At 36.6% G+C, this 67,236-nt stretch overlaps 1 protein-coding gene across 1 annotated transcript; it reads left to right on the top strand.

Moving 5' to 3' along the window:
• Positions 1 to 6,521: 6,521 nt before the first annotated feature.
• LOC129025945 (deleted in azoospermia protein 1-like) lies at positions 6,522 to 49,636 on the top strand. The gene is made up of 22 exons (XM_054473490.2): positions 6,522 to 6,703; positions 13,002 to 13,148; positions 13,423 to 13,514; positions 14,073 to 14,124; positions 14,560 to 14,623; positions 14,713 to 14,852; positions 16,257 to 16,328; positions 18,786 to 18,857; positions 30,790 to 30,936; positions 31,210 to 31,301; positions 31,862 to 31,913; positions 32,344 to 32,407; positions 32,497 to 32,636; positions 34,967 to 35,017; positions 41,398 to 41,544; positions 41,819 to 41,910; positions 42,471 to 42,522; positions 42,958 to 43,021; positions 43,111 to 43,250; positions 44,643 to 44,732; positions 47,074 to 47,145; positions 49,502 to 49,636. Exons 1-22 carry the CDS (start codon positions 6,701 to 6,703, stop codon positions 49,634 to 49,636), a joined length of 1,980 nt encoding a protein of 659 aa, XP_054329465.2. The 5' UTR covers positions 6,522 to 6,700.
• Positions 49,637 to 67,236: the final 17,600 nt, after the last annotated feature.

Raw genomic sequence — 67,236 nt, 5'->3', positions numbered from 1 at the left:
GACGAGGAAAGGAAGAAGAGTGAGTTATACCAGCTTTTTCTCTCCGCTTCCTCCACAAGTGTTCAACTTGTGATCTTCAAGAGTTTGCTCAGTGGTGATGCCTCCTGATGCAGAAAAAGCAGTTTCAAAGCAACTGGGAGAAGTATGTGTGTGAGTAGGGAGTCAGTCCTGTAGAGATAAGATTGATTCCAACATTTGAAAAAAGTACTGAAAGATTTGTTAACAGGCAAAATTCAGAAGGAAATGTGGAAATTTCACTTTTGTTAAGCAGATAGTCTCCTCAAGGGCCAATTGTTTTGGAGCAATTCATTAGTGTAGATAGATGTATTATCTGTTCAGGCTGCTATAATAAAAGCAATACTCCACAAAACAATAGTACGTGAACATGATTTATCCAAGTTTGTTGCTACTTTGTAACAAGGATTGTCTTTCCTCTAGTTTCCAGTAACATGTTCCTCATGTCAGAATGGTCTTTACTGTCTGTATTTCTACGAAGTCTGTTCACAACTACTTAGGTACTCGCTAAGAAGAGTCAAGCTTTCTCTACAGCTCTCCTTTTCTCCTTCTGAGCCCTCATCAGAATCGCCCTTTATGGCCTGGTCTGTTCACAGCAGTGTAGGATTTTTCCAGGATACGTGTCAAAACTCTTCCAGCCTCTACCCTTTACCCATTTCCAAAACTGATTCCATAGTTTTAGGCATTTATTATAGCAGCACCCCTCTCCCAGTACTACCTTTCTTAATCTATTCAGGCTGTTACAATAAAAATATCTGAACCTGGGTGGCTAATAAACAACAGAAATTTGTATCTCACAGTTTCGGAGACTGGCAAGTCCAAGACCAGGGTGTCAGCATGGTGAGGTTCTGGTGAGGACACTTTTCTGGGGTGCAGACTGCCAACTTCTTGCTGTATTCTTTCATGGTAGAAGGAGTAACTAAGCTCCCTGAGTCCTCTTTTATAAGGGCATCAATCCCATTCACCAAAGCTCTGCCCTCATGACCTAATTCATCTCCCAAAGGCTTCACTTCCTAATACCATCGCTCATTCACGAAAGCTCTGCCCTTATGACCTAATTCATCTCCCAAAGGCTCCACTTCCTAATACCATCACCTCAGGGACTAGAGTTTCAACGTACGTACAGGTGAAGGGTTGAGTGGGGGCAAACATTCACACCATAGTGTTGTTTAGGGCTTAGATTTGTGGTTCTGCTTCTTTGTTTAGCTACTCTCACGGGAACAAGAGATTTAATACATAAATTTGTCCCACTATATTACCGCTTTCTTCCTCCATGCAGTTTGCTAATATAGCATAATGGTTGAGAACTCAGATTTTAATGTCTGACTGGGTTTAAATCACAGCTCTGATGCCTACCAACTATGATCTCAGGCAAGTTATCCAACCTCTGTGTACCTCTACGTCCTTCTCCGTAAAATTGAGATAATAATAGCACCTAGTATTGTTATGAGGATTAGATGAACTAGAAGTAAAATGATTACAATAATGCCTGGTACATAGTATGTACCATATCAGTATCAGTGCCTTGTGTCAATATTATTACTTTTAACAAATCAATAATTTTTCAGTTAAATATTTAATATTTAGTATCAAGAGGCCATCACAAAGATTATGTAAGTTTGCTTCAGACCAATCCCAAAATGCAGACAATCTGCTTAGGAGATTTAAGTTTTGACTGAATAAACTATTATTGCAGGTAGTAGGGTTAAAGGTGAATAAGCAGGGCTTAAGCCAATGTTGCTCAGTTGATAGACATATCTGTAAGTATGCACAAGTGTACATGAGATGTGTGTTGCCATGCTGGACCCCATGAATACAGGCCCAATAGAAGATGAGGCACCATACCCTGAGATTTAAATGGAATTGGTTTAAACATCTGCTAACATGCAATGGGAATAGCACATAGTTCTTTCTATCTTGCTGGGCATACTGAGCTTACGATTTTTGCTTTTCCAGGTCACTTTTGGCTGTAAGCTACTGTTTCTGCCGAATTATTTCATCTACGTATCATCTTGCTGTGAATCAGCATGCCGTCCCTGACCCATGTTGCAATGGACAGTGTCCTCGACACTCCTCACAAAATACCACTGACATAAGGCATTTGTGTGTGTACTGGAAGCTTGGTAAAGGTTGGACACAATGGCAGGACAGTATGCTACATAATCACAGTAAAGAGTCATAAATCTCAAAGCTGTTAACCTTCTTTTTAAAAGCAGTTTGGCTAACCTCACTCATCACCTAATGTAGTCAAGATGCCTTGTTGCAAGCAATAGTCACAGAAGTTTTGGCTGGTTTAAACAGGAAAACAACTTATTAAAATGTATTGGATAACTAGCTCACAGAATCTCAAAATGAACCAAAGAGCCAGGCTGTCTCCAGGAATGACACACAAAACCATGCCGCAGAACTTGTCCAGTGAAGACACCTCAGCTGTCACCACTGGGCACTGAGTTACATCATGGCTTGCACAACTGACAGTAGTGGCCATTGCCGCTCTAACCGATACCACGGCTGCTGCTGCTGCTGTTGATACTCTTCTCCAGAAAGTATTCTCTGCATTCCCTTCTTTACAGCATCAGTAGTCCCCTGTTAAAAATTTGGGATGGGTGCATCTCACTGATGTTTGTAGGTTACCTGCCCAAGATGTAGCTGCAAGACAGGCTGAGAAAATAAGACTATTTATTCATAAGGTGAAGCATTCTCAAATCCAGAGGGGTGCAACTTGTTTATGACAAGCGCTCTCTATGGCAATGTTTCTCGACCGTCAGTGTGCACATGGGCCATTTGGAGATCTTGTTAAAACGCAGATTCTGATTCGGTAGGTTTGGCATGGGACCTGAGATTCTACAGCACCCACGTGATGTGAAGTTGCTGACCTGAGGATCATACACTGAGTAGCAAGCCTCCATAGCACCAATAGCACCAATTTTCAAATTTGGCTCCATATTGGAGTAACAAGAGAAACATTTCCTTAAAAAAAAAATATTGACTTCTGAGCCCTGCCCTCAGCTGATTTAATTGGTTTGGGGTGAGGCATGGACACACAAATTTTTTAAGTTTCTAATATACTCAGATAGCTTTCACTGCAGGATCCAACTTCTTGTCTCTTTGCAAGGTTATTTTAATTTCATTTTTCTGAGAAGGAGTCTCACTGTGTCACCCAGGCTGGAATGCAGTGGGGGCAATCTTGGCTCACTGCAACCGCCACCTCCCAGACTCAAATGATCCTCCCACCTCAGCCTCCTGAGGAGCAGGGACCACAGGTGCACACTGCCACACCCAGCTAATTTTTGGTATTTTTGGTAGAGACAGGGTTTTCCCATGTTCCCCAGACTGGTCTCAAACTCCTGAACTTAGGCAATCCATCGGGCTCAGCCTCCCAAAGTGTGAGAATTACAAGTGTGAGCAAATAAGCCCACCTGCAAGGTTACTTCTTTTCTCCAGCTTCCAGGACTTCCACTTCTCCCCCCACCCCCTTGCTTGGTTTCTCCCCTTGTAATTTGATTATTCTCATTTATTAGGCAGAACAATTTGAAACTCTACTCTTTAGTCCCTTGGGCCTAACTTTGCATACCTAAAGCTCTATAGAGTTCTGCCAATCCAGTGTTTCCCAACTGTGCTTTAGGAGCACAGAAGAACTGGCAGAGGTGTTCAAAGACACCAGCATGTATACATCTTCTCCCCCAACGTATAAGAAAGAAATACAGAGATTTATTTCTGAGCTGATACAAATTACGCCACTAATCTTACTTAACACATTGAAATGGATACAATCAGTTTTGATCCTAAAAATTTTTTAAGAGATTTCATAAGATTTCAAGAAAACAGCACCAGCCTTTGAAAAATTCATGATCTAAAGAAAAGTAAATTCTAAGAATCACTTATGAAATATAAAATACAAATAATGTTTGATCCCTTGACCAGCTAACCTTTAACAAGAAAATGGGTGAAACTGTTCAGAACTGTTAAGAACTAACACACAAATCCAGAAAACGTTAAAACTCCTAAGCAGGAGACATTTTTTAAAACTCCACACCTACTTACATCATTGTGAAAGTTCAGAACACCAAAGAAAAACTGATCTTACACAGCAAAAAGACTGGCAGCAGATTTCTCAGTTGCAATAGAAACTAGAAGATAACAGAGTAATATGCTCAATATTCTGAGAGGGAAAATACTTTTAGACCTAGAATTATATATTCAGTAGAATTATGAAACAACAGGGAAAAATCAAAATATTTTAGGTAGAAAAAAACCCAAGGGTTTACCACATCACACTGTCACACAAGGAAATTATAAGGAATTTGCTACAGGCATAAGGAAAATGACTCAGAAGGCAGATCTGAGATATGCAAAGGAATGGTAAGCAAAATGTTATTACATATGTAGATGGGTCTAAAAAACGATGTCTAATTTATATGACGAAACCAGGATAGAGCTAAAATAGTGAATAACGTATAAACTGAGAGAGGGGAGGGTGTCTAGAGCTAAAACATCCTGAAGGCCTTTGTATTATTCAAGAGGAGAGTAAAGCTATGTATTAGCTTTATATTTTAAATTTACATTTTAAAATAGTACAACAGTCACTTAAAAATATAGACTGCATTACTCCAAATAAGTTGAGGAAAAAAACAACGTGAGAAAAAGAAAACAAAAAAACACACAAAAAAAACGCGTACACACGTGAGCATATTACTGTTATCTTCTAGTTTCTATTGCTACTGAGAAGCTTCTTCTGTAAGTTTTAACTTTCTTGTTTGTATGCCATTCTTATTCAAGGTAAGTAGTGTTCTACAAATTTTTACTGTGAGCGTGTCCTTAAAGGATCACTTTCTTTCAGCCTAGGTTGTAGAAGGATTCATCCAAGTCGGCTTTACGTTTGCTTCTGCCAGGCATTCTAGATGCCCCATGTCTAGGACCTCTTTAGGCAGGAGAGAGGGTGATGGTGTAGGAGGACCCATTTCTTGGCTTGCAGATTCCAATAACACGTTATAGATTTAAACCCCAAACTTTGATGAAATGCAGGTCTAGGGTTTCAAAATTTAATGAGAGTTAAATACGTATTTTCTTCATCCAGAGATGGGGCAGGCTTCCTCATCTGCTCGTTCATGGGTGATGATTTACATTTTCCCCACTCTATCCTTTTCCTAAGGATTTTAGGGACAACGGCTTTTCGCAGAGTACTCAGCTCCAGCTCCCACCTTCAGCCCTTAACCTCCTGCCCCTAAACATCCAGAACTCCAGTTAGAGAGAGTAACATTTTGCCCACACCTAGGAGGACCAATCCTTCTGGTTTCCTTAGGGACACAGGAATTTCTCAGTGCTAAAACCAGTAAGTCCTGGGCAAACCAGTATGACTGGCTGCCGTACAACCCAGCCCCCATATCCAGGGCAAGAGAAGAATCAGTTGAACAATTCATTGCTCTGGTTTTCAGTTTATTTTTGGTACTTGGAATTTCCCTCCTTTTTTTTTTATGGGTTTATCTGCCTATTGGAAACAAAACGTTATTATTTTTTGTTTTTTATCCCGCATTACTAGATGTCAGTAGTGAGACACTTCCCACGTTATAGAAGTCCAGCATTTTGCCAGTTCAAAACGTCACATTTTAATTCTTTCCGTCAGTACAGAAGTGAAGTTTGAGGATAAAGGTCATAGCCACTTAGCCCTGTGTGTATAACAGGGTGCTGGAGTGGTCCCCAAAGTTATGTGATTGGCTCCACCACCTGCCCCACAGCTTGCTCCCGCTCTAGGCCCTTGCTCTGATCTTGAGAATGTTCTATAAGTCTCTAGGCAGGCCTAGCGTCTTCCTGTAAGTCCTAGAAGGTGAATTCTCCCATTAAAATGTAAAATCCCTGAGCAAAGAGATACTATTTTATTCTGTTCACTCCTGCATCTGCAGTAGCTGGTAATCACAAGCACTCAGTAACTACTTCTTGAAAGAACGAACACCCTGAATGTCAAAACTGGCATTTCCTCCCATCCAATCCCTTGTATCTCAAACTTGACAGAAAGGAGTCCAAGTTTCTGGCCTGTTGATGTCTCCCTCCCTTTTCCACAGACTTGCTACTATTTATTTCTGTAGGTACTTTAAAAGATTTTGGGGTGGGTGTGACGCTAACAGTGATTGTGCTAAACCTGTGCATTCCAGAAGCCATTTTGAAACTACAGCCCAGACACATTCTCGTTTTTTAAAACTACACCATATATTTCAGTATGCATACTTATTTCAAGGGTGTTTTGGAGGCGATGCGTGTGCCTGTCGGTCTACGTGAGGGCGGTGCCTGCCTGGGACCAGCACACACGCACTGCGTACCCTGCGTCCTCTACCCACCCACAGCGTGGGGGACGCCGTCATCCCCCGCAGGCCTCCACCCTCCAGGGGGCGTGAGCGCTGCCACCCATTGGCTGAGGCCGATACCACGCGCCCCGATACCCGGCACAGGAGCCACCTCCCAGAGGCCCCCGGTCCACGCCTCAGTCGGCCTGCGCGCCTCAGCCTGGCGGTTCTACCTCCGAGGGTTCACCCGCCCTTGGTTTTCCTTACACCTTCGCCTTTGGCTCCTTTGACCACTCGAAGCCCCACAGCGGGTTCCAGCGGACTTCACCAGCGGACCCAGAAGTGGTGGGTGAAACACAGCCTCTGTTCCTCCTTGAGCCTGTGGGGAGCTGCTGCCTGCCGCCATCATGGTGAGTTGAAGGAAAGACCTGAGGGGCGAGGCCTGTGGGGTTTTCACCGGTGGGTGAAACCAGGCTGCGCCTTATCCTCGGTTTTCCTGTTTCGGGGCCACCCGCCTGGACGCATTAGGAGCCGTGACCCGCAGGGTGGGGCGAGGCGGCCTGGCAGCAGTGCGGCCCACACACACAGAGAGAGGCAGGCACAGAAGTGGCGGGACAGCGAGCATGGCGTGGGTCCCCAGGACGCGCTGCCTCACAGTTCGCTTGCAAGGGCCACAGCCTTCGTGCAGAACCCATTTCCTGCCCCAGGTTCTCTCCTGGTAGCGATTTGGGGTGTGGGTTCCCCACCCCCACGCGTCCCCACCTCCACTCCTAGGCGCCCTTTCCCCCTCCCCCACTCCCATGCGCCCCCACCCCGCCAACTTCATTTCTGACGCTCTCCCGGTGGCTCTGCAAGATGGCCGCGGGCCTGCTGAGGGACTTGGCTCCCTTCAATTGGGAGGGCCGGAACTTCTTCAGGAAGTGGTTCCCTCCTGGTGCTTGTACTGGGTGGGGTGGGTTGGTGGGGTTTGTGGGGGCCTGAGTGTGCTTGTACTGGGTGGGGTGGGTTGGTGGGGTTTGTGGGGGCCTGAAGGCATGGCCCACTAGCTGAGGGGGCTGGGTGGGAAGTGCCTCTGGTCCTTTCGCGGCTAGCGGCTGCTGGGGACTTGCTGATGGCGGCTCCCTCCTGCGGCGGCGACAGGCACAAAAGCTCACTCGACGCTATCTTTGTGGCAAGAGGTTGGCTTCAGTAGTTACCGTTGAGAATTTTAGAATTTTTAAACTCCAGGCACAATTTTTCCCTTCTAGATAAACCAGGAATCTTTGACAAAATGTCCAATTGGTAGATAATGTTGGGTGTGCATTCCTGCGAGTTTGGTAAATGCCCAGCGTTCGTTGAGCGCCGTCACAGATGTGGCTCTGAATACGCTGACCAAACACTGAGTCAAACACACGTGTTACATGCTCTGTGTGTGTGTGTCTGCATTGATAATTCTGTCTTTTCATTTTTAGAGATAAAAGGAGTTTTACACACGGTTTATATTACCATGTATAAACATTAAATATATATAAGCAACTATTATGTGTCATAAGTGTGCAACATGTTATCCATGCTAATAAAAAGTCACCTTGATTTATAAGTTACAATTATTTACAATAATACTTTTCATTTTTAGAGGTAAAGGGAAGAAATGCTTACAGTTTCATTAGGTTTTTTTCCTGATTATAAAAGTAGTATATTTACTCATTTGAAAACAATCACAGTAAGAAAATAGCAGTCCATCTTAATACCAACACATAAAACCACAGTTAAATTTTGATGCATGAATGCCCTTCCAGCTTATTTTTGTGCGTGTATTGCGATTGCATATAGATAGGCCAACTTTTACAAAAGTCACATAGTACTGCTTAATACTATTTTACAACTTGCAGCTTTCAGTTAATGTGGGTATTATTCTGAAGATAACTTTCAGTATATCATGTTAAAAATTATGCTGTTGTTTTACTGAATTCCCTTATGATGAATACTTTTTCAGTATTGAAACTATCATGGGCTGGGCGCCGTGGTTCACGCCTGTATTCCCAACACTTTGGGAGACTGAGGTGGGCAGATCACTGGAGGTCAGGATTTCGAGAACAGCCTGATTAACATGGTGAAACCCCATCGGTACTAAAAATACGAAAAATTAGCCAGGCATGGTGGCGTGCACTTGTAATCCCAGCTACTCGGGAGGCTGAGGCAGGAGAATCATTTGAACCTGGGAAGCAGGTTGCAGTGAGCTGAGATGGTGCCACTGCATTCCAGCCTAGGCAAGAAAGGGAGACTCAGTCTCAAAAAAAAAAAAAAAAAAAAAAAATGCTGTGAATGTCGTTGTGTAAATTAATCTTGGCACACTTGTACTATTAATTCCTTGAGATGAATTGCTGTAAGTGGCATTGCTGGGTGGAAGTGCTTTGCCATTTCATAACAATTTTAAATTATGCTCCTCATTAGTATAGTGGTGAGTATCCCCCTATCAAATTATGATAGACCTTTTCCAAGGTACTCTTGGTAAAGCATGTGTCAGTATTTTCCCACTGATGGTGGGTAGAGTGATCTCTGTTCCACACCCTTTCTAATGAACGGTATTAGGATTTTTTACATTGTCAACCTAATAGCTGGATAATATTACACTATGTTGATGTGCACTTTTTTAAATCATCAATGAAGTTGATCATTGATCATTAGCTTTTTAAATTTCCTTTTTAATTTTATTTCCCTTATTGACTCATAAAAACTCTGTATTAATACTCGCAGTTGTCATACATAGTGGGAAAATACATATAGTAGTAACGATGAGGAGCCGTGGTGCCCTTACCTTATTCCTATTTTCAGTGGAGATGGCTGTAGTATTTCACTGTAAGCTTAACGATAGGGTAGAATTAGATTGATAGAAAATAAGAATCCTCTATTTCTATTTTACTTGGGTTTTTAAAAGATTGAAAAATGAATGCTGTATTTTATTAAATACTTTTTCAATGATGAATTAAAGTAGCGTATCCTGCGAATGGAGTATTCTTGCATTGCCAATATAAACTATATTCTTTACTACTGGAGTTTTGCATTTGTGTTGAGGAGAGGGTTGGACCATCTTGATGAGGCTTTGTTGCTTATATGCTGTTGACCTTTGTAAAATGCATTGAGAAGTACTTTTTTCCTCTTTGAAAATTGAAGAAAAGAGTTTAAATTTCTTAATCTCTTCTTCTGTGTCTTCTATCTTTACTTCAGGTTTCTGGTATCTGTGTGCACCTCTCTCTGAAACACCACATACACCCAAGTTGCCTGTTTCTTCACAAGTTGAAAAAACTCCCAGGGAAACTAAGCCAAATACCATTGGGTGTTCTTTTTCAAGATTGTTTGGGAAAAATTAAAATTTCTGTACAAGTTGACCATGTCGTTGATTTCAAAATTTATCCCTATAGAGTTTGTGCATAACATTCTTTTGTGACCACGGGCCACAACCCATTTTTCAGGTCTCAATATATATTTTTGCTTTTTCTTGCTTAGTTTTGCAAGGATTGTTTATTGCTTGAATTTCATCCTTCCCGCCCAGCACTCCCTGAGAATCTGCTCTTGGATTAACTTCTGATTTTCACGTCGTATTTTCTTAATTTTAGCATTCTCTTTATTTGTTCCTCTTCCTATTGTTGTGAATGTAACTTTGATGACTGCAAATGATGGGCTTTTTCCTGGCCGGTTTATGTAAATATCAGTTTGCTTACATGTTCACATAGTAATTGCATTAGATAATACTGGCAAAGGAGCTGACGTCGCAGGAGTTTAATGATAATTTTTTCCAGCTTTTAGCTGTCTTTGTCACTTGATTGTCCGTCCGCATATAACAAGAAATGTGCTTGCTAGAAATTTGCAATGAGAGTTGTGTATATGATGGTCTTGAAGCTTACCCCTGTTTACTATTCCAACATTTCTCATTTCAAAATTCACCAACTCACTTGAAGGTATGATTAAGAAAATTACTTCTTTAAAGCAGTTTGTTGGCAGGATGCTATTGACGGTTATGATGGTACTTTCTTTAAAATTAAACTTCAGCTTATCCTAAGCATTCCTTTATATTTTTGACCATAGTTTAGAAATAAGCAAAGGCTATCTATTGATTGTGTTTTTTTTTTATATATATATATGTACATTATATAATTATGTATAAATACACACAGAGTCGGAATTGAACAATCCCTGCTAGTCAAGCCGTGGTAAAAATGAGGTACATTGCCAAAAATGAAGTACATGGCTTACTTTGTTAGCTTTGAGCGCCACCTGCTCGCTGAGGACTAGGACGTGATGGTGACTTGCTTAATTTAAAATGTTGCCACGCTGTTAAAGAGATTCAGTGAATTTTATATGTACGATTCCAGTTAAGCAGGCAGCCAGTTTGTAAGATCCAAGCTAAAGTCAAACTTCTTATAAAGTCAAATGCCTTTTTTCCTCTTTCCCAAACTGAGTATCCATTTTACTAATTATGTATAGAGTATGAGAATCAGAAGAGACACCCGAGGCCTTTTCCGGCCATTTTGTTTTCAAGCAAGGAAACTGAAACTGAGGTCATGAAAAGATTCACTTTCGTGAGCAATGGAAATCAGGTTCTTCCCAAACAAGAATTTTCCTCTTCAATTCTTGTGGCACTGTCACAAGGTTTCTTAACCAGACCCTTTGCAAATTTGGCACCAAATAATTCTTTATTGTAGGAGGCTGTCTTTGCATTGTAGGATGTGCAGTAGTATGCCTGGCCTTCAGCCCATCAGATTCCAGGAATACCTCTCAGTTGTGACAGCCAATCTCTAAACGTCGCTGAATGCCCCTGGGGCTCAAAAATCTTGCCCAGTTGAGAATCAGTGCATTTCCATAACCTGTCATGATCTGACGCAGGTTTCTGCCAGATGTTACATTTCTAAATTAAAATACATCCAAACACTGTGGTGCAGAGACAATACCGTAATATAGCTTGCTTATCAAAGAAAAACATATCCAAAGTTCATCCACAAATCAAGGGGGAGTTGAAAAGGAGAGAAAGAAACTACAAGAGTTTCAGAATTTCTTTTGTTTTGTTTTGTTTTATTCTGTTTGGGATTTCTGAATGAAGTGAGAAGGAATCGGTAAATTGTCTACAGGGAAGGGCAATCTAAGCAGGTTCCCAGTAGTTCAAGATAATGCAGCTTAATGTCATTTGGAAAAAACAATAATGGAAGACATTTTTAGAAAGGAAAAACTTTAAAAATAGTGTTGTAAATTTTTCTTCCACATCATTGTCATGAAATAACGCTGTTAAAGGAAAGAATTAGGAATGAGTTGCAAACCCAAAATAGCAGGTACAAGCACGAAAGAATAGAGAAATGCAGTAACCTCGGCTTTAGTTGATGTGACAATTTAGATTTCGTGTGTAGTAAAGCTGTGTAGACTCAGTAACTTCTAGCATCTAATTAGCGAAGCAGGAACCCACCTTTCTTCTTAACTTCTGTAACATTACTGTGTTGTTCAAAAAGATGTACAGTTTCTTTCGTCTTTTGTTTTCTTTCAGACAGGTGTATGTGTAATAGTTTTGTCTTTTGCAGCTGTTTGTACTTACCTTTTAAAGTCAACAGCACTTCATCAATGATTTTTAAGTTATTGATGTGTCATAGTTTCCTGATGTTTCAATTAGTTCTTAATTAAAATTTTTTTCAAAATAAGTCAGCTAAATAGTGAAGCCAAAAAAGAAACTTGAAAACAAATCGGCTGAAAATAAATTCAAATAACAGGACACTAACTTACATTGGCATTACCACTTTTACCACTTTATACGTACAAAATGAATTCACAGATGTTATCTCATTTCATTCTCAAAGCAGTTTGCCCACACATACGCAGTTGGCAAATAGGTGGCTTTTAACCACTTACCTGTAAGTGACATAAACCTAGATCTCCTGACTAAATTAATTTTTGTTTCACTGTGCTATATTGTTTGTCCAACATATATATTAGTTACGAATACTACTTCAGAAAATTTTACCTTAACCTTAGAGTCAACAGTGGAAAGAATAAAGACAGTTCTGATCAGAATCTAGAAAATTAATGAGTTATATGTATGTGTTTTTTTATCTGAAAATAAAGATGGCATGATTTATATCTATCAGCCCACTGTGAAAATTAGAATTATCAGATGGACTGATTTCGTGTTACTCAGGAAGAAAAATGTTATTTCAAAAGACGCTTTGAACACCCTAGCGTTAGGGAAGAGGATTATAAGAAATTGGTTTAAAACATTGAGGCTTATTTTCTTTCTGGTGCGGCTTTTTTGTTTGTTTGTTTGTTTTGTTTTTGTAAGGTTTATCTTTAGTCTACTCAGTAAAGTGAAAAGTTGTTCATGAATATAGAACAGGATGATTTTAATAACTTTAACTTTTACAAATCTAAACTTTCTAGTTTGGGGTGTCTTTTTTAACTACTTCACAGAGTATTTTCACAAATACTGACTGAGTATTCTTCCACAGCATTATACAAGACTCGGTGATGAGCGGCAGTAGGTTTAAGAAAGTACTATATCCTTTGGTTAAAATTCCATGCTGATGTCCTCTGATTAGTTTAAATCCTGAGCCTGCACTGAGCTGCACTGGTGACTAATTGACAATGAAAGTAATTTATATAAAATATACTTAAAATACAAAAATGATATTTCACATTGTGTATGGGTTTTGCCTGCATATGTAATTATGATGTCTACTTTCCAAATTACAGTCTGCTGCAAATCCTGAGACTCCCAACTCAACCATCTGCAGAGAGGCCAGCACCCAGTCTTCATCAGCTGCCGCTAGCCAAGGCTGGGTCTTACCAGAAGGCAAAATCATGCCAAACACTGTTTTTGTTGGTGGAATTGATGATAGGGTATTGTATTCATACCTCATTTTTACCTTAAAATACATTATGAACAATGGGATTTGGGCCCTGTTACAAACTTAATGTGTTTTTGTACTTCATGGAGGTTTAGAATTGCTTTTAGGTTTGACCCATAGGTACTAAAAATACCTTTGACAAAGAGCTACTGGTCATTTTGGGGATAAATGGGGAAGAAATTTCCCCCTCATGGTAGTAAAATTGTAGTAAAGTTGAAATTTTTGAATGCTGAATTTTTACTCTGACGTTCAATTCTGTTCCATAGACGGATGAAGCTGAGATCAGAAGCTGCTTTGGTAGACACGGTTCAGTGAAAGAAGTGAAGATGATCACGAATCGAAGTGGTGTGTCCAAAGGGTGAGTAATTTTATCAAAAATATCTGAACTCTAGTCCCCTGTTCTATAGGTATGAGACAAGACTTCAAAACTGATATTCTGACCCTTGTATAAATGAAATTGTTGCGGTGTTAATTTCTTTCACGTAGGGGATAAAAGGTTATTACCAGTTCTTTTATTTAATCATTTTTCTAATGTTTGATTTGAAATGTCTGCAATTTTTATTTCATACAGATGAGTTAATCAGTTTTCTCACATAATTGTTTTTTTCATACGCTGCACCGCATCTTAAATTTTAACCACCTTGTCTTAGATAGTAAGTTAAATTCAGGTTCACAGATGTGAACTCTTTGTTAATCAATGAAGTTTTCACACTGCCCTAATCTAGCACATTTTGACATAGTTCTGCTTAAGAAAAAGTAGTATTTGTAGAGGATCTGTCATGTGCATGTTAGCAAATACTTATCATGGTATATTATTCAACTTTGGTCATGATCACTTCTGTATATAGAATAGTAGACGTTCTGAACCATGTACTGTATGATGGTGATTTTATGCTTCATTTATCTGCCTTTATAGCTATGGATTTGTTTCATTTGTTGATGACGTGGATGTCCAGAAGATAGTAGAAGTAAGTAGTCTAATAGAAAAATCTCTTATTTATCTTACTGATACGACGTTGAGTGTTAGTGATATACTCAGACTTGTGTAAAATTTGGAGAAAGCTAGACTTCCTGTTCAAAATCCAAACTCAGAGTAACCTCCCATAACTTGATAGATGCTGTTTATTTTTGACTGGACACCTAGGTTCACGAACTACAGACAGGAAGGGTTGGAGTCAGGGTGATGAAAAGTTTTTGATCAACTTTCACTTGATGCCTCTTGACACTGATTAGAGTGGCAAGGGTAAGTAAGGTAGCTTCATGATGACAAAATTTAATTTGGTGCGTAGTTGTCACTGATCGTCTATGATGATAGGCACTTTAGAAGACGTTAGGTGTTTACCCAAGTCTTGGAAGCTAAGACTTGAAAATGGATTCTAGTTTTGTTACTGTTCTCTTTTCAGTCACAGATACATCTCCAGGGTAAAAAGCTGAAGCTGGGCCCTGCAATCAGGAAACAAAAGTTCTGTGAGTAGGAAAAGAAATTGTTCTTTTTTGACCCGGGTAGCTTTTCAAATAACTAAAAGTAGGCTTTTTTCTTCTTGCTTTTCAAAAAGGTGCTCGTCATGTGCAGCCATGTCCTTTGGTATTTAATCCTCCTCCTCCACCACAGTTTCAGAACGTCTGGAGGAATCCAAACACTGAAACTTGCCTGCAGCCCCTAATCACGCTGAATCCTGTAACTCAGTACGTTCAGGTAAGAACTGCTTATGTTCCTGTTCTCTTGTTTATTGTAGTCATCCTTGCGTCTGTGGAATTGTATCTACACTTTCCATAGTAAGTGGCAATGGAATCCCTGTTTGAACAGTGTGAGTAATGGGAAATTTGTTACTTTTGTTAGAAATTTCTTATTCTTAGTGTTGGTTATTTGAGCTAAAAATCTTGCCAAGTATATATTGGCAAGGCTTTCTCTCAGAAATGACCTCTTTAGACACATGAACAAATCTCTTCCTATCTCTTCCTTTTTCACCCCATATAACTAGTTCCTAAAGTATTTGGAAGCCGCTCTCCTTATGTGTCTGCCTAATTTATTGTTCTCTAAGGTTAGGAGTTAACCCAGCTATTCTTTGCTTGCAATGCTTTCCAGATGCCTCGTCATATAAATTGCTGACTTCTGGATATATTCTGGTTCTGGGATGGGTAGATTTCTGATCTCTTTTACTCTATTTATAAATCCCGTGAGTTTCTGGCATGTCATTTCTCTGATGCTGGTTGCTTTGATATTTAAAGTGGGATTTGACATCCTCTGTCACTTAGTGGTGATAAATAAGGTTTATTTTGTTCTTCGTTCCTTTCATTTCTGTGTGTGTTTAAAAGACCTTTTCTTTGACGGAAAATAAAGTAACAAAATAGTAGTGAAATAGTTCTTCAGTGTCTCTCATTTGTTGATATTTTCCGTGTACTTGAAACGTGTAGGGTACACGTCGTCTTCTTTTTCCTTCTCGGAGCAGTGGCTAGAAGAAAAGCCCTACTTGTTTCTAGCATTTACGGTGAGCCATTACTGAATGTGGGTGTATTCATGAATGCTGCTACCTGTGTGTTTTTAATTAGTAAGTATTTATTGAAACGTCGAGGACATTATACTGTCTCTTTTCCATTTGTGGTGTATATACTGCCCTTACTTTTAGGAAATGAAGTACAGAGAAAGCCGTAACATCTGTCGAAGAACTACAGTATTACCCTATAGTATTGTCAAATACAAAACAGTCTGGAAGTATTTTGCCAAAGAAGGAGCGAATGTATTAACTTAACTTAGGTTGAAATCTGTCTTAATAGAGCCTTATCACCAGTGTAAGAAATAACTTCTGGGTGGGCATAAGTACGCAGTATAAATAAAGTAAACTTTGGCTGGTGCAATAGTCACTTCTTTTGTCATTTGTCTCTTCCTCCTCCCCACCCAAAGGGTAGCGCTTGACAGAGAATGTTTGTTTCTTCATGAAGTCAGTCATTCTTTTAGAATTCTACATTGCTGTGTATAGAAAAGTAATTACTATTTCAAAGTTTTTCGTATTTTTGTTATATTGGGAATGGTAATTCTTTCTAATTAAAAAAAAAATGTTTTACCGTATTAATCCATTCTTTCTGTAAACTTTATTTTCAGGCTTATCCTGCTTACCCAAATTCAGCAGGTCAGGTCATCACTGGATATCAGTTGCTTGTATATAATTATCAGGTAATTGAAGAGGGAGTAAAACGATTTACTTTCAGCTACTATTGAGGCCTCCCACTTGTTTATACAAATTGCCTGAATAGTTTGTCATTTTAAACTAGTGAAATGTACCTAAAATTTAAGAAAACACTTAGAATTAGCGTAATGAAGCCCTCTGTATCGTTTAGAAGTGATGAGAGAGTATTGTGACAGGAGGGTACTTAGCAATAACTTTTCTGTAGAACAATTTCTGAGATTTGTGTTTCCGTCTTTGTTTCAGCATGTATTTTGTTATGTTTGCTGTTGAGGGTACCTAGCGATAACTTTTCTGTAGAACAATTTCTGAGATTTGTGTTTCCGTCTTTGTTTCAGCATGTATTTTGTTCTGTTTGCTGTCTAAGAGCTGAAACATACAGACTGACTTTGCTGAATTTTATAGAGATACAGAGTGAAATAAAAGCTTTACCCAATTCTTAGAGCACGGAATTCCAGTTGTATTTTTATTTTAGCTTGCTGCTTCATGTTAGTAGTTCTCTGGGTGTCGTTTCAACGATACGACTATATCTGTGACCCATAATCATATGTGTGGTAACAAATTCAAAGAATTAATATCTTTGAGAGTTCCACAATGCCATTTCCAGAAAATTGGGGAAAAGGTGAGGTTTTGTATGTAGAAGTAACCACAAGAAACTTCAGGGATTAGAAACCTAAAGTACTTCTTTTTTGTATTCTGTTTCTTTTGTTCTGTTATCCAAGGAGCCAGCATGAGAAGTACTTCAATATTGTGTATCTCATGTGTTTTTGAAAATGTACAGGAATATTTGAATAATTTTGGTTTCCTTTTTTTTTGCTTGCTTTTTTTTTTTTTTTTTTTTTTTTTCCCAAGATGCCACCACAGTGGCCTTTTGGGGAGCAAAGGAGTTATGCTGTACATCAGGTGAAGTGAATGCGCCAAACGTATACTCCCTGTTCTTCCTTGATTTTTTTCTATGTCATATATGCCTGTAAATTTTTTAAATCATTCTTTGTATTAAAGTGGCACGTTTTGTTACTTTCTTTTAACCCAATTATAAACTCCTATGGGAGCAACAGTGCCTTTTTCTCTCCCAGGTTTTTGCATGCTTAAGCAGTGGCTGGTCCACATAATGATAAGAATTCAGTTACTTTTTGATAGACTATACAATCCATGAAAGGTAGTATTAATGTGGCTTTAGAATGAGCATGTATCTGCCTGGAATCTGCCTCTGGCTTTACCCTCCGTAAGAAAAATCTGTTAAAGAGAAACAGAAATGTTTTGCTATTAATTACTCTTAAATAAGAATAGGAAGAAAAAAGAGTATTACCTCTAAATCAGCCGAACTGCTTTCCCCCCATATAACTAGTTCCGAAAATATTTGAAAGCAGCTGTCTTCATGTGTCTGCCTAGTTTATTCTTCTCTAAGGTTAGCAGTTCATCCAGCTATTCTTTACTTGCAATGATATCCAGATGCCTCCTCATGGAGATTGCTGACTTCTGGATATATTCTGGTTCTGGAATGGGTAGATTTCTAATGTGTTTTACTATATTTATAAATCCCGTGAGTGTCTGGCATGTAATTTCTCTGATCCTGGTTACCTTGATATGTAAAGTAGGATTTGACATACTCTGTCACTTACTGGCGATAAGTAACGTTTATTTTCTTTTTAGTTTGTTTTATTCATGTCTTAGTTTAAAAGACATTTTCTTTGATGGAAAATAAAGTAAGAAAATAGTGGTGAAATAGTTCTTCAGTGTCTCTCGTTTGTTGACATTTTCCATGTACTTGAAACAGGTAGGGTATACCTCTGCCTCTTTTTCGTCCTCTGAGCGATGGCTAGAAAAAAAGCCCTGTTTCTCACATTTACTGTGAGCCATTCTGTAATCTGGGTGTATTCATGTGTCATGCTGCGTATGTGTTTTCAGTCGGTAAGTATTTATTGAAACGTAGAAGACATTATACTGTCTCTTTTCCAGTTGCGGATTATATACTGCCCTTAGTTTTTTGAAATGAAGTACAGAAAAAGCCATAACGTTTGTAGGAGAACTTCATAATTCCCTATAATATTGTCAGATACGAAACCCTTTAGAAGTATTTTAACAAAGAAACAGCAAATGCATTAATTTAACTTACATTGAAGTCTGTCTTAATAGAGCCTTATCACCAGCGTAAAAAATAACTTCTGGGTGGGCATAAGTACACAGTATAAATAAGGTAAACCTGTCTGGCGAAATAGTCACTTCTTTTGTCATTTGTCTGTTCCCCCTCCCCACCCAAAGGGCAGCACTTGACAGACTCTTTCTTTCTTCATAAAATCAGTCACTCATTTAGAATTCTGCAACGCTGTATGTAGAAAAATAATGTTTTAAAACTATTTCATAGTTTTTTATATTGGGAATAGTATTTCTAATTAACAAAATGTTTTATCATATTCGTTCATTCTTACTGTAAACTTTATTTTTAGGCACATCCTACTTACCCAAATTCAGCAGTTCACGTCATCACTGGATATCATTTGCCTGTGTATAATTATCAGGTAATTTAAGAGGGAGTAAAATGATTTACTTTCAGATACTATTGAGCCCTTTTTTTGTACAAATTGCTTGAATAGTTTGCCATTTTAAAGTAGTGAAATGTACCTAAAATTTACGACAACACTTAGAATTAGTCTAGAATGAAGGCCTCTGTATTATTTAGAAGTAATTGCGTTACATTTTGACACGAATGTACTTAGCAAAAACTTTACTGTAGAACAGGTTTTTGAGATGTGGTGTCCCTTTCTATATTGTAGCATGTTTATTTTCATCTTGCTGTCAAATAGCTGAAACATCCAGACTGACTTTTATCAATTTTTTAGAAAGACAGAGTGAAATAAAATTACTACCCACCTTTTAGAGCACAGAATTTGAATTATATTTGTATTTTAGCTGGCTGCTTCACATTAGTCGTCCTCTGGGTCTCTTTTCATAGCCGTGACTGTATATATGACCCATAATCATATCTATGGTAATCAATTCCAAGAACTAATATCCTTGAGATTTCCACAATACCAACCCCAGAAAATTGGGAAAAAGTTGAGGTTTTACATACAGAGGTAACATCAAAAACGTCAGGGATTAGAAACCTAAAGTAATTCTTTTTTCCGTTCTGTTTCTTTTATTAGAAGAACAAATTAAAGGAGCCAGCATATGTTCTTCAATATTGTGTATCTTAAGTGTTTTTGAAAATGTGAAGGAATATTTGAATGATTTTTGTTTCCTGTCTCTACTAAAAGTACAAAAAATTTTGCCAGGCGTGGTGGCGCACACTTGTAATCCCAGCTACTCGGGAGGCTGAGGCAGCAGAATCACTTGATCTTGGGATGCAGATTGCTGTGAGGTGGGATTGTGCCACTGCACTCCAGCCTAGGCTGCAAAGAGAGACTCAGTCTCAAAAAAAAAAAAAGATGCTATGAATATCTTTGTGTAAATATCTTGGCACGCTTGTACTATTAATTTCTTGAGATGAATTGCTATGAATATCTTTGTGTAAATATCTTGGCACGCTTGTACTATTAATTTCTTGAGATGAATTGCTATCAGTGGAATTGCTAGGTGAAAGCACTTTGCCCCTTTTATAACAATTTTATAACTAATTCTCCTTTTTAGTATACTGGTGAGTATCCCCGCTTATCAAATTATGATACACCTTTTCCATAGTACTCTTGGTAAATCACGTATTAGTGTTTTCTCACTGATGGTGTGTAGAATGCTGTCTTTTCCACACCCATTCCAGTGAAAGTTATTAGTATTTTTTAAATTGTCAGCCTAATAGCCGGAAAATACTACATTATGTTGATGGGCACTTTTTAAAATCATCGTTGAAGTTGATCATTGATGTTTAGCTTTTTAAATTACCTTCTTAATTTTATTTTTCTTACTGATTCATAAAAAGCTTTTTGTTAGTATTCACTATTCTAATACTAATAGTATTCACTATTAGTTATACATAGTGGAAAAAACATATAGGAGTGATAAGGAGGTGACCTGGTGCCCTTACCTTATCCCTAATTTCAATTGAGTTGACTCAACTAGTTCACTTGTAAGCTTGATGATAGGGTAGAATGAGATTGATCGAAAAGAAGATTCCTCTTTCTCTGAAATTTGACTTGGGGTTTTAAAAAATTTAAAAATGAGTGCTGTATTTTATCAATTGATTTTCAGTGGTGAATTAAAGTAATGTATCCTGCAAATGGAGTATTCTTGCATTCCCAATATAAACTTAGACTCTTTATATACGGCTGGAATTTCCCATTTGTGTTGAGGGCAGGGATGGATCATCTGGATGAGGCTTTGTTACTTATATGCTTTTAGCTTTGTAAAATGCGTTGAGAAATACTTTCTTCCTCTTTGAAAACAGTTTCTGCATAGCACTCTTTTATTATCTGTGGCCACAACCCATTTTTCAGGTCTCATATATACTTTTGCTTTCTTGTGTTTTCTCGCTTTGTTTTGCCAGGATTGTTTGTTGCTCGAATTTCATCCTCCCCACGCACCACTCCCCGAGAATCTGCTCTTGGATTTACTTAAGGTTTTCATTCTGATTTTCACGTCATATTTTCTTAATTTTATCACTCTCTTTATTTGCTCCTCTTCCTATTGCTGTGAATGTAACTTTGCTGACTACAGATGATAGGCTTTTTCCTGATCAGTTTATGTAAATATTTATTCCTATAGAAAAATAATATATATAATATAAATTTATTCCTATAGAGATTGCACGTAGCATTCTTTTGTAACCGCTGGCCACGACTCATTTTTCAGGTCTCGTATATATTTTTGCTTTTTCTTGCATAGTTTTGCAAGGATTGCGTATTGCTTGAATTTCATCCTTCCCACGCAGCACTCCCCAAGAATCTGCTGCTGCATTAACTTCTGATTTTCCCGTCATATTTTCTTAATTTTAGCATTGTCTTTATTTGCTCCTCTTCCTGTTGCTGTGAATGTAACTTTGATGACTACAAATTCTAGCCTTTTTCCTGGCCAGTTTATGTAAATATCAATTTGCTTACATGTTCACTTAGTAATTGCATTAGATAATACTGGCAAAGGAGCTGACATCGCTGGAGTTTAATGATAATTTTCTCCAGCTTTTAGCTGTCTTTGTCACTTGATTGTCTGCATATAACAAGGAATACGCTTGCTAGAAATCACAGTGAGAGTTGTGTATATGATGGTTTTGAAGCTCACCCGTTTACTATTCCAACATTTCTCACTTCAGAATTCACCAACTCACTTGAAGGTATGATTAAGAAAATTACTTCTTTAATGCAGTTGGTTTGCGGGATGCTATTGACAGTTACGATGGTACTTTCTTTAAAATTAAACTTTAGCTTATCCTAAGCATTCCTTTATATTTTTGGCCATAGTTTAGAAAAAACCAAAGGCTATCTATTGATTGTGGATTTATATATATACATATATATATATACACATATAAAATATTTATATATAAATAAATATATTATATATAAAAATAGATGTAGAAAATATTTATATATAACATTTATGTGAAATATATATAACATTTATATAATATTTATATATATAACATTTATATAATATATATAATTATAGGTATATATATAATTTTTATATACACATAATATTTGTATAGATATATAATATTTATATAGATATATATACCTTACATAATTATGTATAAATACACACAGAGTCGGAATTGAACAATCCCTGCTAGTCAAGCCATGGTAAAAATGAGGTACATTGCAAAAAATGAAGTACGTGGCTTACTTTGTTAGCTTTGAGCGCCACCTGCTCGCTGAGGACTAGGACGTGATGGTGACTTGCTTAATTTAAAATGTTAGCACGCTGTTAAAGAGATTCAGTGAATTTTATATGTACGATTCCAGTTAAGCAGGCAGCCAGTTTGTAAGATCCAAGCTAAAGTCAAACTTCTTATAAAACCAAATGCCTTTTTTCCTCTTTACCAAACTAAGTATCCATTTTACTATTTGTGAATAGAGTATGAGAATCAGAAGAGACACCCGAGGCCTTTTCCGGCCATTTCGTTTTCAAGCAAGGAAACTGAAACTGAGGTCATGAAAAGATTCACTTTCGTGAGCAATGGAAATCAGGTTCTTCCCAAACAAGAATTTTCCTCTTCAGTTCTTGTGTCACTGTCACAAGGTTTCTTAACCAGACCCTTTGCAAATTTGGCACCAAATAATTCTTTATTGTAGGAGGCTGTCTTTGCATTGTAGGATGTGCAGTAGTATGCCTGGCCTTCAGCCCATCAGATTCCAGGAATACCTCTCAGTTGTGACAGCCAATCTCTAAACGTCGCTGAATGCCCCTGGGGCTCAAAAATCTTGCCCAGTTGAGAATCAGTGCATTTCCATAACCTGTCATGATCTGACGCAGGTTTCTGCCAGATGTTACATTTCTAAATTAAAATACATCCAAACACTGTGGTGCAGAGACAATACCGTAATATAGCTTGCTTATCAAAGAAAAACATATCCAAAGTTCATCCACAAATCAAGGGGGAGTTGAAAAGGAGAGAAACTACAAGAGTTTCAGAATTTCTTTTGTTTTGTTTTATTTTATTCTGTTTGGGATTTCTGAATGAAGTGAGAAGGAATCGGTAAATTGTCTATAGGGAAGGGCAATCTAAGCAGGTTCCCAGTAGTTCAAGATAATGCAGCTTAATGTCATTTGGAAAAAACAATAATGGAAGACATTTTTAGAAAGGAAAAACTTTAAAAATAGTGTTGTAAATTTTTCTTCCACATCACTGTCATGAAATAACGCTGTTAAAGGAAAGAATTAGGAATGAGTTGCAAACCCAAAATAGCAGGTACAAGCACGAAAGAATAGAGAAATGCAGTAACCTCGGCTTTAGTTGATGTGACAATTTAGATTTCGTGTGTAGTAAAGCTGCGTAGAATCAGTAACTTCTAGCATCTAATTAGACTCAGTAACTTCTAGCATCTAATTACCAAAGCAGGAACCCACTTTTCTTATTAACTTTGATAACATTATTGTGTTGTTCAAAAAGATACACAGTTTCTTTCGTCTTTTGTTTTCTTTCAGACTGGTGTATGTGTAATAGTTTTGTCTTTTGCAGCTTTTTGTACTTACCTTTTAAAGTCAGCAGCACTTCATCAATGATTTTTAAGTTAATGATGTGTCATAGTTTCCTGATGTTGTTTCAATTAGTTCTTAATTAAAATTTTTTTCAAAATAAGTCAGCTAAATAGTGAAGCCAAAAAAGAAACTTGAAAACAAATCGGCTGAAAATAAATTCAAATAACAGGACACTAACTTACATTGGCATTACCACTGTTACCACTTTATACATACAAAATGAATTCACAGAGGTTATCTCATTTCATTCTCAAAGCAGTTTGCCCACAGATACATAGCTGGTAAGTAAGTAGGTGGCTTATAACCACTTACCTGTAAGGGACATAAACCTAGATCTCCTGACTAAATTAATTTTTGTTTCACTGTGCTATATTGTTTGTCCAACATATATATTAGTTATGAATACTACTTCAGAAAATTTTACATTAACCTTAGAGTCAACAGTGGAAAGAATAAAGACAGTTCTGATCAGAATCTAGAAAATGAATGAGTTATATGTATGTGTTTTTTTAATCTGAAAATAAAGATGGTATGATTTATATCTATCAGCCCACTTTGAAAACTAGAATTATCAGTCGGACTGATTTCGTGTTACTCAGGAAGAAAAGTGTTATTTCAAAAGATGCTTTGAACACCCTAGCGTTAGCGAAGAGGATTATAAGAAATTGATTTAACACATTGAGGCTTATTTTCTTTTTGGTGCGGGGTCTTTTTTTTTTTTTTTAAGGTTTATCTTCAGTATACTCAGTAAAGTGAAAAGTTGTTTATGAATGTAGAACAGGATGATTTTTTAAAAAATTTGTTCATTCATTTATTTATTATTATTATACTTTAGGTTTTAGGGTACATGTGCGCAATGTGCAGGTTAGTTACATATGTATACTTGTGCCATGCTGGTGCGCTGCACCCACTAACTCGTCATCTAGCATTAGGTATATCTCCCAATGCTATGCCTCTCCCCTCCCCCCACCCCACAACAGTCCCCAGAGTCTGATGTTCCCCTTCCTGTTTCCATGTGTTCTCATTGTTCAATTCCCACCTATGAGTGAGAATATGCGGATTTTGGTTTTTTGTTCTTGGCGATAGTTTACTGAGAATGATGATTTCCAATTTCGTCCATGTCCCTACAAAGGACATGAACTCATCATTTTTTATGGCTGCATAGTATTCCATGGTGTATGTGTGCCACATTTTCTTAATCCAGTCTATCCTTGTTGGACATTTGGGTTGGTTCCAAGTCTTTGCTATTGTGAATAATGCCACCATAAACAGACACGTGCTTGTGTCTTTATAGCAGCATGATTTATAGTCCTTTGGGTGTATACCCAGTAATGGGATGGCTGGGTCAAATGGAATTTCTAGTTCTAGATCCCTGAGGAATCGCCACACTGACTTCCACAAGGGTTGAACTAGTTTACAGTCCCACCAACAGTGGAAAAGTTTTCCTATTTCTCCACATCGTCTCCAGCTCCTGTTGTTTCCTGACTTCTTAATGATTGCCATTCTAACTGGTGTGAGATGGTATCTCATTGTGGTTTTGATTTGCATTTCTCTGATGGCCAGTGATGGTGAGCATTGTTTCATGTGTTTTTTGGCTGCATATATGTCTTCTTTTGAGAAGTGTCTGTTCATGTCCTTCGCGCGCTTTTTGATGGGGTTGTTTGTTTTTTTCTTGTAAATTTGTTTGGGTTCATTGTAGATTCTGGATATTAGCCCTTTGTCAGATGAGTAGGTTGCGAAAATTTTCTCCCATTTTGTAGGTTGTCTGTTCACTCTGATGGTAGTTTCTCTTGCTGTGCAGAAGCTCTTTAGTTTAATTAGATCCCGTTTGTCAATTTTGGCTTTTGTTGCCATTGCTTTTGGTGTTTTAGACATGAAGTCCTTGCCCATGCCTATGTCCTGAATGGTAATGCCTAGGTTTTCTTCTAGGGTTTTGATGGTTTTAGGTCTAATGTTTAAGTCTTTAATCCATCTTGAATTGATTTTTGTGTAAGGTGTAAGGAAGGGATCCAGTTTCAGCTTTCTACATATGGCTAGCCAGTTTTCCCAGCACCATTTATTAAATAGGGAATCCTTTCCCCATTGCTTGTTTTTCTCAGGTTTGTCAAAGATCAGATAGTTGTAGATATGCAGCGTTATTTCTGAGGGCTCTGTTCTATTCCATTGATCTATATCTCTGTTTTGGTACCAGTACCATGCTGTTTTGGTTACTGTAGCCTTGTAGTATAGTTTGAAGTCAGGTAGTGTGATGCCTCCAGCTTTGTTCTTTTGACTTGGTGATGCGGGCTCTTTTCTGGTTCCATATGAACTTTAAAGTAGTTTTTTCCAGTTCTGTGAGGAAAGTCATTGGTAGCTTGATGGGGATGGCATTGAATCTGTAAATTACCTTGGGCAGTATGGCCATTTTCATGATATTGATTCTTCCTACCCATGAGCATGGAATGTTCTTCCATTTGTTTGTATCCTCTTTTATTTCCTTGAGCAGTGGTTTGTAGTTCTCCTTGAAGAGGTCCTTCACGTCCCTTGTAAGTTGGATTCCTAGGTATTTTATTCTCTTTGAAGCAATTGTGAATGGGAGTTCCCTCATGATTTGGTTCTCTGTTTGTCTGTTGTTGGTGTATAAGAATGCTTGTGATTTTTGTACATTGATTTTGTATCCTGAGACTTTGCTGAGGTTGCTTATCAGCTTAAGGAGATTTTGGGCTGAGACAGTGGGGTTTTCTAGATATACAATCATGTCGTCTGCAAACAGGGACAATTTGACTTCCTCTTTTCCTAATTGAATATCCTTTATTTCCTTCTCCTGCCTCATTGCCCTGGCCAGAACTTCCAACACTATGTTGAATAGGAGTGGTGAGAGAGGGCATCCCTGTCTTGTGCCAGTTTTCAAAGGGAATGCTTCCAGTTTTTGCCCATTCAGTATGATATTGGCTGTGGGTCAATATTGTCATAGATAGCTCTTATGATTTTGAGATACGTCCCATCAATACCTAATTTATTGAGAGTTTTTAGCATGAACGGTTGTTGAATTTTGTCAAAGGCCTTTTCTGCATCTATTGAGATAATCATGTGGTTTTTGTCTTTGGTTCTGTTTATATGCTGGATTACATTTATTGATTTGCGTATATTGAACCAGCCTTGCATCCCAGGGGTGAAGCCCACTTGATCATGGTGGATAAGCTTTTTGATGTGCTGCTGGATTCGGTGTGCCAGTATTTTATTGAGGATTTTTGCATCAGTGTTCATCAAGGATATTGTTCTAAAATTCTCTTTTTTGGTTGTGTCTCTGCCCGGCTTTGGTATCAGGATGATGCTGGCCTCATAAAATGAGTTAGGGAGGAATCCCTCTTTTTCTATTGGTTGGAATAGTTTCAGAAGGAATGGTACCAGTTCTTCCTTGTACCTCCGGTAGAATTTGGCTGTGAATCCATCTGGTCCTGGACTCTTTTTGGTTGGTAAGGTATTGATTATTGCCACAATTTCAGATCCTGTTATTGGTCTATTCAGAGATTCAACTTCTTCCTGGTTTAGTCTTGGGACAGTGTATGTGTCGAGGAATTTATCCATTTCTTCTAGATTTTCTAGTTTATTTGTGTAGAGCTGTTTGTAGTATTCTCTGATGGTAGTTTGTATTTCTGTGGGATCGGTGGTGATACCCCCTTTATCATTTTTTATTGCATCTATTTGATTCTTCTCTGTCGATTTTGTTGATCCTTTCAAATTTCTTTTGAAATTTCTAGGAATTGAAATACAAATTCCTTTTGTATTTCTGTGGGATCGGTGGTGATATCCCCTTTATCATTTTTTTATTGCATCTATCTGATTCTTCTCTGTCAATTTTGTTGATCCTTTCAAAAAACCAGCTCCTGGATTCATTAATTTTTTGAAGGGTTTTTTTGTGTCTCTATTTCCTTCAGTTCTGCTCTGATTTTAGTTATTTCTTGCCTTCTGCTAGCTTTTGAATGTGTTTGCTCTTGCTTTTCTAGTTCTTTTAATTGTGATGTTAGGGTGTCAATTTTGGATCTTTCCTGCTTTCTTTTGGGGGCATTTAGTGCTATAAATTTGCCTCTACACACTGCTTTGAATGCATCCCAGAGATTCTGGTATGTTGTGTCTTGGTTCTCGTTGGTTTCAAAGAACATCTTTATTTCTGCCTTCATTTCGTTATGTACCCAGTAGTCATTCAGGAGCAGGTTGTTCAGTTTCCATGTAGTTGAGCGGTTTTGAGTGAGATTCTTAATCCTGAGTTCTAGCTTGATTGCACTGTGATCTGAGAGATAGTTTGTTATAATTTCTGTTCTTTTACATTTACTGAGGAGAGCTTTACTTCCAAGTATGTGGTCAGTTTTGGAATAGGTGTGGTGTGGTGCTGAAAAAAAGGTATATTCTGTTGATTTGGGGTGGAGAGTTCTGTAGATGTCTATTAGGTCCGCTTGGTGCAGAGCTGAGTTCAATTCCTGGGTATCCTTGTTGACTTTCTGTCTCGTTGATGTGTCTAATGTTGACAGTGGGGTGTTAAAGTCTCCCATTATTAATGTGTGGGAGTCTAAGTCTCTTTGTAGGTCACTCAGGACTTGCTTTATGAATCTGGGTGCTCCTGTATTGGGTGCATGTATATTTAGGATAGTTAGCTCTTCTTGTTGAATTGATCCCTTTACCATTATGTAATAGCCTTCGTTGTCTCTTTTGATCTTTGTCGGTTTAAAGTCTGTTTTATCAGAGACTAGGATTGCAACCCCTGCCTTTTTTTGTTTTCCATTTGCTTGGTAGATCTTCCTCCATCCTTTTATTTTGAGCCTATGTGTGTCTCTGCACGTGAGATGGGTTTCCTGAATACAGCACACTGATGGGTCTTGACCCTTTATCCAGTTTGCCAGTCTTGTGTCTTTTAATTGGAGCATTTCGTCCATTTACATTTAAAGTTAATATTGTTATGTGTGAATTTGATCCTGTCATTATGATGTTAGCTGGTTTATTTTGCTCGTTAGTTGATGCAGTCTCTTCTTAGTCTCGATGGTCTTTACATTTTGGCATGATTTTGCAGCGGCTGGTACCGGTTGTTCTTTCCACGTTTCGCACTTCCTTCAGGAGCTCTTTTAGGGCAGGCCTGGTGGTGACAAAATCTCTCAGCAGTTGCTTGTCTGTAAAGTATTTTATTTCTCCTTCACTTAGGAAGCTTAGTTTGGCTGGATATGAAATTCGGGGCTGAAAATTCTTTTCTTTAAGAATGTTGAATATTGGCCCCCACTCTCTTCTGGCTTGTAGAGTTTCTGCCGAGAGATCCGCTGTTAGTCTCATGGGCCTCCCTTTGAGAGTAACCCAACCTTTCTCTCTGGCTGCCCTTAACATTTTTTCCTTCATTTCAACTTTGGTGAATCTGACAATTATGTGTCTTGGAGTTAGTTGCTCTTCTCGAGGAGTATCTTTGTGGCGTTCTCTGTATTTCCTGAATCTGAATGTTGGCCTGCCTTGCTAGATTGGGGAAGTTCTCCTGGATAATATCCTGCAGAGTGTTTTCCAACTTGGTTCCATTCTCCCCGTCACTTTCAGGTACACCAATCAGACGTAGATTTGGTCTTTTCACATAGTCCCATATTTCTCGGAGGCTTTGCTCGTTTCTGTTTATTCTTTTTTCTCTAAACTTCCCTTCTCGCTTCATCTCATTCATTTCATCTTCCATCGCTGATACCCTTTCTTCCATTTGATCGCATCGGCTCCTGAGGCTTCTGCATTCTTCACGTAGTTCTCGAGCCTTGGTTTTCAGCTCCATCAGCTCCTTTAAGCACTTCTCTGTATTGGTTATTCTAGTTATACATTCTTCTAAATTTTTTTCAAAGGCTTCAACTTCTTTGCCTTTGGTTTGAATATCCTCCCGTAGCTCAAGAGTAATTTGATCGTCTGAAGCCGCCTTCTCTCAGCTCGTCAAAGTCATTCTCCGTCCAGCTTTGTTGCGTTGCTGGTGAGCAACTGCGTTCCTTTGGAGGAGCAGGAGAGGCCCTCTGCTTTTTAGAGTTTCCAGTTTTTCTGCTCTGTTTTTTCCCCATCTGTATGGTTTTGTCTACTTTTGCTCTTTGATGATGGTGATGTACAGATGGGTTTTTGGTGTGGATGTCCTTTCTGTTTGTTAGTTTTCCTTCTAACAGACAGGACCCTCAGCTGCAGGTCTGTTGGAGTACCCGGCCGTGTGAGGTGTCAGTCTGCCCCTGCTGGGGGGTGCCTCCCAGTTAGGCTGACCGGGGGTCAGGGTCAGGGACCCACTTGAGGAGGCAGTCTGCCCGTTCTCAGATCTCCAGCTGCATGCTGGGAGAACCACTGCTCTCTTCAAAGCTGTCAGACAGGGACATTTAGGTCTGCAGAAGTTACTGCTGTCTTTTTGTTTGTCTGTGCCCTGCCCCCAGAGGTGGAGCCTACAGAGGCAGGCAGGCCTCCTTGAGCTGTGGTGGGCTCCACCCAGTTCGAGCTTCCCAGCTGCTGTGTTTACCGAAGCAAGCCTGGGCAATGGTGGGCGCCCCTCCCCCAGCCTCGCTGCCGCCTTGCAGTTTGATCTCAGACTGCTGTGCTAGCAATCAGTGAGACTCCGTGGGCGTAGGACCCTCTGAGCCAGGTGCGGGATATAATCTCCTGGTGCACCGTTTTTTAAGCCCGCCGGAAAAGCGCAGTATTCGGGTGGGAGTGACCCAATTTTCCAGGTGCCGTCTGTCACCCCTTTCTTTGACTACGAAAGGGAACTCCATGACCCGTTGCGCTTCCCGAGTGAGGCAGTGCCTCGCCCTTCTTCAGCTCGCGCACAGCGCGCGCACCCACTGACCTGCGCCCACTGTCTGGCACTCCCTAGTGAGATGAACCCAGTACCTCAGGTGGAAATGCAGAAATCACCCGTCTTCTGCATCGCTCACGCTGGGAGCTGTAGACCGGAGCTGTTCCTATTCGGCCATCTTGGCTCCTCCCCTAAATTTTCAACTCAGGATGATTTTAATAACTTTAACTTTTACAAATCTAAACTTTCTAGTTTTGGGTGTCTTTTTTAACTACTTCACAGAGTATTTTCACAAATACTGACTGAGTATTCTTCCACAGCATTATACAAGACTCGGTGATGAGCGACACTAGGTTTAAGAAAGTACTATATCCTTTGGTTAAAATTCCATGCCGATGTCCTCTGATTAGTTTAAATCCTGAGCCTGAACTGAGCTGCACTGGTGACTAATTTACAATGAAAGTAATTTATATAAAATATACGTAAAATACAAAATGATATTTCACATTGTGTATGGGTTTTGCCTGCATACGTAATTATGATGTCTACTTTCCAAATTACAGTCTGCTGCAAATCCTGAGACTCCCAACTCAACCATCTGCAGAGAGGCCAGCACCCAGTCTTCATCAGCTGCGGCTAGCCAAGGCTGGGTCTTACCAGAAGGCAAAATCATGCCAAACACTGTTTTTGTTGGTGGAATTGATGATAGGGTATTGTATTCATACCTCATTTTTACCTTAAAATACATTATGAACAATGGGATTTGGGCCCTGTTACAAACTTAATGTGTTTTTGTACTTCATGGAGGTTTAGAATTGCTTTTAGGTTTGACCCATAGGTACTAAAAATATCTTTGACGAAGAGCTACTGGTCATTTGGGGATAAATGGGGAAAAAATTTCCCCCTCATGGTAGTAAAATTGTAGTAAAGTTGAAATTTTTGAATGCTGAATTTTTACTCTGACGTTCCATTCTGTTCCATAGACGGATGAAACTGAGATCAGAAGCTGCTTTGGTAGATACGGTTCAGTGAAAGAAGTGAAGATAATCACAAATCGAAGTGGTGTGTCCAAAGGGTGAGTAATTTTATCAAAAATATCTGAACTCTAGTCCCCTGTTCTATAGGTATGAGACAAGACTTCAAAACTGATATTCTGACCCTTGTATAAATGAAATTGTTTGCGGTGTTAATTTCTTTCACGTAGGGGATAAAAGGTTATTACCAGTTCTTTTATTTAATCATTTTTCTAATGTTTGCTTTGAAATGTCTGCAATTTTTATTTCATACAGATGAGTTAATCAGTTTTCTCAAATAATTGTTTTCTTCATACACTGCACCGCATCTTAAATTTTAACCACCTTGTCTTAGATAGTAAGTTAAATTCAGGTTCACAGATGTGAATTCTTTGTTAATCAATGAAGTTTTCACACTGCCCTAATCCTAGCACATTTTGACATAGTTCTGCTTAAGAAAAAGTAGTATTTGTAGAGGATCTGTCATGTGCATGTTAGCAAATACTTATCATGGTATATTATTCATCTTTGGTCATGATCACTTCTGTATATAGAATAGTAGAAGTTCTGAACCATGTACTGTATGATGGTGATTTTATGCTTCATTTGTCTGCCTTTATAGCTATGGATTTGTTTCATTTGTTGATGATGTGGATGTCCAGAAGATAGTAGAGGTAAGTAATAGAAAAATCTCTTTCTTATCTTACTGCTATGACGTTTAGTGTTAGAGATATACTCAGACTTGTGTAAAATTTGGAGGAAGCTAGACTTCCTGTTCAAAATCCAAACTCAGAGTCACCTCCCATAACTTGATAGATCCTGTTTATTTCTGAGTGGACACCTAGGTTCACGAACTACAGACAGGAAAGGTTGGAGACAGGGTGATGAAAAGCTTTTGATCAACTTTCACTTGATGCCTCTTGACACTGATTAGAGTGGCAAGGGTAAGTAAGGTAGCTTCATGATGACAAATTTTAATTTGGTGCGTAGTTGTCACTGATCGTCTATGATGATAGGCACTTTAGAAGACTTTAGGTGTTTACCCAAGTCTTGGAAGCTAAGACTTGAAAATGGATTTTAGTTTTGTTACTGTTCTCTTTTCAGTCACAGATACATCTCCAGGGTAAAAAGCTGAAGCTGGGCCCTGCAATCAGGAAACAAAAGTTCTGTGAGTAGGAAAAGAAATTGTTCTTTTTTGACCCGGGTAGCTTTTCAAATAACTAAAAGTAGGCTTTTTTCTTCTTGCTTTTCAAAAAGGTGCTCGTCATGTGCAGCCATGTCCTTTGGTATTTAATCCTCCTCCTCCACCACAGTTTCAGAACGTCTGGAGGAATCCAAACACTGAAACTTGCCTGCAGCCCCTAATCACGCTGAATCCTGTAACTCAGTACGTTCAGGTAAGAACTGCTTATGTTCCTGTTCTCTTGTTTATTGTAGTCATCCTTGCGTCTGTGGAATTGTATCTACACTTTCCATAGTAAGTGGCAATGGAATCCCTGTTTGAACAGTGTGAGTAATGGGAAATTTGTTACTTTTGTTAGAAATTTCTTACTCTTAGTGTTGGTTATTTGAGCTAAAAATCTTCTATATACTTTGTGAGACTTTCTCTGAGAAATGATCTCTGTAGACATACGAACAAATCTCTTCCTATCTCTTCCTTTTTCACCCCATATAACTAGTTCCTAAAGCATTTGGAAGCCGCTCTCCTTATGTGTCTGCCTAGCTTATTGTTCTCTAAGGTTAGCAGTTAACCTAGCTATTCTTTGCTTGCAATGATTTCCAGATGCCTCCTCGTATAAATTGCTGACTTCTGGATATATTCTGGTTCTTGGATGGGTAGATTTCTGTAGCTCTTCTTTACTTGCAATGCTTTCCAGATGCCTCCTCATATAAATTGCTGACTTCTGGATATATTCTGGTTCTGAGATGGGTAGATTTCTGATCTCTTTTACTCTGTCTATAAATCCCGTGAGTTTCTGGCATGTCATTTCTCTGATGCTGGTTGCTTTGATATTTAAAGTAGGATTTGACATCCTCTGTCACTTACTGGTGATAAATAACGTTTATTTTGTTCTTCGTTCCTTTCATTTCTGTGTGTGTTTAAAAGACCTTTTCTTTGATGGAATATAAAGTAACAAAATAGTAGTGAAATAGTTCTTCAGTGTCTCTCATTTGTTGACATTTTCCATGTCCTTGAAATGTGTAGGGTACACCTCCTCTTCTTTTTCCTTCTCTGAGCAATGGCTAGAATAAAAGCCCTGCTTGTTTCTGGCATTTACGGTGAGCCATTACTGAATATGGGTGTATTCATGAATGCTGCTACCTGTATGTTTTTAATTAGTAAGTATTCATTGAAACGTCGAAGACATTATACTGTCTCTTTTCCATTTGTGGCTTATATACTGCCCTTAATTTGTGGAAATGAAGTACCGAGAAAGCCGTAACATCTGTCGAAGAACTACAGTATTACCCTATAATATTGTCAAATACAAAACAGTCTGGAAGTATTTTGCCAAAGAAATAGCAAATATATTAATTTAACTTACGTTGAAATAAGAGCCTTATCTTAATAAGGCTTAATAGAGCCTTATCACCAGTGTCAGAAATTACTTCTGGGTGGGCATAGGTAGACAGTGTAAATAAGGTAAACTTTGGCTGGTGCAATAGGCACTTCTTTTGTCATTTGTCTCTTCCCCTTCCCCACCCAAAGGGTAGCACTTGACAGGGAATATTTGTTTCTTCATAATGTCTGTCATTCATTTAGAAATCTGCATTGCTGTAGGTAGAGAAACAATTACTATTTCAATGTTCTTCCTATTTTTGTCACGTTGGGAATGATACTTCCTTCTAATTAAAATAACAGTGTTTTACCGTATTAATCCATTCTTTCTGTAAACTTTATTTTCAGGCTTATTCTACTTACCCAAATTCACCAGGTCAGGTCATCACTCGATATCAGTTGCCTTTATATAATAATCAGTTAATTGAACAGGGAGTAAAATGATTTACTTTCAGCTACCATTGAGGCCTTCTGCTTGTTTATACAAATTGCCTGAATAGGTTGTCATTTTAAACTAGTGAAGTGTACCTGAAATTTTAGAAAACGCTTAGAATTAGCGTAATGAAGGCCTCTGTAGTATTTAGAAGTGATGAAATAATATTTTGACAGGAGGGTACTTGGCAATAACTTTTCTGTAGAACAATTTCTGAGATTTGGTGTTCCCATCTTTGTTTTAGCATGTATTTTGTTATGTTTGCCGTCAAAGAGCTGAAACATGCAGACTGTCTTTCATGAATTTAGAGATACAGAGTGAAGTAAAAGCTTTACCCAATTCTTAGAGCACAGAATTCCAATTGTGTTCTTATTTTAGCTTGCTGCTTCATGATAGTAGTTCTCTGGGTCTCTTTTCAATGATACAACTATATCTATGACCGATAATCATATGTGTGGTACCAAATTCAAAGAATTAGTATCTTTGAGAGTTTCACAATGCGATTTGCAGAAAATTGGGAAAAAGGTGAGATTTTCTATGTAGAAGGAAGAACAAGAAGTTGAGGGATTAGAAACCTAAAGTACTTATTTTTTCTATTCTGTTTCTTTTATTCTATTAACCAAGGAGCCAGCATGAGAAGTACTTCGATGTTGTCTGTCTCACGTGTTTTTGAAAATGTGTAGTAATATTTGAATAATTTTGGTTTCCTTTTTTTTTTTTTTTTTTCCCCCAAGATGCCACCACAGCGGCCTGTTGGGGAGCAAAGGAGTTATGCTGTACCTCAGGTAAAGTGAATGTGCCAAACGTACACTCCCTGTTCTTTCTTGATTTTTTTCTATTTCATACGTGCCTGTAGTTTTTTTAAATCGTTCTTTGTATTAATGTGGCACATTTTGTTACTTTCTTTTTAACCCAATTTTAAACTCTTATGGGAGCAACAGTGCCTTTTTCTCTCCCAGGTTTTTGCATGCTTAAGCAATGGCTGGTCCACATAATGATAAGAATTCAGTTACTTTTAGATTGACTATACAGTCCATGAAAGGTAATATTAATGTGGCCTTAGAATGAGCGTGTATCTGCCTGGAATCTGCCTCTGGCCTTTCCCTTCGTAAAAAAAAAAAAAAAAAAAAGTGTTCAAGAGAAACAGAAATGTTTTGCTATTAATTACTCTTAAATAAGAATAGGAAGAAAAAAGAATACTACCTCTAAAACACCCGAACTGCTTTCCCGCCAAATAACTAGTTCCAAAAATATTTGAAAGCACCTGTCTTCGTGTGTCTGCCTAGTTTATTCTTCTCTAAGGTTAGCAATTCATCCAGCTATTCTTTACTTGCAGTGTTTTCCAGATGCCTCCTCATATAGATTGCTGACTTCTGGGTATATTCTGGTTCTGGAATGGGGAGATTTCTGATGTGTTTTACTATATTTATAAATCCCGTGAGTGTCTGGCATGTAATTTCTCTGATCCTGGTTACCTTGATATTTAAAGTAGGATTTGACATACTCTGTCACTTACTGGTGATAACTAACGTTTATTTTCTTTTTAGTTTGTTTTATTTATGTCTTAGTTTAAAAGACATTTTCTTTGATGGAAAATAAAGTAAGAAAATAGTGGTGAAATAGTTCTTCAGTGTCTCTCGTTTGTTGACATTTTCCATGTACTTGAAACGGGTAGGGTATACCTCTGCTTCTTTTTCGTCCTGTGAACGATGGCTAGAAAAAAAGCCCTGTTCCTCACATTTACTGTGAGCCATTACGTAATCTGGGTGTATTCATGTGTGATGCTATGTATATGTTTTCAATCACTAAGTATTTATTGAATCGTAGAAGACATTATACTGTCTCTTTTCCAGTTGCGGATTATATACCGCCCTTAGTTTTTTGAAATGAAGTACAGAAAAAGCCGTAACATTTATAGGAGAACTTCATATTACCCTGTGGTCTTGTCAAATACAAAACCCTTTGGAAGTATTTTAAGAAAGAAAGAAAGCAAATGCATTAATTTAACTTACATTGAAGTCTGTCTTAATAGAGCCTTATCACCAGAATAAGAAATAACTTCTGGGTGGGCATAAGTACACAGTATAAATAAGGTCAACTTGTCTGGTGAAATAGTCACTTCTTTTTTCATTAGTCTGTTCCTCCTCCCCAGCCAAAGGGCCTCACTTGACAGAATCTTTCTTTCTTCATAAAATCAGTCACTCATTTAGAATCTGCGGTGCTGTATATAGAAAAGTAATGTTTTAAAACTTTTTCATAGTTTTTTATATTGGGAATAGTATTTCTAATTAACAAAATGTTTTACCGTATTCATACATTCTTGCTGTAAACTTTATTTATAGGCATATCCTACTTATCCAAATTCAGCAGTTCACGTCATCACTGGATGTCATTTGCTTGTATATAATTGTCAGGTAATTTAAGAGGGACTAAAATGATTTACTTTCAGATATTATTGAGCCCTTTGTTATACAAATTGCTTGAATAGTTTGCCATTTTAAAGTAGTGAAATGTACCTAAAATTTAAGACAACACTTAGAATTAGTCTAGAATGAAGGCCTCCGTATTATTTAGAAGTAATTGCATAATATTTTGACAGGAATGTACTTAGCAAAAACTTCACTGTAGAACAGTTTTTTGAGACTTGGTGTCCCCTTCTATATTGTAGCATGGTTTTTTTTCATCTTTGCCGTCAAATAGCTGAAACATCCAGACTGACTTTTATCAATTTTTTAGAAAGACAGAGTGAAATAAAATTACTACCCACCTTTTAGAGCACAGAATTTGAATTATATTTGTATTTTAGCTGGCTGCTTCACAATAATAGTCCTCTGCGTCTCTTTTCATAGATATGACTGTGTATGTGGCCCATAATCATATCTGTGGTAATAAATTCCAAGAACTAATATCCTTGAGATTTCCACAATACCAACCCCAGAAAATTGGGAAAAAGTTGAGGTTTTACATAATAGAGTTAACAACAAGAACGTCAGAGATTAGAAACCTAAAGTAATTCTTTTTTCTGTTCCGTTTCTTTTATTATAATAACAAATTAAAGGAGCCAGCGTATGTGCTTCAATATTGTGTTATCTCATGTATTTTTGAAAATGTGAAGGAATATTTGAATGATTTTTGTTTCCTGTCTCTACTAAAAACACAAAAAAATTAGCCAGGCGTGGTGGCGCACACTTGTAATCCCAACTACTCAGGAGGCTGAGGCAGCAGAATCACTTGATCCTGGGACGCAGGTTGCTGTGAGCTGAGATTGTGCCACTGCACTCCAGCCTAGGCAGCAAAGAGAGACTCAGTCTGAAAAAAAGCGATGCCATGAATATCTTTGTGTAAATATCTTGGCACGCTTCTGCTATTAATTTCTTGAGATGAATTGCTATCAGTGAAATAGCTAGGTGAAAGCACTTTGCCCCTTTTATAACAATTTTATAACTACTTCTCCTTTTTAGTATACTGGTGAGTATCCCCGCTTATCAAATCATGATGCACCTTTTCCACAGTACTCTTGGTAAATCACGTATTGGTATTTTCTCATTGACGGTGTGTAGAGCGCTCTCTTTTCCACACCCATTCCAGTGAAAGTTACTAGTATTTTTTAAATTGTCAGCCTAATAGCTGGAAAATATTACATTGTGTTGATGCCCACTTTTTAAAATCATCATTGAAGTTGATCATTGATCTTTAGCTTTTTAAATTAGGTTTTTAATTTTATTTTTCTTACTGATTCATAGAAGACTTTGTATTGGTATTCACTTTTGTCATACATAGTGGAAAAAATATATAGGAGTAATAAGGAGGTGCCCTGGTGCCCTTACCTTATTCCTATTTTCAGTTCAGTTGACTCAACTAGTTCACTTGTAAGCTTGATGATAGGGTAGAATGAGATTGATCGAAAAGAAGATTCCTCTATCTCTATTTTACTTGGGTTTTAAAAAAATTTAAAAATGAGTGCTGTATTTTGTCAAATGATTTTCAGTGATGAATTAAAGTAATGTGTCCTGCAAATTGAGTATTCTTGCATTCCCAATATAAACTTAGACTCTTTATATACTGCTGGAATTTCCCATTTGTGTTGAGGGCAGGGATGGATCATCTGGGTGAGGCTTTGTTGCTTATATGCTTTTAGCTTTGTAAAATGCGTTGAGAAATACTTTCTTCCTCTTTGAAAACAGAGTTTCGGCATAGCATTCTTTTATTATCTATGGCCACAACCCATTTTTCAGGTCTCATATATACTTTTGTTTTCTTGTGTTTTCTTGCTTTGTTTTGCCAGGATTGTTTATTGCTTGAATTTCATCCTCCCCACGCACCACTCCCCGAGAATCTGCGCTTTGATTTACTAAAGTTTTCATTCTGATTTTCACGTCGTATTTTCTAAATTTTATCACTCTCTTTATTTGCTCCTCCTCTTTTGCTGCCAATGTAACTTTGCTGACTACAAATGATAGGCTTTTTCCTGGTCAGTTTATATAAATACCAATTTGCTTACATGTTGACACAGTAATTGAATTAGATAATACTGGCAAAGGAGCTGACCTCCCAGGAGTTTAAATAACGATAATTTTTTTGCAGCTTTTAGCTGTCGTCGTCACTTGGTTGTCCACATGTAACAAGGAATGTATTTGCTCTATGTGGCAATGAGAGTTGTGTATATGATGGTCTTGAAGCTCACTCCTGTTTACTATTCCAACATTTCTCATTTCAAAATTCAACAACTCACTTGAAGATATGATTAAGAAAATTACTTCTTTAATGCAGTTTGTTTTCAGGATGCCATTGACGGTTACGTTGGTACTTTCTTTAAACTTAAACTTTTCTTATCCTAAGCATTGATTTATATTTTTGGCCATAGTTTAGAAGTAACCAAAGGTTGTCTGTTGATTGTGGATTTTTATATATACATTATATAATTATGTATAAATACACACACAGTGGGAATTGAACAATCCCTGCTAATCGAGCCATGGCAAAAATGAAGTACATTGCAAAAAATGAAGTACGTTGCTTACTTTGTTTGCTTTGATCGCCACCTGCTGGCCGAGGACTAGGACATGATCATTACTTCCTTAATTTAAAATATGATGACTCTATTAAAGAGATTCGGTGAATTTTATATGTACGATTCCAGTTGAGCAGGCAGCCAGTTTATAAGATCCAAGCTAAAGTCAAACTTCTTATAAAACCAAATGCCTTTTTTTTCTTCTTTACCAAACTACGGTTGTTTCGGGTATCCAAATGAGTATGAGAATCAGAAGAGGCACCAGAGATCTTTTCCAGCCATTTGTTTTGAAGCAAGGAAACTGAAACTGAGGTCATGAAAAGATTCACTTTCGTGAGCAATGGAAATCAGGTTCTTCCCAAACAAGAATTTTCCTCTTCAATTCTTGTGGCACTGTCACAAGGTTTCTTAACCAGACCCTTTGCAAATTTGGCACCAAATAATTCTTTATTGTAGGAGGCTGTCTTTGCATTGTAGGATGTGCAGTAGCATGGCTGGGCTTCAGCCCATCAGATTGCAGGAATACATCTTAGCTGTGACAGCCAATCTCTAAACGTCGCTAAATGCCCCTGGGGCTCAAAAATCTTGCCCAGTTGAGAATCAGTGCATTTCCATAACCTCTCATAATCTGATACAGGTTTCTGCCAGATGTTAGATTTCTAAATTAAAATACATCCAAACACTATGGTGCAGAGACAATACTGTAATGTAGCTTGTTTATCAAAGAAAAACATAGCCAAAGTTCATCCGCAAATCAAGGGGGAATTGAAAAAGAGAAGAACTACAAGAATTTCAGAATTTCTTTTGTTTTATTCTGTTTGGGATTTCTGAATGAACTGAGAAGGAATTGGTGAATTGTGTATAGGGAAGGGAAATCTAATCAGGTTCCTAATAGTTCAAGATAATGCAGCTTAATGTCATTTGGAAAAAACAATAATGGAAGACATTTTTAGAAAGGAAAAACTTAAAAATAGTGTTTTAAATTTTTCTTCCACAACACTGTCATGAAATAAAGCTGTTAAAGGAAAGCATTAGGCATTAGTTACAAACCCAAAATAGCAAGTACAGGCAGGAAAGAAAAGAGAAGTGCAGTAACCTCGGCTTCAGTTGATTTCACAATTTAGATTTCATGTATAGTAAAGCTGTGTAGAATCAGTAACTTCTAGCATCTAATTAACAAAGTAGGAACTCCTTTCTTACTACTATAAGGTTATTGTGTTGTTCAAAAAGATACACAGTTTCTTTCGTCTTTTGTTTTCTTTCAGACAGCTGTATGTGTAATAGCTTTCTCTTAGGCAGCTTTTTGTGCTTTCAGAGTCAACAGCACTTCACCAGTGATTTTTAAATTAATGATGTGTCATAGTTTCCTGATGTTTCGATTAGTTCTTAATTAAACTTTTTTCAAAATAAGTCAGCTAAATAGTGGAGCCAAAAAAGAAACTCGAAAACAAATCTGCTGAAAATAAATTCAAATAACAGGACACTAACTTACATTGGCATACCACTTTTCCACTTTTACCACTTTATACGTACAAAATGAATTCACTCATTTATATCTATCAGGCCACTGTGAAAATTAGAATTATCACTTGGACTGATTTCGCGTTACTCAGGAAGAAAAATGTTATTTCAGAAGATGCTTTGAACACCCTAGCGTTAGGGAAGAAGATTATAAGAAATTGGTTTAAAACATTGAGGTTTATTTTGTTTTTGGTGCGGCTTCTTTTTTTTTTTTTTAAGGTTTATCTTTAGTCTACTCAGTAAAGTGAAAAGTTGCTCACGAATGTAGAACAGGATGATTTTAAAACTTTAATTTTTACAAATCTGAACTTTCTAGTTTTGGGTGTCTTTTTTAACTACTTCACAGAGTATTTTCACAAATACTGACTGAGTATTCTTCCACAGCATTATACAAGACACGGTGATGAGCGACACTAGGTTTAAGAAAGTAGTATATCCTTTGGTTAAAATTCCATGCTGATGTCCTCTGATTAGTTTAAATCCTGAGCCTGCACTGAGCTGCACTGGTGACTAATTTCCAATGAAAATAACTTATGTAAAATATATTATACTTAAAATACAAAAATGATATTTCACATTGTGTATGGGTTTTGCCTGCATACGTAATTATGATGTCTACTTTCCAAATTACAGTCTGCTGCAAATCCTGAGACTCCCAACTCAACCACCTGCAGAGAGGCCAGCACCCAGTCTTCATCAGCTGCGGCTAGCCAAGGCTGGGTTTTACCAGAAGGCAAAATCATGCCAAACACTGTTTTCGTTGGTGGAATTGATGATAGGGTATTGTATTCATACCTCATTGTTACCTTAAAGTACATCATGAACAGTGGGATTTGGGCCCTGTTACAAACTTAATGTGTTTTTGTACTTCATGGAGGTTTAGAATTGCTTTCAGGTTTGACCCATAGGTACTAAAAATATCTTTGACAAAGAGCTACTGGTCATTTTGGGGATAAATGGGGAAGAAATTTCCCCCTCATGGTAGTAAAATTGTAGTAAAGTTGAAATTTTTGAATGCTGAATTTTTACTCTGACGTTCCATTCTGTTCCATAGACGGATGAAACTGAGATCAGAAGCTGCTTAGGTAGATACGGTTCAGTGAAAGAAGTGAAGATAATCACAAATCGAAGTGGTGTGTCCAAAGGGTGAGTAATTTTATCAAAAATATCTGAACTCTAGTCCCCTGTTCTATAGGTATGAGACAAGACTTCAAAACTGATATTCTGACCCTTGTATAAATGAAACTGTTTGCGGTGTTAATTTCTTTCACGTAGGGGATAAAAGGTTATTACCAGTTCTTTTATTTAATCATTTTTCTAATGTTTGTTTTGAAATGTCTGCAATTTTTATTTCATACAGGTGAGTTAATCAGTTTTCTCAAATTGTTGTTTTCTTCATACACTGCACAGCATCTTTAATTTTAACCACCTTGTCTTAGATAGTAAGTTAAATTCAGGTTCACAGATGTGAATTCTTTGTTAATCAATGAAGTTTTCACAGTACCCTAATCCTAGCACATTTTGACATAGTTCTACTTAAGAAAAAGTAGTATTTGTAGAGGATCTGTCATGTGCATGTTAGCAAATACTTATCATGGTATATTATTCATCTTTGGTCATGATCACTTCTGTATATAGAATAGTAGAAGTTCTGAACCATGTACTGTATGATGGTGATTTTATGCTTCATTTGTCTGCCTTCATAGCTATGGATTTGTTTCATTTGTTGATGACGTGGATGTCCAGAAGATAGTAGAGGTAAGTAATTCAATGGAAAAGTCCCTTATTTATCTTACTGATACGACGTTTAGTGTTAGTGATATACTCAGACTTGTGTAAAATTTGGAGAAAGTTAGACTTCCTGTTCAAAATCCAAACTCAGAGTAACCTCCCATAACTTGATAGATCATGTTTATTTTTGAGTGGACACCTAGGTTCATGAACTACAGACAGGAAAGGTTGGAGACAGGGTGATGAAAAGTTTTTGATCAACTTTCACTTGATGCCTCTTGACACTGATTAGAGTGGCAAGGGTAAATAAGGTGGCTTCATGATGACAACATTTAATTTGGTGCGTAGTTGTCACTGATCGTCTATGATGATAGGAACCTTAGAAAGCTTTAGGTGTTTACCCAAGTCTTGGAAGCTAAGACTTGAAAATGGATTCTAGTTTTGTTACTGTTCTCTTTTCAGTCACAGATACATCTCCAGGGTAAAAAGCTGAAGCTGGGCCCTGCAATCAGGAAACAAAAGTTCTGTGAGTAGGAAAAGAAATTGTTCTTTTTTGACCCGGGTAGCTTTTCAAATAACTAAAAATAGGCTTTTTTCTTCTTGCTTTTCAAAAAGGCGCTCGTCTTGTGCAGCCACGTCCTTTGGTATTAAATCCTCCTCCTCCACCACAGTTTCAGAACATCTGGAGGAATGCAAACACTGAAACTTGCCTGCAGCCCCTAATCACGCTGAATCCTATAACTCAGTACGTTCAGGTAAGAAGTGCTTATGGTCCTGTTCTCTTGTTTATTGTAGTCATCCTTGCGTCTGTGGAATTGTATCTACACTTTCCGTAGTAAGTGGCAATGGAATCCCTGTTTAAACAGTGTGAGTAATGGGAAATTTGTTACTTTTGTTAGAAATTTCTTACTCTTAGTGTTGGTTATTTGAGCTAAAAATCTTCTATGTACTTTGCAAGGCTTTCTCTCAGAAATGACCTCTTTAGACACATGAACAAATCTCTTCCTGTCTCTTCCTTTTTCACCCTATGTAACTAGTTGCTAAAGTATTTGGAAGCAGCTCTCCTTATGTGTCTGCCTAGTTTATTGTTCTCCAAGGTTAGCGGTTAACCTAGCTATTCTTTACTTGCAGTGCTTTCCAGATGCCTCGTCATATAAATTGCTGACTTCTGGATATATTCTGGTTCTGGGATGGGTAGATTTCTGATCTCTTTTACTCTATGTAAATCCCGTGAGTTTCTGGCATGTCATTTCTCTGATGCTGGTTGCTTTGATGTTTAAAGTGAGATTTGACATCGTTTGTCACTTACTGGTGATAAATAACATTTATTTTGTTCTTCGTTCCTCTTATTTCAGTGTGTGTTTAAAACACCTTTTCTTTGATGGAAAATAAAGTAACAAAATAGTAGTGAAATAGTTCTTCAGTGTCTCTCATATGTTGACATTTTCCATGTACTTGAAACGTGTAGGGTACACCTCTTCTTCTTTTTTCCTTCTCTGAGCAATGACTAGAAGAAAAGCCCTACGTGTTTCTAGCATTTACGGTGAGCCATTACTGAATCTGGGTATATTCATGAATGCTGCTACCTGTATGTTTTTAATCAGTAAGAATTTATTGAAACGTAGAAGACGTTATACTGTCTCTTTTCCAGTTATGGCTATATACTGCCCTTAATTTGTGGAAATGAAGTATAGAGAAAGCCGTAACATCTGTCGAAGAACTACAGTATTACCCTATAATGTTGTCAAATACCAAACAATCTAGAAGTATTTTGCCAAAGAAATAGCAAATGTATGAATTTAATTTACGTTGAAATCTATCCTAATGGAGCCTTATCACCAGTGTAAGAAATAACTTCTGGGTGGGCATAAGTACCTGGTATATATGAGGTAAACTTTGGCTGGTGAAATAGTCACTTCTTTTGTCATTTGTCTCTTCCCCCTCCCCACCCAAAGGGTAGCACTTGACAGACAATTTTTATTTCTTCATAAAGTCAGTCATTTAGAAATCTGGATTGCTGTACGTAGAAAAACAATTACTGTTTCAAAGTTTTTCATATTTTTGTTATATTGGGTATGATATTTCTTTCTATTTAAAAAAAACGTTTTACCGTATTAATCCATTCTTTCTGTCAACTTTATTTTCAGGCTTATTCTACTTATCCAGATTCACCAGATCAATTTATATCTATAAATTCCGTCATCCCTGGATATCAGTTGCCTGTATATAATTATCAGGTAATTGAAGAGGGAGTAAAATGTTTTACCTTCAGCTACTATTGAGGCCTTCAACTTGTTTATACAAATTGCTTGAATAGTTTGTCATTTTAAAGTAGTGAAATGTACCTAAAATTTAAGAAATCACTTAGAATTCGTGTAATGAGGACCTCTGTGTTACTTAGAAGTGATGAAATCAGATTTTGACAGGAGTGTACTCAGCAATAACTTTTGTGTAGAACAATTTCTGAGATTTGTGTTTCCGTCTTTGTTTCAGCATGTATTTTGTTATCTTTGCTGTCAAAGAGCTGAAACATCCAGGCTGACTTTCATGAATCTTGCAGAGATATAAAGTGAAATAAAAGCTTTACCCAATTCTTAGAGCACAGAATTCCAATTGTATTTTTATTTTAGCTTGCTGCTTCATGGTAGTAGTTCTCTGGGTCTGTTTTCAACGATACAACTCTTATCTATGACCCGTAATCATATGTGTGGTAACAAATTCAAAGAATTAATATCTTTGAGGATGCTACAATTCTATTTCCAGAAAATTGGGAAGATTGAGGTTTTCCATGTAGAAGTAACAACAAGAACTTCAGGGATTAGAAACCTAAAGTACTTCTTTTTTTCTATTCTGTTTCTTTCATTATAACAAAGGAGCCATCATGATAAATACTTCAATATTATGTAACTCACGGGTTTCTGAAAATGTGTAGGAGTATTTACATAATTTTGGTTACTTTTTTTTTTTTTTTTTAAAAAGATTCCACTGCACTGGCCTGTTGGGGCGCAAAGGAGTTATGTTGTTCCTCTGGTAAAGCGAATTAGTGAAACATATACTTCCTCTTCTTTCTTGATTTTTTGTGTGTCGTATGTGCCTATAAATATTTTAAATCATCCTTTATATTAATGTGTTACGTTTTGTTACTTTCTTTTTAACCTCCCATGGCAGCAACAGTGCCTTTTTCTCTCTCAGGTTTTGTATACTTAAGCAATGGCTTATCCACGTAATGACAAGTGTTCAGTTACTTGTTGGTAGATTATTTAATGTAAGAAAGGTAGTCCTAATGTGGCTTTACCTAAGAACGGTAGTATTAATTTGGCTTTAGAAGAGCATGTATCTGATTAGAATCTGCGTCTGGATTTACCAAGCATAAAAAATTTGATAAAGAGAAACAGAAATGTTTTTCTGTTAATTACTCTTAAAGAAGAGTAGGATTAAAAAGAGCATTACCTCTATAACACCTGAGCTGCTTTCCCCCATGTAACTAAAATATTTGAAAGCAGTTCTTCTCATGTGTCTGCCTACTTTATTCTTCTCTAAGTTTAGCAATTAATCCAGCTATTCTTTATTTGAAATGATTTCCAGATGCCTCTGCATATAAATTGCTGACTTCTGGATATATTCTGATTCTGGAATGGGTAAAGTTCTGATAGTTTTAGATATCTGTAAATCCCATCAGTTTCTAGCATGTAGTGTCTCTGATCCTTGTTACTTTGCTATTTAAAGTAGATTTGACATATTCTGTCACTTATTGGTGATAAATAACGCTTATTTCCTTCTTAGTTCATTTTATTTATATCTTAGTTGAAAAGACATTTTCTTTGATGGAAAATAAAGTAACAGAATCGTAGTGAAATAGTTATTCAGTGTTTCTCATTTGTTGACGTTTTCCCTGTGCTTGAAACACGTACGGTATACCTCATCTTCTTTTTCCTTCTCTGACCAATGGCTAGAATAAAGGCCCTACTTTTAACATTTACTGTGAGCCATTACCGAGTCTGGGTGTATTCATGCCTGCTGCATACCTATATGTATTCAAACAATTAGTATTTATTGAAACATATGAGACTTTATACTGTCTCTGTTCCAGTATTGGATTATATACTGCACTTAGTTTTTCAACATAAAGTACAGAAAACGCCATAAATTCTGTAGAACTACATATTACCTTATAATATTGTCAAACACAAATCAGTCCGGAAGCATTTTTACAGCGAAATAGCAAATGTATTAATTTAACTTACATTGAACTCTGTCTTAATGTAGCCTTATCACCAGTGTAAGAAATAACTTCTGGGTGGGCATAAGTACACAATATAAGTAAGGTTAAGTTTGCCTGGTGAAATAGCCAGTTCTTTTGTCATTTGTCTGTTCCCCCTCCACGCCCAACCGTAGGACTTGACCGAGAATAATACATTCTTCATAAATCAGTCAGTCATACACAATTCTGCATTGTTGTATATAGAAAAATAATTAGTATTTCAATGTTTTTCATATTTTTGTTCTACTGGGAATATTTCTTTCTAATTAAAAAAAAAGTTTTACCTTATTCATTCTTTCTGTATAATTTATTTTCAGGCATATCGTACTTATCCAAATGCACCAGTTCAGGTCATCACTAGATATCAGTCGCCTGTATATAATTATCAGGTAATGTAAGAGGAAGTAAAATGATTTGCTTTCCGATATTATAGAGGCCTTTAACTTGTTTATACAAATTTCCTGAATAGTTTGTCATTTTAAACTAGTGAAGTGTACCTAAAATTTAAGGCAACACTTAGAATTAGTGTAGAATGAAGACCTCTGTCTTATTAAGAAGTAATGAAGTAATATTTTGACAGGAATATACTTGGCAGTAACTTTTCTGTAGAACAGATTTCTGAGATTTGGTGTCCCCTTCTTCATTTCTGGATTGTAGTTTTCATCTTTGCTGTCAAATAACTGAATGAAACATCCAAAGTTGACTTTGCTGAATTTTGTTAGGGAGATAGAGTGAAGTAAAATTATGATCCACTTTTTAGAGCACAGAATTCCAATTATATTTTCATTTTAGCTGGCTGTTTCACGGTAGTAATTCTCTGGATCTCTTTTCATAGATAGGACTATGTCTGTGACCCATAATTGTATCTATGGTGATAAACTGAAAGAGCTACTATCTTTGAGGTTTCCACATTGCCAACTCCAGAAAATTTGGAGAAAGGTGAAGTTTCATATATAAAAGTAACAAGAATGTCATGGACTAAAAACATAAAGTACTTAAGTTTTCCATTCTGTTACTTTTATTATAATGAAAAAGGAGACAGCAGGATAAGTACTTCAATATTGTGTTTCTCATGTGTTTTTGAAAATGTGTAGGAATATTTTAATAGTTTTGGTGTCCGTTTTTTTTTTGGTTTTTTTTGTTTGTTTTTTTTTTTTTTTAAAGATGCCACCATAGTGGCCTGTTGGAGAGCAAAGGGATTGTGTTGTACTTGACATTAAGTGAATTAGCCAAACGTACACTTCCTGTTCATTCTTGATTTTTTTCCATGTCATATGTGCCTATAAATATGTTTAAATGATTCTTTATATTAATGTTTTATTTATTTGTTTTTTTACTTTCTTGTTAACCCGATTATAAACTCCAATGGGAGCACAGTGCCTTTTTTGCTCTCAGGTTTTTATGTGCTTAAGCAATGGCAGGTCCACATAATGATGGACTATATAATCAAAGGTAGTATTCACATGGCTTTAGAATTAGTATGTATCTGCGTAGCATCTGCCTCTGGCATTACCAGCAATAGAACATTTGTAGAAGAGAAACAGAAATGCTTTGCTGTTAATTACTCTTAAATAAGAATAGGAATAAACAAGAGTATTACCTCTAAACCACCTGAGCTGCTTTCCCCCCTTATCGCCAGTTCCTAAAGTGCATGAAAGCAGCTCTCCTTACGTGTCTGCCCACTTTATTCTTCTGTAAGTTTAGCAGTTCATCTAGCTACTCTTCATTTGAAATGATTTCCAGATGCCTCCTCATGTAAATTGCTGACTTCTGGATATATTCTGGTTCTGGAATGGGTAGATTTCCGATGTGGTTTGAGATATATATATATAAATCGCGTGAGCTTCTGGCATCTGATTTCTCTGATCCTGCTTACATTGATATTTAAAGTAGGATTTGACATACTCTATCACTTACTGTTGATAAATAACGTTTGTATTCTTCTTAGTCTATTTTATTTATGTGTTAGTTTAAAAGACATATTCTTTGATGGAAAATAAAGTAACAAAATAATAGTGAACCAGTTGTGCAGTGTCTCTAATTTGTTGACATTTTCCACGTGCTTGAAACATGTATGGTATACCTCTTCTTTTTCCTTCTCTGAACAGTGGCTAGAAAAAAAGCCCTACTTGTTTGTGTCATTGACTGTGAGCCATTACTGAATCTGGGTGTATTCATGTATGCTGCTGCCTGTATGTTTTCAAACAATAAGAATTTATAGAAACATACAAGACATACTTTCTCTTCTGCACTATTGGATTATAGACTGCACTTAGTTTTTCGGAATGAAGTACAGAAAAAGCCATAACATCTATAGAACTACATGTTACCCTATAATATTGTCTAATACAAAACAGTCTAGAAATATTTTTACAGAGAGATAGCAAATGTGTTAATTTAACTTACATTGCAATCTGTCTAAGTGGAGCCTTATCACCAGTGTAAGAAATAACTTCTGGGTGGGCATAAGTACCCGGTATATATAAGGTAAGCTTTGGCTGGTGAAATAGTCACTTCTTTTGTCATTTGTCTCTTCCCCCTCCCCACCCAAAGGGTAGCACTTGACAAGAGAATTTTTATTTCTTCATAAAGTCAGTCATTTAGAAATCTGCATTGCTGTACGTAGAAAAACAATTACTGTTTCAAGGTTTTTCATATTTTTGTTATATTGGGAATTGTATTTCTTTCTATTTAAAAAAACGTTTTACCGTATTAATTCATTCTTTCTGTCAACTTTATTTTCAGGCTTATTCTACTTATCCAGATTCACCAGGTCAATTTACATCTATAAATTCCGTCATCCCTGGATATCAGTTGCCTGTATATAATTATCAGGTAATTGAAGAGGGAGTAAAATGGTTTACTTTCAGCTACTATTGAGGCCTTCCAACTTGTTTATACAAATTGCTTGAATAGTTTGTCATTTTAAAGTAGTGAAATGTACCTAAAATTTAAGAAATCACTTAGAATTCGTGTAATGAGGACCTCTGTGTTACTTAGAAGTGATGAAATCAGATTTTGACAGGAGTGTACTCAGCAATAACTTTTGTGTAGAACAATTTCTGAGATTTGTGTTTCCGTCTTTGTTTCAGCATGTATTTTGTTATCTTTGCTGTCAAAGAGCTGAAACATCCAGGCTGACTTCCATGAATCTTGCAGAGATATAAAGTGAAATAAAAGCTTTACCCAATTCTTAGAGCACAGAATTCCAATTGTATTTTTATTTTAGCTTGCTGCTTCATGGTAGTAGTTCTCTGGGTCTGTTTTCAACGATAACAACTCTTATCTATGACCCGTAATCATATGTGTGGTAACAAATTCAAAGAATTAATATCTTTGAGGATGCTACAATTCTATTTCCAGAAAATTGGGAAGATTGAGGTTTTCCATGTAGAAGTAACAACAAGAACTTCAGGGATTAGAAACCTAAAGTACTTCTTTTTTTCTATTCTGTTTCTTTCATTATAACAAAGGAGCCATCATGATAAATACTTCAATATTATGTAACTCACGGGTTTTTGAAAATGTGTAGGAGTATTTACATAATTTTGGTTACTTTTTTTTTTTTTTAAAAAAAGATTCCACTGCACTGGCCTGTTGGGGCGCAAAGGAGTTATGTTGTTCCTCTGGTAAAGCGAATTAGTGAAACATATACTTCCTCTTCTTTCTTGATGTTTTGTGTGTCATATGTGCCTATAAATATTTTGAATCATGCTTTATATTAATGTGTTAAGTTTTGTTACTTTCTTTTTAACGTCCCATGGCAGCAACAGTGCCTTTTTCTCTCTCAGGTTTTGTATGCTTAAGCAATGGCTTATCCACGTAATGACAAGTGTTCAGTTACTTGTTGGTAGATTATTTAATGTAAGAAAGGTAGTCCTAATGTGGCTTTACCTAAGAACGGTAGTATTAATTTGGCTTTAGAAGAGCATGTATCTGATTAGAATCTGCGTCTGGATTTACCAAGCATAAAAAATTTGATAAAGAGAAACAGAAATGTTTTTCTGTTAATTACTCTTAAAGAAGAATACGATTAAAAAGAGCGTTACCTCTATAACACCTGAGCTGCTTTCCCCCATGTAACTAAAATATTTGAAAGCAGTTCTTCTCATGTGTCTGCCTACTTTATTCTTCTCTAAGTTTAGCAATTAATCCAGCTATTCTTTCTTTGAAATGATTTCCAGATGCCTCTGCATATAAATTGCTGACTTCTGGATATATTCTGATTCTGGAATGGGTAGATTTCTGATAGTTTTAGATATCTGTAAATCCCATCAGTTTCTAGCGTGTAGTGTCTCTGATCCTTGTTGCTTTGCTATTTAAAGTAGATTTGACATATTCTGTCACTTATTGGTGATAAATAACGTTGATTTCCTTCTTAGTTCATTTTATTTATATCTTAGTTGAAAAGACATTTTCTTTGATGGAAAATAAAGTAACAGAATAGTAGTGAAATAGTTATTCAGTGTTTCTCATTTGTTGACGTTTTCCCTGTGCTTGAAACATGTACGGTATACCTCATCAATGGCTAGAATAAAAGCCCTACTTCTAACATTTACTGTGAGCCATTACCGAATCTGGGTGTATTCATGCCTGCTGCGTACCTATATGTGTTCAAACAATTAGTATTTATTGAAACATATGAGACTTTATACTTTCTCTTTTCCAGTATTGGATTATATACTGCACTTAGTTTTTCAACTTAAAGTACGGAAAACGCCGTAAATTCTGTAGAACTACATATTACCTTATAGTATTGTCAAACACAAATCAGTCCGGAAGCATTTTTACAGCGAAATGGCAAATGTATTAATTTAACTTACATTGAACTCTGTCTTCATGCAGCCTTATCACCAGTGAAAGAAATAACTTCTGGGTGGGCATAAGTACACAATATAAGTAAGGTTAACTTTGCCTGGTGAAATAGCCAATTATTTTGTCATTTGTCTGTTCCCCCTCCACGCCCAACCGTAGGACTTGACCGAGAATAATACATTCTTCATAAATCAGTCAGTCATTTACAATTCTGCATTGTTGTGTATAGAAAAATAATTAGTATTTCAATGTTTTTCATATTTTTGTTCTACTGGGAATATTTCTTTCTAATTAAAAAAAAAGTTTTACCTTATTAATTCATTCTTTCTGTATAATTTATTTTCAGGCATATCGTACTTATCCAAATGCACCAGTTCAGGTCATCACTAGATATCAGTCGCCTGTATATAATTATCAGGTAATGTAAGAGGAAGTAAAATGATTTGCTTTCCGATATTATAGAGGCCTTTAACTTGTTTATACAAATTTCCTGAATAGTTTGTCATTTTAAACTAGTGAAGTGTACCTAAAATTTAAGGCAACACTTAGAATTAGTGTAGAATGAAGACCTCTGTCTTATTAAGAAGTAATGAAGTAATATTTTGACAGGAATATACTTGGCAGTAACTTTTCTGTAGAACAGATTTCTGAGATTTGGTGTCCCCTTCTTCATTTCTGGATTGTAGTTTTCATCTTTGCTGTCAAATAACTGAATGAAACATCCAAAGTTGACTTTGCTGAATTTTGTTAGGGAGATAGAGTGAAGTAAAATTATGATCCACTTTTTAGAGCACAGAATTCCAATTATATTTTCATTTTAGCTGGCTGTTTCACGGTAGTAATTCTCTGGATCTCTTTTCGTAGATAGGACTATGTCTGTGACCCATAATTATATCTATGGTGATAAACTGAAAGAGCTACTATCTTTGAGGTTTCCACATTGCCAACTCCAGAAAATTTGGAGAAAGGTGAAGTTTCATATATAAAAGTAACAAGAATGTCATGGACTAAAAACATAAAGTACTTAAGTTTTCCATTCTGTTACTTTTATTATAGTGAAAAAGGAGACAGCAGGATAAGTACTTCAATATTGTGTTTCTCATGTGTTTTTGAAAATGTGTAGGAATATTTTAATAGTTTTGGTGTCCGTTTTTTTTTTGGTTTTTTTTGTTTGTTTGTTTTTTTTTTTAAAGATGCCACCATAGTGGCCTGTTGGAGAGCAAAGGGATTGTGTTGTAGTTGACATTAAGTGAATTAGCCAAACGTACACTTCCTGTTCATTCTTGATTTTTTTCCATGTCATATGTGCCTATAAATATGTTTAAATGATTCTTTATATTAATGTTTTATTTATTTGTTTTTTTACTTTCTTGTTAACCCGATTATAAACTCCAATGGGAGCAACAGTGCCTTTTTTGCTCTCAGGTTTTTATGTGCTTAAGCAATGGCAGGTCCACATAATGATAGACTATATAATCAAAGGTAGTATTCACATGGCTTTAGAATTAGTATGTATCTGCGTAGCATCTGCCTCTGGCATTACCAGCAATAGAACATTTGTAGAAGAGAAACAGAAATGCTTTGCTGTTAATTACTCTTAAATAAGAATAGGAATAAACAAGAGTATTACCTCTAAACCACCTGAGCTGCTTTCCCCCCTTATCGCCAGTTCCTAAAGTGCATGAAAGCAGCTCTCCTTACGTGTCTGCCCACTTTATTCTTCTGTAAGTTTAGCAGTTCATCTAGCTACTCTTCATTTGAAATGATTTCCAGATGCCTCCTCATGTAAATTGCTGACTTCTGGATATATTCTGGTTCTGGAATGGGTAGATTTCCGATGTGGTTTGATATATATATATGTAAATCGCGTGAGCTTCTGGCATCTGATTTCTCTGATCCTGCTTACATTGATATTTAAAGTAGGATTTGACATACTCTATCACTTACTGTTGATAAATAACGTTTGTATTCTTCTTAGTCTATTTTATTTATGTGTTAGTTTAAAAGACATATTCTTTGATGGAAAATAAAGTAACAAAATAATAGTGAACCAGTTGTGCAGTGTCTCTAATTTGTTGACATTTTCCACGTGCTTGAAACATGTATGGTATACCTCTTCTTTTTCCTTCTCTGAACAGTGGCTAGAAAAAAAGCCCTACTTGTTTGTGTCATTGACTGTGAGCCATTACTGAATCTGGGTGTATTCATGTATGCTGCTGCCTGTATGTTTTCAAACAATAAGAATTTATTGAAACATACAAGACATACTTTCTCTTCTGCACTATTGGATTATAGACTGCACTTAGTTTTTCGGAATGAAGTACAGAAAAAGCCATAACATCTATAGAACTACATGTTACCCTATAATATTGTCTAATACAAAACAGTCTAGAAATATTTTTACAGGGAGATAGCAAATGTGTTAATTTAACTTACATTGCAATCTGTCTTAATGGAGCCTTATCACCAGTGTAAGAAATAACTTCTGGGTGAACATAAGTACCCGATATATATAAGGTAAACTTCGGCTGGTGAAATAGTCACTTCTTTTGTCATTTGTCTCTTCCCCCTCCCCACCCAAAGGGTAGCACTTGACAAGAGAATTTTTATTTCTTTATAAAGTCAGTCATTTAGAAATCTGCATTGCTGTACGTAGAAAAACAATTACTGTTTCAAAGTTGTTCATATTTTTGTTATATTGGTAATTGTATTTCTTTCTAATTTTAAAACACGGTTTACCGTATTCATTTTTTTCTGTAACCTTTATTTTCAGGCATTTCCTGCTTATCCAAATTCACCAATTCAGGTCACCACTGGATATCAGTTGCCTGTATATAATTATCAGGTAATGTAAGGAGTAAAATGTTTGCTTTCAGATATTATCGAGGCCTTAAAGTTGTTGATACAAATTTCCTGAATAGTTTGTCATTTTAAACTAGTGAAGTATAGGTAAAATTTAAGAAAACACTTAGAATAAGTCTAGAATGAAGACCTATGTATTACTTAGAAGTAATGGAATAATATTTTGACAGGACTATACTTGGCAATAACTTTTCTGTAGAAGAGTTTTCTGAGATTTGGCCCTTCTATATTTCAGGATATAGTTTTCATCTTTGCTGTCAAATAGCTGAATGGAACATCCAGAATGACTTTCATGAATTTTTTAGGGATATAGAGTGAATAAAATTATTACCCAATTCTTAGAGCACGTAATTCAAATTATAGTTTCATTTTAGCAGGCTGCTTCACCACAGTTGTTGTCTGGTTCTCTTTTCATAGTAGATAGGACTCTATCTATGTCCAATAATCATATCTGTCATAATAAATTGAAAGTAGTAACATCTTTGAGATTTCCACAATGCCAAATCCAAAAAATTGGGGGAAAGGTGAGGTTTTATATTTATATGTGGAAGTAACAAGAATATCAGGGATTAGAACCATAAAGCACTTCTTTTTTTCCATTCCGTTTCTTTTATTATAATAACAAAGGAGCCAGTATAAGTACTTCAATATTATATATATCATGTGTTTTTGAAAATGTTTAGGAATATTTGAGTAATTTTGATTTCCTGTTTTTTTTTTTTTTTTTTTTTTTTTAAGATGCCACTGCAGTGGCCTGTTGCGGAGCAAAGGAGGTAGGTTGTACCTCGGGTAAAGTGAATTAGCCTACCATGCACTTCCTGTTCTTTCTGGATTATTTTCCATATCATATATGCCTATAAGTATTTTTAAATGGTTCTTTATATTAATGTGTTACATTTTGTTACTTTCTTTTTAACCCAGTTGCAGTCTCCCATGGGCACAACAGTGCCTTTTTCTGTCTCAGGTTTTTGTGTGCTTAAGCAGTGGCTGGTCCACATAATAAGTGTTCAGTTACTTGTTGATAGACTGTGTAATCTAAGAAAGATAGTATTAATGTTACTTTAGAATTAGCATGTATCTGCCTAGGGTCTGCCTCTGGCTTTACCAGCCACAAAAAACTTGTTGAAGAGAAACAGAAATGTTTTGCTGTTAATTACTCTTAAATAAGAGTAGGAATAAAAAAGAGTATTACCTCTAAAACACCTGAGCTTCTTTCCCCCCTTATACCTAGTTCCGAAAATATTAGAAAGCAGCTGTTCTGATGTTTCTGCCTAGTTTATTCTTTAAGGATAGCGATTAATCTAGCTCTTATTTACTTGCAATGATTTCCAGATGCCACCTCATATAAACTGCTGACTTCTGGGTATATTCTGGTTCTGGAATGTATAGATTTCTGATGTCATTTACTATACCTATAAATCCTGTGAATTTCTGGCATGTAATTTCTCTGATCCTGATTACTTTGATATTTAAAGTAGGATTTGACATACTCTATCACTTATTGGTGATAAATAACGTTTATTTTCTTCTTAGTCCATTCTCTTTATGTGTTAGTTGAAAAGACATTTTCTTTGATGGAAAATAAAGTAACAAAATAGTAGTGAAATAGTTCTTCAGTGTCTCTCATTTATTGACATTCTGCATGTACTTGAAATGTGTAGGATTATACCTCTTCTTCTTTTTTCTTCTCTGAACAATGGCTAGAGAAAAAGCCCTACTTGTTTCTAACATTTACAGTGAGCCGTTACTGAATCTGGGTGTATTCATGTATGCTGCTTCCTATATGTTTTCAAACAATAAGTATTTATTGAAACATATAAGACATTGTACTGTCCTTCTCCAGTTTTGGATTGTATACTGCCCTTAGTTTTTCGAAATGAAGTACAGAAAAAAACATAACATCTGTAGGAGAACTACATATTACCGTGTAGTATTGTCAAACACAAAACTATCTGGAAGTATATTGACAAAGAAATAGCAAATGTATTAACTTAACTTACATTGACATCTGTCTTAATGGAGCCTTATCAGCAGTGTAAGAAATAACTTCTGGGTGGGCGTAAGTAGACAGTGTAAGTTAGGTAAACTTTGCTTGGTGAAATAGTCACTACTTTTGTCATTTGTGTGTTCCCCTGCCCCACCCAAAGGGGCTTAGCACTTGATAGAGAATATTTCTTTCTTCCTAAAGTGATTCATTCATTTAGAATTCCGCATTGTTGTATTTAGAAAAGTAACAAATATTTTAAAGTTTTTCATTTTTTTTTTTAAATTTTGGGAATAATATTTCTTTCTAATTTAAAAAGATGTTTTACCGTATTCATTCTTTCTGTAAACTTACTTTCAGACATATCTTACCCAGATTCACCAGGTCAGGTCACCACTGGGTATCAGTTGCCTGTATATAATTATCAGGTAACTGAAGAGGGAGTAAAATGATTTATTTTCAGATACTGTTGAGCCCTTTAAGTTGTTTATACAAATTTCCTGAATAGTGTGTCATTTTAAACTAGTGAAGTGTACCTAAAATTTAGGAAAACACTTGCAATTGGTCTAGAATGAAGCCCTCTGTACTATTTAGAAGTAATGGATTAACATTGTGACAGGAATATAGTTAGCGATAACTTTTCTGTAAAACAGTTTTCTGAGATTCTCTGTAAAACAGTTTTCTGAGATTCATTGTCCCCATCTGTATTTCAGCATGTAGTTTTTCATCTTCACTGTCAAATAGCTGAAACATCCAGACTGACTTTCATCAATTGTTCAGGGAGATAGAGTGAAATAAAATTATCATCCCATTCTTAGAGCACAGAATTCCAATTATATTTCTATTTTAGTTTGCTGCTTCATGATAGTAGTTCTCTGGGCCTCTTTTCATAGATGTGACTATATCTGTGACCCATAATCATATCTATGGTGATAAGTAATAAATTGAAAGAACTCGTATCCTTGAGATTTCCACAATGCCAACTCCAGAAAATTGGGAGAATGGCGAGGTTTTACATATAAAAGTAACAAGAACGTCAGGGGTTAGAAACATAAGTACTTCTTTTTTCTACTCTGTTTCTTTCATTTTAGTAACAAAGGAGCCAGCATGATAAGTGCTTCAATATTGTGTATCTCATGAGTGTTTTAAAATGTGTAAGAATATTTTAATAGTTTTGGTTTCCTTCCTTTTTTTTTTTTTTTTTTTTTTTAAAGATGCCACCATAGTGGCCTGTTGGGGAGCAAAAGGGGTTATGGAGTAAAGTGAAATTAATGAAACATAGACTTCCTCATCTTTCTTGACTTTTTTTTCTATGCCATATATGCCTATAGATATTTTTAAATGGTTCTTTATATTAATGTTTTATGTTTTGTTACTTTAACCCAATTGTAAACTCCCATGGGAGCAACAGTGCCTTTTTGTCTCTCAGGTTTTTGTGTGCTGAAACAGTAGCTGGTCCACATAATGATAAGTGTTCAGTTACTTGTTGATAGACCATATAATCCAGGAATGGTAGTATTAACTTGGCTTTAGAATTAGCATGTATCTGCCTAGAATATGCCTCTGGCTTTACTAGCCATAAAAAATTTGTTGAAGAGAAACCGAAATGTTTTGCTATTAATTTCTCTTAAAGAGGAATCGGAATAAAATGTTTTGCTATTAATTCCTCTTAAAGAGGAATTAGAGTATTACCTCGAATACACCAGAGCTGCTGTCTTACATCACGACTGGATATTTGAAGGATATAATAAGTGTTAAAATTCTCAAACACTCCCGTACTACCTTTGTTTCTTAGAATCCTTCTACCTCTGATTATGTTGATGCCTGGAAGAGATTTTAAAACCAAAGGCTGCCTTAATGTATTTCGACTTTTCGTTTAAAACAAGGTTTCTGAAGTAGCACAATTGAATTTCAACACAACCTACGTTGAAACTTTTGATACCAGCTCACCTTTTTGAGGAATAAATAAGTAGCTTTTAAACGTATCTGTGTATCTGTTTAATTACACTTTCATTATTTTAAATATAGGCCTTATTCAGCTCTTAACTATCACTGTGGAGAAGTTGATAACAGGAGGTGATGTTGTGCCAAATGAATGCTCAATTCATGAAGCTACCACACCCTCTGGAAATGGCCCACAGAAGGAAGGCAAACATCTAACTTTGAATTTTTTTAAAATATGTATTTTGTGTTTTTTTCTAGTTTTAATAACTTTTTTTGAGAAGCAAACAGTTTTGCCCAAATTTTAAGATGTTAGCCATAAATCACGGAGCTTAAATAATGGACCGATACTCAGAAGTTAATGTGAAGGTTGTTGAAATTTCAGATACCCCAAATATTCAGTATGTACATAAAGTTTCTGATTCAGCAGTCGTTTCCTGTATTTCAGTTCCACTAATTTTAAAAAGCCATTCTTTAATAAATACTGTATTAATATGATTTGGAAGAATGCTATGGGAGGGTTTCCTCTAGAATTCTACTCAAAAGAAGAATTCGTATGAATTACATGTCCCTTTTCTTTTACCACAGTTTTGATCTTAAGCAGTGAAAAATATTATTTAAATAAGCATTCTATCCATAACATTATATGTGGCAGAAGTTTCCAACAGTGGTGAAGTCAGGAGTAATTATTCAAATACTGAAGTAGACAGCGTTGTTTCTGTTTTTTATCATTACTGCAAATTTCTGTAATAACAATACTGTCACTCTTGCATCACATATGTTCTGTTAAATAGGTGGGAGTGTGGAAGTAGTTGATGTACTGGTAATAGGTATAATACCCAAGAAATCCCATTGGAGTGTAAATTCCTTGATTTGATATTGGATTTTAAATAGTGAATAAATATTAAAACATACTCTTACAGTGTAATTGGCAGGTTTTGTCCTGAGTTTTTTTTTTTTTTTTTTTTTTTTTTTCTTGAAACATTGGAGTTCACTTAGGGATTTAACAAACTGAGCTTTTTAAACCAGTATTGTATCGCTAAGGTTCTAAAATAATTCTTTGATTTGTCAGAAAACTTACATACTGAGGATATGTGGTAGGAATTACAAGTCACATTTTTATGAATTTTTTTTTTTTTTTTTTTTTTTTTGAGACAGGGTCTTCCGGTGTCACCCAGGCTGGGAGTGCAGTGGTGTGATCTCGGCTCACTGCAACTTCCGTCTCCTAGGTTCCAGTAATTCTCCCTACCTCAGCCTCCTGAATAGGTGGAATTACAGGCGCCCGCCACCCAGCTAATTTTTGTATTTTTTAGTGGAGAAGGGGTTTCGCCGTGTTGGCCAGGATGGTCTTGAACTCCTGACCTCAGGTGATCTGTCTGCCTCGGCCTCCCAAAATGCTGGCATTACAGGTGTGAGCCACTGTTGCCAGCCTCTTTTAGCATTTTTTGCGTTTCTTTAGAAATAAACTAATATGTTCAGTAAACCATCAAAATAAAAGAAACACACACCCTTATTAAGAGCGAGTGAAAGAACGAGTTGTCTTTACATTACTGAAAACTTGTGTGTTTCAGAAATCTGTGGACCGAAGCATACAGATGGTGGTATCTTGTCTGTTTAATCCAGAGAGCAGACTGATAAATTCTGTTGTTACTCAAGATGACTACTTCAAGGTATGAAAGGAATGGTATGCATAATTAAAAAGCCCACTTGTTCCCTCTCAAGTTAGCTGTTTTCCTTGTGGTACATGTATTTTGAGATTTCTTAGAGGAATTTTTTTTTTTTTTTTTTTTTTTTTTTGAGACGGAGTCTCGTTCTGTCACCCAGGCTGGAGTGCGGTGGCACCATCTAGGCTCACTGCAAGCTGCAAGCTCAACCTCCTGGGTTTACTTAATGCCATTCTCCTGCCTCAGCCTTCCAAGTAGCTGGGGCTACAGGCGCCCACCACCACGCCCAGCTAATTTTTTTCTATTTTTAGTAGAGACGGGGTTTCACCGTGTTAGCCAGGATGTTCTCTATCTCCTGACCTCGTGATCTGCCCGCCTCAGCCTCCCAAAGTGCTGGGATTACAGGCGTGAGCCACCGCGCTCGGCCTAGAGCATTTAATTGAACTGTTGGCATTTGACTGTAACCCAGTAAACCAGTGTGGGTTTTACTTGGCAGTATATTTTCTGCTGCCAAACCTTGATATATATATGTAGTCGAATTTAGGGAAGAACCCTGCGGCAGAAATCTGTAATTGAAAGGGTTTACTAGAGAAGAGAGTTAGTTGACTACCATGACCAAATAGTAAAAGAAAATTTTAGATACAGAAAGCAGATCTTGGCCGGGTACAGTGGCTCACGCCTGTAATCCCAACACTTGGGGGCTGAGGTGGGTGGATTGCTTGAGCTCAGGAGTTTGAGACCACCCTGGGTAACATGGCAAAACACCATCTCTACAAAAAAATACAAAAATCATCCAGTTGTGATAGTACATGCCTGTAGTCCCAACTACTCCAGAGGAGTCTGAGGCAGGAGGATTGCTTGAGCCTGGAAAGTTGAGGCTGCACCGAGCCGTGATCGTGCCATTGTAGTCCAGCCTGGGCAGCAGAGTGAGAGACCTTTCTCTCAAAAAAAATAATAAAAAGAAAAGAAAAGTAGAACTTAACACGTGCGTATTGGACTAAAGAGAAGAAAAGAAATGGTTTATTCAGATGATACACCTGAACAGTGTGAAGGGAGAAAAGGGGTAAAATGAAGCAGTAAAAAGTTCAGTAGAAAGAAAGAAAGGTTGATTCAGAGTTGGTGAAGTGGAAGAGAATGTGGCTAGTTGAATTCCAGAAAGATCTGATTTCTGCTCCCACTTTCTATCCATGTTGGATAGATAAATCTTTTATTAAGGTTCTAGTTTTTACAAGTCTAGAATGAGAAGGTACAGGACTAAAGGTTTCTGGGTTCTTGTGGTTTTAAGTCTATAAATATGAAAAAGAACTAACCTGGTCAGCCCAGTGGGAGAAAAATACTATGGTTAATAAAGGGAAGGTGTTTTTTAAGTAACAATTTTATTGAAATAATAGCAGTAATACAATTTATGTATTTAAAGTGTGCACTTCACTGTTTTTTCGTATATTCAAGGTTGTGCAACCATGTCCACAATCAATTTTAGAATATTTAAATCACCCCAAAAATCACCCCACTACCTTAGCAGTCACCTGCTATTTTCCCAGAACTTGTGTATCCCCAGGCAACCACTAATTTACTTTCTTCCTCTAAGGATTTTCCTGTGGCGGACATTTCTTGTATATGGAATCACACATAATGATGTGGCATTTTGTGACTGGATGTTTTCACTCAGCTTAATGTTTGTAAGGTTCGTCAGTATTCTAGCACTTATCAGAACTTCATCATTTCTTTTCATTTGTAGATATTACTTTATTCTGTTTATGCGTTCATCTGTTAAAGACATTTGGATTATTTCCATTTTTTAGCTGTTATAAATAATGCTGTGAACATTCACGTACAAGTTATTGTGTGGACATACGTGCTTGCTTCTCTTGCGTATATACTTGGGAATGGAATTGCTAAGTCATATTCAACCTTTAGTGGAACTGCCAGATTTGTCAAAACTGGCTACACACTTTACATTAGAAAGAAAATGTTTAACCATCGCTTTGTGTCTTAAAACACAACCAGCTTTTTTTCATCTGTGAATGGATATGGGATGAAGCTTAAGACTTTTTAAAAGGTTGTATTATGGATCATCTGTATAATGTAGAAGAGTAGAGGCACATAGCAGAATTAAGTTCTTAACATCTTTGCAACAGGGAGTAAACATATTTAAATTTGACATTTGTTCTCTTGTTGCTTCATTCTACATAGATAGTATAATTTAGAAAAGAAAGAACTGGAATTGTACATCAGCTTACCTTGCCCAAAGTTCTGATTACATTGGTGTCTGCAGTAGTACTTAAATGATGTTCAAAGCAGAAGACAGTCTTTCGTGTGTTTTTGTTTTGTTTTGTTTTGTTTTTGTTTTTTTGTTTTGTTTTGTTTTGTTTTTTGAGTTGACCTCATTTGGTCATCCAGGCTGGAGTGCAGTGTCGCAATCACAGCTTACTACAACCTCAAACTCCTGCACTCAAGGGATCCTTCTGCCTCAGCGTCCCAAATAGTTAGGACTGCAGACTTGCACCACCACACTTAGCTGGTTAAAAAGATTGTTTTCTTTTTTTTTTTTTTTTTTTGAGGTGACCTCATTTGGTCATCCAGGCTGGAGTGCAGTGTCGCAATCACAGCTTACTACAACCTCAAACTCCTGCACTCAAGGGATCCTTCTGCCTCAGCGTCCCGAATAGTTAGGACTACAGACATGCACCACCACACTTAGCTAGTTAAAAAGTTTTTTTTGTTTGTTTGTTTTTGTTTTTGAGATAGAGTCCCACTCTGTCACCCAGGCTGGAGTGCAGTGGTGCGATCTTCGCTCACTGCAAGCTCTGCTCCCTCCCAGGTTCACGCCGTTCTCCTGCCTCAGCCTCGTGAGTAGCTGGGACTACAAGGACCTGCCACCACGCCCAACTAATTTTTTGTGTTTTTAGTAAAGATGGGGTTCCATCCTGTTAGCCAGGATGGTCTCGATCTTCTGACCTTGTGACATGCCTGCCTTGGCCTCCCAAAGTGCTGGGATTACAGGCGTGAGCCACCGTGCCCAACTCCTGGGCTCAAGTGATCCTCCTGCCTCAGCCTCCCGAAGTGCTGGGATTACAGGCGTGTGCCACCATGTCCGGCCCAGAAAATATTTTTTTAAACTTGAGTTCTCAAGTTTAAAACTTGAGAACTCAAGTCTGGTGTTAGACAAAAGACTCCCCTTGAAACTTGCAGAGTTTTCTGCTTATTTGGGAGAGGAATCAGAAGTTGGCATCCTGCAGTTGTCTAACATCTAGACCTATTTTGATTGACTGCATGTTGTTATATTGAATTAGAATGCCTGAGATATTTTTGAATGTATTTACAATTTCCATAGCTGATTTCACTCTTCATTGTCTTAATTATCCAGCCCTTTCACAATCTTGCTTCCTACATGACCTCTGAAGATACATGTTGGTGTCCAGTTTTCTAGATTTTAACCTAAATAGATTATCACTCTTTTGACAGATGAGGTAACTTCCAGAAGCCACTTTTATGGCTTGAAATGAAACTGAAGCCTTAAAAATGAAGGCTGAAAATGAAACTGAAGTCTTAAAAAAAGGGCACAGCTTTGTAGAAAAGGAAATGTTGTTACTCGTTTACTCATTCCCATTCCTCCTTGTAAGGCCTCTCACTTCTCTTTGCATGTCTGTAGGCAACATAGAGTGAAAATAAAGTTTTGCATGTATTTTAAAGTTTTATCTTCCTTTCTAAAGAATGGCATGTCTTCACAGGTTAATGATACGTCTTTAAATGCCAAAACTTACATATTTTAATCTAAAAACATGAACTTTCAGATTGGAGAGCTGTTCGCAAGCTGTAGTTGCTATTAAATGCAGTTCAATTAGTGAAAAAAAGGATTTTTTACAATTACATTTTCTACCAGCTGTCTTTGGGACATCACTGCAAAATTATTAACTAAGAAGTACATAAAATGATACTGAGTTTAAGTCCTGTTATTTCTGAGTTTACTGGAATTTGTTTTCTTTAATTATTGATTTCTTTTTTAACTGTTTAATAAAACTAGCCATCTTGGTACATTTATCATCCCAGTGTTCAAATATGCTTCCTGAAAAGAATCATCTTTTTTTCTTATTATTTGTAATGTTTAAACTCAAAACAAACGGTTTAAGTTTTGACGACTTTCAGACCCATAGTAGTCATCAGAAATTTTCGGTAAAATAAAAGGACTATTTCTGTCTTTTCCAGGATAAAAGAGTGCATCGCTTCAGAAGAAGTTTGACAGTATTTAAATCTGTTTGATCCTCTCAGCTGTCTAGTTCTGTGGGAAGTTGGTGGTTTTGAATATTAAGCTAAAAGTTTTCCACTGTTCCAGAAATTCTGAATTTTGGTAAATCACACTGAAACTTTCTGTATAAGTTGTATTATTAGACTCTCTAGTTTTATCTTACATTGAAACTGTTCTTCCTTAGATGTTTATTTAGAACCTGGTTCTGTGTTTAATATATAGTTTAAAGTAAAAAATAATTGAGACTGAAAGAATGTTAAGATTTATCTGCAAGGATTTTTAAAAAAATGAAATTTGCATTTTAAGTGTTTAAAAGCAAATACTGATTTTCAAAAACAAGTTTTTAAAACCTGATTTGAAAGCTAAGAATTTTGATAGTCCGAACACAAGCATTTCACTTCTCCAAGAAGTACCTGTGAACAGTACAGTATTTCAGTATTGAGCTTTGCATTTATGATTTATCTAGAAATTTACCTGAAAAGCAGAATTTTTAAAACTGCATTTTTAATCAGTGGAACTCAATGTATAATTAGCTTTATTGAAGTCTTCTTATCCAAACCCAGTAAAACAGATTCTAAGCAAACAGTCCAGTCAGTGAATCATAATGTTTGTTCAAAGTATGTTATCTTTTATCTAGAATCCACACATATATATATATATATATATATATATATATATATATCCAATTCGATTGGGATAGTAATTAGGTAACTAAAATTCTGGGCCTAATTTTTTAAAGAATCCAAGGCAAACTAAACTTTACTAGGTATATAACCTTCTCAATGAGTTACCATTCTTCGTTTTTATTAAAAAAAAATTGTTCCTTGAAATGCTAAACTTAATGGCTGTATGTGAAATTTGCAAAATAACTGGTATTAAAGAACGCTGCAACTTTTTTATGTCACTCAAAGATTAATCAGGAATTGCTTTTATAAAAACATTGAAGTATTAGTTACTTGCTATAAATAGATTTTTATTTTTGTTGTTTAGCCTGTTATATTTCATTTTGTAAAATAAAATATGTCCAGAGGAGACAAAATAGGTAGTTTTGATATTTCTAAATCACAAAAGTTGTTTAGTAAGTATATCTTAAGAATCTGCTAGAGTTAAAGTTAACGTTGTTTCTAGATTAGGTAGTGTCCTCATTTTATATTGTGACCACACAGCTAGAGCACCGGAGCCCTTTTGCTATACTCACAGTCTTTTTTTCCCAGCCTCTTTTACTAGTCTTTCAGGAGGTTTGCTCTTAGGACTGGTGATGTAAAGAATGGAAGTAGCTGTATGAGCAGTTCAAGGGCCAAGCCGTGGAATGGTAGCAATGGGATATAATACCTTTCTGAGGGAAACATTTGTATCAGTATCATTTGATCTGCCATGGACATGAGTTTAAAGTGGCTTTCTGGCCCTTCTTTCAATGGCTTCTTCCCTAAAACATGGAGACTCTTAAGTTAATGTAGTTACTATGGGCCATATTAGTAATGCCCACTGGGGTCTATGATTTCTCAACATTTTCATTCTGAATCTGAAGGAGAGAGTATTTTAACTTTAGAATTCTCAAGAGGGCTTTATTACACCTCAGAAATCAAAAGCACCATGAATTTGTCCATTAAAAATCACCCATAGTTTTTTTAGTGCTTTAACATTCTGATGTACATCATTCTGTGATTAAATCTCCAGATTTCTATAAATGATACCTATATTCTAAAGAGCTAATTCGGATTATTCCGATATGACCTTAAGGAAAAGTAAGGGAATAAATTTTTGTCTTTGTTGGAGTGAAGTATTTAAAAGCATAAGGTAAAAGAGATATTAAGTCCTAAACCTTTCAAAATGGAAAATTAATTCTGAACTTAGAAAAATGTTTCTGCTACCTGTTGCTGATACTGTCTTTGCATAAATGAATAAAAATAAACTTTTTTTCTTCAAAAGTGTTTCTGGCTTTCTGATGTAATAATCTAAAATGGTGGGGAGTTGTGTGGGAACTGTGTAACAAGGTGTAAATTCGTATAACAAGCTTTAGATTCTCAAAATGCAGAAGTATAAAGTTCAATTTACTAATCTGTCTGAGTTAGCCCATAAAATCAAATGTAGGTACAAAGATAAATTTAAGAGGTGCATCCACAGCAGTGCGGAATAGGAATGCTGATGAACGCATCCAACTCTGCTATCTCACGGCTAAGGTCCCTCACATTTTGGATGCTATGAAGCATTTTGTGTACTGTACACTTTGGGCCTAGTCTCTAGATCATTTATTTTGGGGTATTGCAGTTGCCTAATGGAGCTTAAATTTTTTATATTGCATGTACTTCATGTGGATACAATCAAAAAAATCAGTACCACTTCTTCTAGCTCTAGTGTTGGTACTCAGTTCTATAAGCTGAGTCCAATGGAGAGGAAACTCTCCTCAGACACTCTTGTATTTCATTACTTAGTAAGCTTGCTGATTCATAACCATAAAGTTGACTCCAAGGATCTGCAGGATAGCAAACAGTGCTTTGTGTGTCACCAAAGATTAAATTGTGATGTTTAGTGTCCAATAATAGGCTAAAAATTGGTAATTCTTTTATGTGCATATGTGTATATATGTATACATGTGTCTATATATGCATGTATCTATGATTGCATGTATCTGTGGTTACATACATACTACCGATTATCCAGAATATTTGGTTCTAGCTGATGAAGCTAGTAAGTTTTCAGTATTTTCAAACCCCAAAACTAGATTACATATGCGTTAAGATAGTTGCTTTACACCAGCTTGTTTCTAGTTTCATATTAAATTATTAACACAAAAATCTTTGGAATTGAAAAACAACAGTTGAGCACTTTTTTGTAAAAAGTTCAAGTTATGGCGAAATCAGCTCTAAAAAGGTTGGTCACCTCCAAGAGTGTATTCTGCATGTTGGTTTTTTCTTCATGTAAAATCAGATTACCTTTAATGGAAAATAACTTCAAAATTGATAGTACC

The sequence above is a fragment of the Pongo pygmaeus genome, chromosome Y (assembly GCF_028885625.2).
Source record: "Pongo pygmaeus isolate AG05252 chromosome Y, NHGRI_mPonPyg2-v2.0_pri, whole genome shotgun sequence".
NCBI classification, from domain to species: domain Eukaryota; kingdom Metazoa; phylum Chordata; class Mammalia; order Primates; family Hominidae; genus Pongo; species Pongo pygmaeus.
This window is presented reverse-complemented; position numbering and strand designations above follow the sequence as displayed.

Bases quoted from the DNA above. Each gene is read 5' to 3' on its own strand.
- LOC129025945 (XM_054473490.2), top strand. The intron at 31,914-32,343 runs GTAAGTAATAGA...TTCTCTTTTCAG, and splicing joins ATGTCCAGAAGATAGTAGAG to TCACAGATACATCTCCAGGG. The intron at 32,408-32,496 runs GTGAGTAGGAAA...CTTTTCAAAAAG, and splicing joins AATCAGGAAACAAAAGTTCT to GTGCTCGTCATGTGCAGCCA.